The 70,911-nt window shown below is 48.2% G+C and overlaps 1 protein-coding gene across 1 annotated transcript; it reads left to right on the forward strand.

Moving 5' to 3' along the window:
- The first annotated feature begins 16,240 nt into the window (after positions 1-16,240).
- Positions 16,241-42,388, forward strand: ATP1A1 (ATPase Na+/K+ transporting subunit alpha 1). Its single transcript, XM_050915178.1, has 23 exons — positions 16,241-16,442; positions 22,929-23,036; positions 24,214-24,273; positions 25,268-25,471; positions 25,827-25,940; positions 26,471-26,605; positions 26,803-26,920; positions 27,906-28,174; positions 29,249-29,447; positions 30,883-30,992; positions 32,437-32,571; positions 33,122-33,314; positions 33,812-33,987; positions 34,536-34,672; positions 36,552-36,702; positions 37,232-37,400; positions 38,022-38,176; positions 38,532-38,655; positions 39,434-39,579; positions 39,703-39,833; positions 40,419-40,520; positions 41,653-41,744; positions 42,195-42,388. The coding sequence occupies exons 1-23, from the start codon at positions 16,431-16,433 to the stop codon at positions 42,221-42,223; spliced, it is 3,069 nt and encodes a 1,022-aa protein (XP_050771135.1). The 5' UTR covers positions 16,241-16,430; the 3' UTR covers positions 42,224-42,388.
- The last annotated feature ends 28,523 nt before the right edge of the window (positions 42,389-70,911 follow it).

Genomic DNA, 70,911 nt, shown 5'->3' on the forward strand with positions numbered 1-70,911 from the left:
ACTCTGTCAGAGCACCGTGCCTTTTTCTGATTAACAGGACACAGATGAGAGGCATTGGGAATTAGAGATGAGCCCCAGCACTGGGAGCATGTCTTCTACCAGTCCTGTAGCATGGTGGGAGAGGGAGATGAATGCAGAGATGTGGATTTTACACCCCCTGTATGAAGGTTTGAGGCATCCCCAGCTCCGGAGGAGGGAGGCGAGCTCTGAGCACCTGAGGATGTGGCAGGCTGACCAGAAGCCCTCTGAGGACATGGGTAGGTGCTGATGCAGCCACCTGCATTCTGGGTGAAGCAGCAGGTGCCCCAGCTCCTGGGGCAGGTGCAGGGCTGCAAGGTATCACATGTTGCTCCGTGCCCCTTGCCAGCTCAGCTGGGGGTGGAAGGACACACAGACCTCGGGCAAGCAGGGTGCCTGGCAGGTATGGCTTTCTCTGAGCATTACCAGCCCAGCCTGCTTTCCCTGGGGACCTGGGGTGGCTTTGCTGCACTGGTACAAAATGCAGCTGCACCAGTGCTGCTTCGTGCTCCCCAAGGGCACCTGGGCATCACCCTGCAACCTTCCCTTTCCCTAAGCAGCCTGAGGGCCCCATCAATCCTATTCTCTGTCTATGCATGTACAGTGCCTTCAGGCTGTAGTAGGTAGCTATAAGACTGTTAACTCCTTCCTCCCCATCCTAAGAGGGAAACGCACAGATGCAGTCATGCCAGGCAGAGCTCCCGTGCAGGTGAGACCCAGACTGCTGGCTTGACAGGAGTGGCCTCCTCTATATATCACCTGGCACTCCAGATGTGTCAGTCTTTTTCCTGGATGCTAAGTTTCAGAGGTCAAGCTGATACCCGTGAGATTCAGCTCTCTTGCCATCACTTTTCTACACATGGTCTCTCAGATTCTCAGAGACAGGGACACATAAGCTGCAAACTTGTTGGGTTTGCATTTATTTTGCTTTTTATATTTATAAAATGTGAAAGGCCTGTTCTTCAATAATCTCCAATACTGCTGTACTGACATCCTCTCAGTAGGATTTGCAACACGATAGCTGAGGGACTACATGTTTCTCGGATCGATTTCAGCTTGCCTTCCTCATGGCTCTGCTACGGCTTCTCTGGTTACCACATGTAGATGTGCTGAAACCCAGATCAGTAATGTACACCATGCCTTCTGCCACCCACATTTGTGGGACAGCAAGAAGGAAAGCCATCTGCAAAGGCTCCTCCACCTCTGCCTCCACAGAGGAGTTGTGCAAGCCTCGGTGCTAAGACCTGCAACTCAATCCATGGGCACGACCTTTTTGGTAAATCAAGCCGAGTGTCCCAAGTTTCTAATTCTCTTGCATTATTAATGTTTTACTCAGGAATTAACGGGGGTCAGGCTCTGCTTATGGGCCTATGTGTTCATTTCAAGTGTAAGCTTATCCAGAGTTTGGAGATGGCTAAAGGCAGGATTTTCACTCAGTCTTTCTCTTTTAAAAGAGACCCTATGAAGTTATGACCCAGGGACAAGTATCCTCATAGACAGATGGGGTCCATGTTTCAGTTTTGTTTCTATTCCCTCGCCAGGGAAATTGTTCACTTAGGGCCATGGGGAATTTTATGTTGGGGTCAGAATTCAGACTAAGTTTGCATTATATCGGGTTAAAGACTCAGAGAGGTGAGCAAAAACTTTAAGAGAAAGCAGCAAGCTGGGCAGAGGGATCAGAAAACATGACCTCTGAGGAACATGTGATAAGAGTCTGGCATGTTTTCCTCCAGACACAACAACTGGGGAGAGACCAGAAAACCTGCCCTTTTGTAAAAATTGCGATGCATTATTCTCCGTGTCCACAGAGGCAAGGCAGGCCTGGCTTGATTTACAATAAGGATGATTTATGGTAGGCATTGGGGAAATATTTTCAAGTTTTTAAGGGTCGCTAGTACTCCAATAAGTACCCACAGCCTCTGCTGCTGGGCTACCACCCATCAGTTCTTAAAAGTCTCCACGGTTCAGGCAGGGTGGGGTAGGTATCCTTGATCCTGTCTCAGAGCAACAGGTGGGTTAGATCAGCATGAGCTGATCGGTGAGGCAATCAGGTATGGCCCACGGCCTTTTCCCTTGGAAGGAGGTGGCTCTTGCGGTATGGATTCAGTCAGCACCCCCTTCATTCAGCTGTGTGGGGCTGGGTGATGAGAGCCAGAGATCTCCCTGCTGTACCACTGTAGGAGAAAGCATGGGGGCACCATGTATACAAGTGCATGGCCCAGAGCGGAACTACAGTTTTCCATTTAGGATGTAGCTGGAGTTTCCTAGGCTCCATGGTGAATCCTCACCAATTAGTACATGGTGTTTTAGACTTAAGTATGGCTAGAAGCAGGGCAATGCCTGTGCAGAGAAGCTTACAGCTTGATCTTCTTCATGGTTCAGCTCTAAACCCTACCCTTTGGATCAAACTTCTCTTTCTCTTTCAGATTTAGGGTAGAAATCTAGTCTTACAGTCAGACTGGTGTAAAGGTCTAGTAAGAGTGAGTAACATCTCAGCTACACAGTGCTAAGCACAGAATTAGGTGCAGTAGTTGGATTACCTTTTTTATTACACTACAATCTTCCTTCAAGGCATTCCCTTTTATAGTGGCAATGACCCAGTTCATACTCATTAACTTGGGTGGACTGACAGCAAGGAGCTTGGCTTTCCTGCCCCAACCACATCAAACAAACAAAAAAAATCCTGCGTCAACAGAGGCACAAGCACTACTTGCCAGCAGGAACCAGAGGTGTAACCTGCATCCACTTGCACAGTTGTTTTCCACCTCAGCCTTCTCTGACAATTACATTTGCTGATGGCCTCACACCTGTGAGAGACCTTTTGCAATCACTGTTCCTGAGCAGAGGAAATGAGGCTCCACATGGCACAACAGGAGAGTGGAAATTTAGAAAGCTAACAGCACAAAGTGGAGTACCAGTTATGCCCAGGTCCCCCGGCAGTCCTGAAGACCTCCAGGTGAAGAAGGGGAGCTGACACCTTTCCATCGTGCTCCAGCTTGCCACAGCTGCCTCACGGCACCCTGCCTGGAGTCCTCATCTCTGATCACACACTGGTCCTTGTTGTGCTGTGATTTTTTCTTTTTTTTTTCCTTGCCATCTAATAAGCTGATTTCAGGATTGCTAGATGGCCATGGATCATGAAGGCACCTGTGTTTTGCTGTCAAGGACTCTGGAAGCGCTGCTAGAATCTAGCTGACCCCTGATACACTGCTGCCTGTGTTGGCAACATGGACAAAAAGTATTTCCAAAACTCAAATGCAGAGCAGACTCCCTCTTTGGAAGAGCAATAAACTAATCTCCCCTCCTCTTTTACCCAAACAATCCTTTTTTTCTTTCCCCCCCTTTTTTTTTCCTTTTTTTTCCCCCCTCTCTCAGGGGGTTATGCCCTTTTATCACCCTGTCTGCTCTCTGTTGTCTGGAAGAGGCAGAAAATCCAACATGACAGATCCGTCTTTCTTAGGGTGGAAGCTCTCCCAAAAGCCTCAGCATATTCATGAAATCCAATACCTCAGAAAACCACCCACCTCACTCATGCTAAAACCATTTCTTGAAAGATCGCATGAAACAGTCTGTTGCGCAACTCTCAGAACATCAAATAACCCCCTTATTTATAGTATATACACTTACAACAATAAACCTCCCTTTTGAACTGCATTGGCCAATATAGATTTAAAAGGCTTTTTTCCTTTTAATCAACATCTCAATTTGTTGTTTAAGCATTCAGTGCTTTGGCTTGAGAGGAGCTGGTCTCATGACTTCCCGCAGGACTAGTTGATTAGGTTTGCAAAACCTTCTGTTTCCTCCGCTGTGGTTCTCTGGGAGAAGATGGTACCGCTCCAATTTAGTAATGCCAGCTTCTTGCTCAATACACTCAGCTTGCATCAGGAAGCCTGTGTTTTGAGTTTGGAAGTATACCTGGGAAATGTTGCCCCAAAAATGAAGGAAGAGGAAAAGAATATTTCTTCAAGCTGTTAAGCAAGATTGAAAAATATCTGTAAAATTCAAGAGGCCCTTTCTGCAATAGCTCCAGTCTGTAAAGGCCAGCAGCAGAGCATCAAACACTTGCAAGCAGTCCCCTCCATGCCCACCGCAGCTCCTTTGGTCAGTCAGCTGAACTAACGTGTTTCTGCCAGTGCCCTGGGCACTAAGTCAGGCCCCAGAAGACACATATTTCTCTTAGCTCCAAGCTGGTGGCCTTGGCCAAGGCCAGCTGTCCCTTGCCCAGATGAAGTCCCCTGTGATGGCCAAGAGAGCCAGGCTAGCTCAGGCCGGGTGGCAGGTCCTGGCCAGGCGCAGCACCTGAGCCACCCTGGTCCTGCTGGATTGGCAGCACCCTGAGCCCAGACAAGGGCCACTGCAGCTGATCAGCTTGGGGTGCACTGGGCCAGGACGGGAGCTCTCTGCCCCACTGCCCGGTCCTGCTGGCCAGCACAGTGGTTTTGGCTTCCCCATCACCTAGCTTGTTCCAGCTCCAGACCCCTGTTATTTCAGCTAGAGAACAGCTGACCCCCTCCACTTCTTCCCCAGTCTTTTCCATCTCATCATTGCTGGTGACTTCCTCAGGGCAAGGAAATACTTTCTTTTACACGTTTGTACAATACTTAGGGAATGATTTGCATGCTTTTATGGGTGGTGCGTGCCCTTGCCTGGAGATGCAGGAAAAGAGGATTGCATGGGCATGACGTGCATTAGCTCTTCAGAACATACCTCGGGGAGGCCGTCTGGTGAGTTTGGCAATGCCCTTGGAGAGGCTTGTGTGCACACTGTGAGGGTAATAAGCTGCTAAGAATGAAGACAAGGCTGGTGGTGTTTGTTACTGGCGCCTTCCTACTCATCAAGGCATAAATAACAGAGAGGAAGCTCCCACTGTTTATGTAGGAACTGGAAGCAAGGCACAGCTTTCTCACCTGTCTATTGGGATAGACTGGAGATGACTCAGGCTGTTTTCCTCACTAGCTGTTTGCAATATATATATATATTTATATGTATTTACTTCAGCGAGGTCTTATTCTTAAAATTTCCAGGCATAAGTATTCCAGAAGAGCTATTCCAGCAAACCTTCCTCATGGGAGTACTGCTTTTGCTGTCACAAGAGAGTTCTGTTGGTTTAGCTGATTTCAATAAGTGAAACAAAAATGACTATATATTGGCAAAAATACTTATAAGTGGATTCAACAGCATTTGCACTAAGGTTTTTGACATTATGGAAATTTCAACTTCTCTGCCAAAAAAAAGCGGGGGGAAAAAAGAGATGTTCCTTAACAATATTGCTATTCTGGCACAAAAACAGACTTTCACAGACCTGCCTTAAAATTAATTTTCCCAGGTATTCACTCAACTCATGATTAGCCTCTCCGCACTAAACACTTTCAATGTAACTAGAGACCTGGCTTGAAACAAGCTAGCGCATCCAGCAGTCCTCCTGAACACTCATATATGGGAACAAGCTCTGAACTCTGACACTGAGCCCTCAAACCAAAATAAAATCCTCAGGCTCTTTAGAACTGGGAAAATTCAGCTCTGGAAATGCTGGGTCTGGTGGTTTTTGCTTTTATCTGCAACAGACGACTCTGCTGGATTTGAGCATTAGATCAGAACATCTTGAGGCTTAAGGGTGGATCTCAGTTATGCAACTCAGGTCTATCACTAACCATAATGGGCTCTCTGCATTGTTTCTTGAGGACATGCCTGTGCAGACAATAGCTATGTGCTGGCAAGCCAAGGTCTAAACGTATCTAAACACCATATAGTCATTAAACAAACGCACACTGGGGGATAGGGAGCTGGGCTGCTGTACTGCATGTACTTGGCAGATACCTGTGTGCTGTACAGAGCAATGTCATTGGAGGAGCAAAGCACATTCTCCTGGGACACGCTATGCCTCCGAGCTGCTCCCCTGGTCCACCCCCTCCACTGTAATTGCCTCTTGGAGTGCTAGATGTTAACGTTGTGGCCCCAGGGAACGCTGCTTTTTCAGCAGCCTGTGGGGACAAGAGGGCGACAGGAGAGGCCAGGAGCAAGCACAGCGTAGGCACTTTACTCTTCACCGGGAACCAAGCTACTCAGCAGATTTACCACCATTTCAGCACTGTTAACCCAACATGCTCTGTACACATATGTGTTGCATGAAAGTAAAGCTGCACTTGCCCAAAAGCAGCCGGTGCCAGAAGGATATTGAAAAGCATCATTAGTATCCTGGTGAAGAGCTGATATCCACCTAAGCAGAGGCTGGGCTTCCAGGTTTGCCTGGAACTGAGATCCCAAGCAGCATATGGGCAGATCTTAGCTCTGCCATGAACTTTCCAAGAAGCTCAGGCAAGATAAGTTTTGGTGCAATTCACTGCCCCTAACTAGCTTATTCAAAAGTTTAGGTCTTTGAACAGGGCCAAAGTTAGTGGAGAAACATGGGGTCTTCCAGAGTGACCCCTCACTCTAGGTTCAGTGGCAGATGTCAGTAGAATGAATTGCTCTTTGGAGAGGTGCTCTCTAGTGAGTATGGAAACAACACAAATCCCACCCTTGCCCCTCTGTGCTGTGCTTCTTTCTCCCTCCTGTGCAATGTAGATAACAGCACGATGAGGCTCTTAGTGTGGGACTACACTTGGAGATACAGTTTGCCAGCTGGGTAAATCCACAAGTGGCTAAAGCAGTGCATCAAAGCGGCTATGAGAGCACGAGCAAGCTCTCAGAAGGGTGTACCATGTGCAACTCTTGTTACTCATGGCAAATGGACAGCATCCTCCCCTCAGCAGGCATTGCCTTGGGCAGCCAAGGGAACTGATGCATTATAAATCCACGTGATCTTCGCCAGCGATAACTTGTTCCCATGTGCATGGTCTGTGCTCCTGTCGGCTGCCAGCTTGTACTTCAGACTTTTGCTAATTTGATTAAACACAGGACCACTTTTTCTTAATCTGGGTGTAATCCCTCAGACAGAGGCTATCACAGCCTCTGGCTGATGTGCAACTCTTATCTAGGGCAGCCAGAGCGCTGCCCAAGAGTGCGACGGCTGCAACTCTTATCTAGGGCAGCCAGAGCGCTGCCCAAGAGTGCGACGGCTGCATGATAGTCTGCCTGGTACAATGGGGTGCAGATGGGCAGCCCTCATTGGGAAGAAAGGACCTGCCACCCTGTTCCCCTCAGCAGCACAGAGGGACCACCAAGGTACCTTGCTGGTACTGCAGAGTGCCTGGGGCAGCCTGAAAGTCACAGGCTGGAAGCACATCTGGACAGATAACTCGGAGCAGTGTTTTGGCCATCTCAGAGCGGGGCTGTAAATCCCCTTGGCCTGCAGAGCCCCACGGTCAGAGAGGGTGGAGGAAGAAATGGAGCAGCATCCTCCCCAGAGCTTCTCCTCGGTGGCTGGCTCTGCCCTGCCAACAAGGACCGTGTGACTTGCACGCCTGGAGGAGACAACATGGGTCCTTCCCTGGTTTGAGTCTGAGCCACCACTGCTCTGCACTAACTTTTGGAAAGATGATGAGCTCCTTGCTGCTCTGCTCTGCAGTCAGACCACGGCTATGCTCAGCATACGGTCACGCAGGGGTGCTATGCTGGCAGTGTCCAGACACGCTCCTGTGGGTATGTTGTATGTCTGTGTCCATTCAAACCCTTTCTTTGCCACGCATGCTGAAGCTGATTAAAGTACGAGAGCCTCTGTGTCCTCTGGTCTTTACACAGAGTAAGCAGCAATACAGACAACACCTGCTAGGAATTCGCTCTAATTTTCCTGGGTCTAACGAACTTCATCCACAGTAAAGGTGAAACTGCAGGTTTATGCAGGTTCTTTCTGAAACTGTAGGGGAACTATGTCTTGTCCTTTCCATTGCAGTAAGCAGCCATCCCCATCTTATTTAGAAAATGAAGTAAACATATATGCATGCATTTGTGCAAAACTGCTGGAAAAATCTCTGGGCTAGCACTCGTCCTTGTAGACACCCGAATTCCCAAGTAATGCCAGTGAAGGAGAGGGGGTTAAGCTGCGCTCTTGTGACAAAGGACAGAATGGATTTCTAAGTATTTACTTTTAAAGAGATGCTATACCTCTCCACCATGCAAAGGAGCCCTTCTCAAGATCTCAGTTACCACTAGTCGAGGCTGCTTTTTAGGCTCTTTTGTTTGAGTTCTGAACACGTAGACACAAAATTTTTAAAATGACATTTTTGTAAAAGCCAGCAACCTTGTCAACTATACCTGTCATCTGAGTTCTCTCGCTCTCTCATCAATCCTCCTCTTGTAATTAATTTCCTTACTTTTTTCCATCGCGTAATGTTACAGAGTGTTGATAAGCAGCTCTTTTCTTTTGCCCCAGAACAGTGATCAGTGCAAACAGGTAGGTTTCAAAATCCTTGAAGAGAAAGATGTTCTGCAAACAGAACTTGTTACTGAATCAAAATTGTGTTGCAGATAAAGAGGACCCATAAACTTAAAGCAAAAATCTATAGCTGGTCAGCGCTTTGCTTGCTCATGCCTGTTTGAGTTGCTCTGGGCAGTAAACAGTCTGGGAATACAACGCATCCTTGGGCTATAGCCCATCTGCATAGAACAATTTTGCTGCTGAATGTGCATTTCTTACTAAGGGTAACTGCTCATCTCAAGGCTATAATGATACTGATGCACTCACGCCATGAACTGCAACCCACTGTTCTGGCAGTTCTCTTGTTTTATTTCCCCGCCGCAAGAGCTGGAATGAATTGCATTTGTTGGTGAAGCTTATTTTTGCTGGCTTTCCGTCTCAGGCAGTGGAGGATTTTATGGAACTATCTTGTCTGTTTCAAAACCTTTTTTTAATCATCCTTTTTCCCAGCAGTTACATTGTCCTGAAATAGCCCCATATATAAACACCAATCATGCGTATGTGCTTCATGTTTCTCAGGGTACAAAACTTCCTCTACAAACACAGTTTAGGAGAACTACTGTGAGCCTGCACTTTGTGGCCACCAGGTTGGCTGCCTGCGGCTGGTGTAGGTGACATCCTTGCTCTTTCCTAGAGTTCTTGTGCATCTCAGCTAAGATGGCAAGCAATTTCTCTGCACGTAAACTCCAGGAGTCAGGAGTACTTCTGAGCGTCAGGGATTAGGACCATACTCAGACTGTCCCAAATCCAGACTGGGGTGAGACTGGAGTGTTTCCTAGCCCCTTCCCCGGCTCTGTTACTTCTGCAGGACCTCAGGGGCATCCCACTTGAGGCCCTACCTCTGTGCCTCAGGGATACAAGAGCATTTCCTTACTAATTCCAGGTGGGCAGGATGCTTTTCCTAACAGCTGTGAAGCACTTGGCCATTATAAGCTATGGGACCCATATAGGAACTATACTTGATTACCAGCAAATCTGGGGGCTCCTGGCTCCCATGCTGTGGTGGCAATGCCAGTTTACGGCAATGCTGCCTTGTGCTGGCACTGCTGTTTGTGTACACCTGATGTGAGAGCGGATCCCCGAATAAAAGACTCCAAGGAAAAAAAAAGGGGGATGTTTTCTGCGTGTTTGTTTCAAGTGGGATCGCTTCTCCAACCCTGTTTCACAGTGTTTGCTCACAGCGCTTGGGCCAACACAGCTGCTGGGAGAGATGGGAAGTGCCAGGGCAGCAGAAGGAAGGGACAGGGGATTATGGTGGTGAGGCAAAGCTTTTGCCCTGCTAGTGCTGACGAATGCTTTGGGACATCCAGGCACAGCCCCAGACTCCCGAATGATGAGATTACCCTCCCTCTTTCTTCGTAAGACATCCTTCGAATGTACCTGGGGGATATGCCTTTTTTCATTTTGGTTTCCTCCTTACCACACGCTGCTTTTTAGACAATTACATAGAGACACTACGAAAATGTGTGCTCTGTAGTGCTTGCCTTATCACAATACCTGGTTTTGTAGCTTTTTGCAAAAATCTTCATGGGGTCTGGATTATCCCAAAAGTGAACCTGCAAAATGACTGACTCCATTTCAGAGCCCAATACTTCCAACCTTTTCTCTATAATCCTGAGGCTGTAAAGAAGAATTTCCCTGGTTCAGGGGAAAAAAACCCAAACAAATCAGTACCACTTCTAACCAACAACTAGCTCCCTCCCAAAGCTCAAACACTCCCATGCCAGTTTAATAACTACCAGCTGAAAAATGTGTCTGGTGGAAGACCCAGAATGAGAGTCTGGGCCTTGAGAGCAGGGTCCTAATCCATAACCTATTACTGTGCGCAGCACTTGCCAAGAGAGCCCACACAGTGAGGTAAGGTTGCACCATGCTCTCTCCTTCCTTGAATAAGAAGTGCCTGCTCTAATGAGAAGCAAGTCCCTGATTCAGCAAAGCACTTAAGTGTTTTGATGAACCAGGGCCAGACTGAACATCTTGTGCAGAACTCAGTTGTCTAGTGAACAATATCTCAAATATTTTATTGATGGATGCAGACTTAAATGAAAATTAAAGACGTGGCTATTTAAGGCCGTAGGTGCCCAAACGCATATTGTTCATTTTTTATTGTATTAAAGTAATCATTTGTACGGGAACAGAAGCAGCCACCTCCAGAAAATCCATCCCTGTCATGCTGGGAAGAATATTCTCAGTCCTCCCCCAGCGCCCCGTCAATTTGATGGCTTCTGTAGCTTGCTTAGAAACTCATCACATTCAGGCTATTTCAGATCAACAAGTTTCAGCCATATCCTCTCTTTTCCTACCAGGAACGCCCAGCTTTAGTACCCATATTGGCCGCATAAGGTATGGGGACATGAGGCACGGCCTCCTGCAAGCCAGATCAGATATTGGAAGGTATGATCGACACGGTGGAGCACGACTAGACAGGTCTTAAGATCCTGCCGTCACCCTTACTTGGCCGTCAATCAACAGGCAGGGCGCTGAGCTCCGTGCTGACCTCGGTCTCTGAGGTTGCAGCCAGCAAGGGTCCCCGTCAGCCTGCTCTCCTCTCTCTAACACCTCCAGCCGTCCTGCTGAAAGGGGCTTTTGAACTCAGAGAGCATTAGTCTTGGAAAACGAAGCATTATGGCAGGTGAAGATAAACCTCGGTCTATTAAAGCTGGCTCCCTCTCATGCATTGTGCAGCGTGTCACCTGAAATGCTGGACGCAGCAGCGTGTTGTAACTGAAGGCTGCACCACAGGGCATGCAGACAGGTGGAGAGAGCAGAGGTTGGACTTTGGCACATCCTGACTTTGTGGTGTTTCTCTTTGGAAACGTCCTATTTTTCTAGTGAAAATTTTTAATGGAAAGTTATCAATGCCTTTTATAGGCTTGAAAATGTATCTGTAGCATAGTAAAATGCCAAACAGACTGTTTCTAATATGGCAACATATACTTTATTTTTTCTCCTTGTCCACCCTAGAGCAACAATCTTCAACTTCCTTTTACTTATCAATAATACACCCACTTGCCCTCTCAGCTAGGTAAAAAATAGTCGAAGTATGGATTATAAAAAAGAAATCTGGCATTTTTCACCAGCGTGTATATACTTAGATGCAATCACCTCCCTCCCATGGAATATAGGCAGGTGCAAATGGGAGGAAAAGCAAAAAAAAAGCGAAAAAAAGAGTACATGCAGACATTTTTGGCTCAACCTTATGCTCTTTTAGATATATTCCCATACAGCCACTAGCGCTCAAACGATTGTCAGAGAAGGCGTAACTTACATGGCATTCGGTTTATCTGCTCTGGAATGGCAAAGTGCACACACAGATATACACTATGGTTCCAGGGAGTCTAGGGATTTCAAAGCTGCTTTATCTCCCAGATAACTCACTGGCAAAGAAGGGTGAATTTAAAACAGCATCAGTAACTAAAAATGGAGTGATAGATTATAATTATGGGCTTTAAAAAAGAAGTGTCACTTAAATGCATGTTACAGATTTGTCCAGACAAAGAGTTTAACCCTTTATTTTTTTGATCTGTGGATTCCTAAACATTTTTCCTAGAGAAGCGCAAATCCTTGAATAGAGTATTCAATCTATTGGCAATGGCTTTGCTTTTTGTGCTCTCACGGCATCCCCCCCCTCCAAGTAGTCTTTGGGGATTTGTGAACCAGTACTAAAACCCGTCTCCTAGCAGCTGGACAGGAACCACACTCTCCTAAATCCCACACATTGAGCTGATTCACTGCATGACTCTAGTAAGCCTCTACCTCCTCTCTGGTAAAACACAAAAAATCCACAGTTTTTAAGTTCTCGGGCTGAGGTACTTTGAGCTCACTATTGAGAAAGGCTGAGCAGCCGAAGTTCCCACCTACGGAAGTGCCAAGCGCCCAGGAATTTTGTACAGGCATAGCACTGAGGCACTTGAAATGACGGGAATGCTGCGTATTTCTGCCTTTCGCCTCTGCAGCCTGCAATGCCATCGCTCTGAAGGAAGGTAATACCATTTATATGCAATGGCAAAGGCTGGAGCCCTAATTTTCACAGGGCCTTTGAGCAGCCTTTGTCATGTTTTTGCAACAGTATTTGAATGACTTGGAAGGCTTCAGAAAAACACAAAATAGTAAAAAATGCAAAATGTTTGTATCTCTCAGCCAGGGGGAGGAAAAAAGCGCAGGAAGAAGCTTAGCCAAGCCTGACTGGGTATAGTGGATCTTGATCTTTGCTCACCCCATAGTTAGATATTGTTTCCCCCCCCCCCCCCATTTAATGGAGTCACTGCCTTACCTCTTAAAGTGATCTCATTAAAGGCAGGGGACAAGACAGCAGGGGGTGTGAGACCTGTAATTACAGAGGGAAGGTCGATAGAAATACAGTTACATACAATCACCTTGTCTTCTCCAGGTCCCCTCTTAAGGGAATTAGCCTTCAAAAAGCATGAATCCCTTTTGACCGCCTTTCTGAACCACACTGATAGAGACCTCACGGTGGAGCACATCTCACTTCATCTGCACAGCTGCTGCTTTTGTTGCCTGCTTTAGTCTGCTGTAGCTAACCCCATCCTCTGGAGACTCTTGAGATAAGGTACAAGTGGATGAGGGAAAATAGCTTATTTGGGGCCAGCTCCATTCCTTTTTTTTTTCCTGAGTAAGAGGGAGCCACAGGAGCTTTTCTTCTCTGCTGGGAAGGGCACTGTACTGTCCACAGGCAAACTGCCCCAACGTGTACATATTAATTGCTACTGAAGAAGCAGCTGTGGTTTTCAAGGTGAAGGCCAAAGTGTGGCTCTTGTTGCAACACATGCAAAACGCTGGTGAACGCGGGACATGTCACAGAAAGAAAAAACAGGTGAGAGATGACATTCTTTCCTATTCTGGGTAGTATCCACTGCTGGGGTCCTAGTTTTCCCAGCAAATGCAGCCCTAGGCTGTGGCGGTTGCAAAGGCCTAAAGAAGATTTGCTTCTCTGTGTCGAGCTACATGCAGTCTATTACTGGAAGCAGGAATATGCCTGAGCAGAAGCTGTCGTATCTAGCAGCAAGAGCAAAGGGCTTTCAGACCCTTGGACTCTTAACTAGAACCTGCTAAAGCTTTTTTGCATGCCTGCCTTCCCTCTCTGTGACTGTTTTCCCATCCCTAAAATGGCCATAATAAAACTCCCTGCTGTAAAACACTCCCAGCTTCTCGAAGTAAAAAACGCTGCACAAGGGCTGTGTGATGTCCACAGCAGCAGGCATTCACGTAACGCCCTGCACTGTTTACCTAAGGCCCACACTTCTTTCATCGTACCCCGTGCTACCTACCCCTGGAATTCGACTGCTGTTCAGCAGCCCACAACCACACCACAGTCAGTGGTCTGAAGGGAATAACGATGTATTGCTGCAAATCTGCAAAATAACAATTCACAATTACTCCCAGGATGCACTGAGAGGGACGCACAAGCCAAAGAGCAGGGATTTTCAGGTACTAAAACCTGATTTGGATCTGACTCGCTGGCAGTAGTGAAGTTCCCTGTATGCTATCTCTGCTTCTCACAGTCGCCCTGCCAAGGTATCAAAAAGAGTTTGTAATTGCTTGTAGATACTGAAAACAGAGGTCTCCTGATTGTTCTTAAGCTAATCTCACTGACATCTATTACGGGAGGAGAACACAAGTACTCTACCCTCCCTGCCTGGTTTGACATACTAAAATATCCTTTCACCCATACGGATTTGCTCTCTGTTTAAATCACTGACAGTAACAGAACTGAGATGCATTTTTCCCCTGAAAGAGACACTAGGTCTGAGTTTACAGCACCACAGTTGCACGCTGCAGTTTCATGTTGTAAAGAAATGGTAACGTGTTAACTATCCCAAGGCAAAAGATGGATCAAACTGATAGTGTGCCAAATCAACTACACTGGTTAGGTGGCACTTTGAGGGGCAATATGGCTCAGAAGTTGTCCGGAGGTCTTCTTTCAGTGTCCTATTGATAATGCTTCACTGCCACATAGAAAGAAACCCAAGTTTGGCACAGTGGATTGCTCTTAGGGAGTGAAATGCTATTAAGGAGTGAAAACGAAATGAATAGGTGATTTCAGACTCCAAAATTTCTACCCAGTTCCTAATGCCTATCCCATTCTCCCCGCCCGCTGGCAAGAGCCAGGCCTTTAATGGGAAGTCTTAAAAGAAAACCTCAAAGATGAGTAATAAGCTACCTGAGAGCGCTGCCTTGGGGTCAGGACAGTGCAGCTTGGGAGGCAGACGGCTGCCTAGGTGCCATGTATTTTCTAGGTAAACCAAAAGCTTCAGTCTCCCAGACTGTCAACACAGTGCCAGATCCAATGAAGACCATCAGAGGCACAAAATGGAGCTCATGCAGAAGACTAAAAAAAGTGTCTCTGAAATGCTGGCCTGCTGTCTAAAATTGCATCTGATGTCACTGCTGGTTTTTACTTTAAAGTTCACTACGTTCAATCCCAGAAGCACCTCAGTTCTGAGCAGGTCGAGCTGTTTTTAAGTCCAGCTGGAATCACAACGATGGAGCATCCTGCATGTCCGCAAGCGCCAGATCCATTGGAAGCTCTAAAAGCTGGTCTAGGACACGGTGACAGGACCAAGCTCCACCACCGGTGTGGTGCCTCCACCACCTTTTAAAAAACCACGATGGTTGTAGTGGCATCCCTTCCCCTTACATACATGGGTCTGTGGGCAAGCAGTTTGATGAGCAAGCTCTTGTGCAGGATGTTTAAGGCCTGAATTCAGTTCTCTTCTCCGGGGGGGGGGGAAGTTTCAAGCCCTGCTTAGCAGGGCAGTGCCATAACTGTTCCTCCTCCACAAGAAGTTCCCAGCTGATTTTTGGGGCCCTTGGCAGGTGAAGCCTCCTGCAGGGAAGAGGCTACTGAAACACTTTCTCATTTCCAACCTCACACAGGATCCTGGAAGTTCCGCTAAACCATCAAGAACGAAAAAGAGCAGGAGCTGACTTTCTTTGCCAGAGAATCTAGACAGAAGCAAAAAGCAAATTGATCAAACGCACAGTCACAACTTCTGCATCCGTCTTTCCCAGAATTTGAAGCCCAAGGGAACGATGACGGTCCCCTAGCCAGGCTCCCTGAGCAGCAGAGGGCACAGAAAGATGCCCTGTAACTCTTCAGCGATCGCCACGCTTTAAAGCAGTTTCTGGCGCCATGCCACCCACGCCTGCCCCTCGCAGCTCACCAACGCGGCACCCCACGCAGTGGCTCAGGCTCAGGTTTGGGCGGAAAGGGGCCTCCGGAGGTCTTGTGCCCCTCCGTGTGGGGCGGCAGTGCCGCCGAGACCCGCGCGAAACCCACGGGGAACCCCGAGACTTCAGGCGGCCGCGACGGCGGGGCGAGCTCCCGTCGTGACCGTGGGCGACGGTCACGAGGGACAAACCGCCAAACAGTCGCGGGGGGGGGGGGGGGGGGGGGGGGGGGGGGGGGGGGGGGGGGGCAGCGGGGGTGAGGCGCGGCGCCCGGCGCGGCCCGGCATGGCGGCGGCGCTGGGGCCCGGCGCGGCGCCCCCCGGCGGCCTCGCCCCTGGGAGGGCAGGAGGAACTTTCCCCGTCGCGGAAGGAGCCTCGGCGCCCGAACCCGCCTCCCCCCACCGCGGCGAGGCAGCCGAGGTGAGCCCCAAGGTGCACCCGGGGCCGGGGCCGGGCCCGCGGGCGCTGCTCCCGCCCACAGCCCCCGCCCCGGTTCCGTCCCGTCGCCGCCTGCCCGCCGCCTCGGAGGGGCGGTGCGGCGGGCCGGGCCGGGGCGGGGCGGTGCGGCGCGGCGAGGGCTCTTTAGGCGGCGGGAAGCCGGCGGCTCTTGGAGCTGCGGGCGGCTGCGGCGACGGAGAGGAGCGACCCGGGTGGGGGCAGAGGGGGGCGAGGCGAAGGAGAGGAGCCGCGGAAGAAGGCGGCGGCGGCGGAGGAGGAGGAGGAAGAAGAAGAAGAAGAAGAAGGAGCCGAGCGGCGGCCGGGGCGCTGCTATTGTTCCGCACCTGCCGCCGGCCGGGACACGTGGCGCCGCTGAGCCCCGCTTCTCGCCCCCAGCCGCCTGACCCGCACGCAGTCGCCCGGCACCATGGGCAAGGGGGTGAGCGGCGGGGCCCGGGCGGGCGGGCTGGGGCGGAGCGCATGGCCGGGGCGTGGGCGTGCGGCCGGGAGTGGGAAATTCAAGGAGCCGGAGCGTGGCCGGTCCCCCTTGCCCTCCGGCTGGGGCGGGCGGGGCTCCGCTTTGTCCGTGCCGGGCTGAGGCAGCGGGCGGCCACGTCGTGTGTGAAGGCGGCGGGGCCGGGGCGGGCGGTAACGGCCGTTAGAGGGCGGCGCCGGTGCCGCCTGCCCCCGAGCACCGTGCCCTAGCCCCCGCCCGCCGCAGCCGGGAGAGGAAGTAACGGGCGGGGGGTGGGGGGGGGAAGACGCACACGGCGGAGCGAGGCGCCGGCCGCCTCTCCCCGCGGGCCCGGCCGCAGACATGGCCGCGGAGGGGGCCCTGTGCCGGTGAGCCCGGGGCCGGAGGTGGGGTGGTGGCGGCCCAAACCCCGCCGCCTTCCCCTTGACGCCGAGTCCCCCCGAAAAGGGGCCTCCCGCCCCCGGGCGTGTGGGGCCCGCAGCCCCCGGGGCGGGTGTTATCTGATGCCCTTTTGGAGCTGAGCTGTGGAGTGTGGCTGCTCCCCTGTCTTGTAAGAGTACTTTAGACTTCTTGAAACACGAGGGCCCGGGGGGGGGAAGGGGGGTTGTCAGGATTATTAGGGCTTATTAGGGCTAATGTGCCTGTTGGTAGCAGTGAGGGTGTGATGGGAGTTGGTGGCAGGAGGGAGGTGATCGCCCCTGACTTCATCGTGTCTGTCCTGTTAGTTGGGGTGATAAAAGCCTCACAGAAGGCTGTGCAGCGGTTTCTGCCCTATACCTGCGTTGTTTCTACCTTATAGCCCACAAGGAGGAGAAGGCCTTAATTCAGATCATGTCTTTTAACTAAAGAAAAGTGTACGTGAAGGCTCTTGAAAACAGGATTGAAGACTTTTTGAAGTTGGGTGTTCTGATCAAACGCCCCTGTGTGGCGCAGAAACACCTCTTGGGTTGCTCCAATTTTATTTTATGTTGAAAAAGTAAAGACCAGTTTCTGGGTTTTATTGTTTGGATGTTTGGTTTTTTCCCTTCAAATACTTCCCTGTGTATCTTGTATAGTAGGAGGTGTGTAGACTTTTATTTACCTTTGGTTTAGACTCATTCCTGGAAAATTCCCAAATTCCTCTGGTTCTCGAGGAGAGGGTGGCTGCGCAGGGCTTGTGAGATGCAGAGCTGGTAGCGTTGTCCCTGCCTACAGGTGTTCTGTGCTTCCCAAGTGCTGTTCAAATACTGACTTGACTTTGCATTGTCCTCATCGGCGCGGTACAACGGCGACAATGTTGACGTAACCAGATGAATAGTGGGGGAACTGCAAGAACATGGCTGAATGGACAGTTACTTGGAAAAGGGGGTTGAGGAGTATGTGGGGTGGGGTTTTGGGATTTTTTGGGCGGGGGGGGGGTTTCCTCAGTGAAGTCTTTTTGATGCTTGGCAGCCCAGCGTGGTGTATTTCAGTCTCGTGGCCCACGGGCAGTGTGCACAGTAAGAGGTCATCTAAGAGATAAAACATTGAGGGGGGATTTGGTGTTGTTGTAGTCTTCTGAATGCTTTAAATCATCAAAGAAGCCTTAGAGTTGTGTGTGTATGTTTGACTGCAATGCAAAAGGCTTCGGGGCTTAGGCTGCCTTGGCTGGACTAATAGGAGGTACAAACACTTTCTAATATAGAAAGCTGTTAGCTGTCTTCCTTGCATTTCAGATTTTGTAGGTTGGATGGATAATACAGCAGTTGGCCTGAAACTGAAGCGCTGACACGAGCGATAATTCAACAGTGTATGGCACCCTCAGGCTTTCTGGTAGCAAGTCACAAGATTTGCTCATTTAGCAGTGAGAATGCATGTGGGTAATTGGGGACTGCCTGAAAAATGGGGATGTGAGAGAGCAAGGCTGTGAAAAAGGCAGTGTGTGGATGCAACACTGAACAGCATGTGCCTGCCCCGAGCTGGGGTGCCTGAAAAGGAAACCTCTTTTCCATGGGAGCATGGGATGGAAGAGAAAGTAAGAGTGTAAGTGTGAGAGAACAAGTTCCTTGTCTCTGTGGCTGTGAGGAGAAACCGAGTGGAGTGTCTGTTTTACTTTAAATGGTAACGGGACGAGGGGAGGGCCGTGAGCTGCCCGGGTACGTTGTTCAGCCCAAAAAGCAGATTATCCAAGGGGGTGTGCGTAGTGGAGGAAAGCAGACGGGATTTCATTTCTGTTCAGAGCTGCCTGGAAGCTGTCTGCAGACAGCAGCATGTTTCACTCAGTCTTCCTCTCTGCACAGGCATAGCACACAGTCGTTAGTGCGTGCTTTGAGTTGCTTCTGGAGGTCAGTGCTAATGCCTGAACCTCACTTAAGGGTTTTTTCCCTGTCAGAAACTAGGAAGACTTATTGCATAATGGACCAGCTGAGGGGAAATTATGCAAATCAAAGCAATCCTTATCTGGTGCAATTAAGAAATCTTAATATATTGCTCTGCCCCCTCCCCCATCTTTTTCATTCCCACTTTTTATTACTATGGGTAGAGGGTACTCCTTTTGCCAAAGAAAACCCTGGGCCTCGTCAACACACGTTTTTGCAAAAGCGGTGTAACAGGGTGAAGAGTTTCTGGCAAGCAGTCTGTACCTGTGGGTTGCAATCCTACAGCCCAGTGGGATCCTGACCTGCTGAAAACTGCAGAAGGTCATGCTTCACCCAGGCCTTTTCAAGGGGTAGCTGAAGTCACCAGCCCCTCTAGGGGAGAACTGTGTTCAGTCCACTCATCTTCATGTGTTTGACAACTACTAGAGACATCTGAATTGATGGTAAAGATGCACTAATATTCCAGGCAAAGAGGTGTGGGAGATGACACTCCATCGTTGGCATAGCACTGAAAAACCAGGAAGGGCTGCTCAGCTGTGCAGCGGAAAGCCAGCTCTGCACTTGGGTCTTCAAGTGGAAGTGTTTGTCCTAATATCCAGAGAAGACTTAAGGTGTGTGGGTGGTCCTGTTTTCACCTTGATGATGAAAACCCTTGCAAGGTTTAGATCCCTTGTCATGGGAGGAGGGCTTGTCCTTCCATGATTTGGGAAGCAGCAGTCTGCTTACAGTGAGCAATTACTACCTGTTGAGTAAAAACTGCTTTGTACTGTCCTAGATGCTGAGAGTCTGTTCAATTGATTAGACTTTTGATTAAAGATAGGAGATTGAACACAGCTCTTAGGAGGGAGGAAGAAGGATCCAGAGAAGGCATTTGTATCCCTTGCTAAGATTGCGTAGGTTCATGGAGCGGTGTTTCCAGTCCAATAGGCATAGTCCGTATCATGACTCATCTGGTTAATATATTTACTGAAGACTGTCTCATGAGGCAGCAGGACAGTAACTTTTCTGTTTTCTCTGCACAGTTGATTATAATGACATAAGTACTAGAACAGACCAGGCCTCCAAAGACTGTGTAATTTATTTTGGCTCTTACTTGACATGTCTTGTTGGATTAGGTGATGTTAGAATAGGGTATTTCGGAGCTTGTCTGCTGATTTGCACCCCTCCCGTTTCCTGGTCAATCATGGCTTGTGTTGAGAACATCAGCCGTGAATGGCTCAATTAGTCCAGAGCGGAAAAGCATAAGCTGTATCTGAAAGACAATAGGATTTTCTGGGGGCTGTATAAAACTTCTTACACTGGTGTGTACAAATGTTGTGCTTAAGCCAATGGAAAAAAAAGCTGTGTTGTTTTTTCTGTGGCAGTTTTGATGAGTCAGAGTTCCTAGGCTAAGTCAAGTAACAGGGGTGACATTTCAGATGAGATAGACCTTCCTTTGTGCTCAGGCCATGTGATTACTTCTCGATAAGATGTGGATCTGGAGTACCATAGGCTGCCTTCTGATTGTACGGCAGGAAAAGGAGGGGAGAGCAGGGAAATCCTACAGCACTGAGGGGTGGGATGAACCCCTTGTCCCCTGGCAGCCCAGCCAGCACAAGCCTTTGTTGAACAGATTGGGCTCATCTTGCCAGAAGAGAGGCAATGGCCCTGAAGGCACAGAACAGGGTCAGGAGTTTGACTGTGATCTGTGTCAAGTTCAGATTTGAATGATGGAGCAGGAAGTTCAGACTCTGCATGAAATGATCCTATAGCAAGAGCTGAAACTGATGCTACTGACTTACCTTTTCTGTAAGGGTGGAATGCAGTACTAAAGCAACAGAAGGGAAAGTATTGTGCCCTTTTTTTTTTTTTAAACTGAAGAACTCTGAGCTTCTTGGTAAGATGGACTCCATTGAGACCTACATACTTGGGCGCTTAAAGAAATGAGTAACTCTGTTTCTTGTCCTGACTGCAGCTGATCGCTGGGGTTTTTGTTCAGGTGGGTTTTTTAAGCAAATAGTGCTTAAACAAGGGCAGTGAACCTTTTCATGTTTGCCCACTTGTAGGTCATCTCTGCAGCTGAAAGAGCTAAACACTTATATTCTTGGGCTGTTCACCGCTGCCCCCGATAAGCTGAGTAACTACTTCTCACAGAAGTTTCAAAGAACCAGGAGGTTTTTAGATCACCTGCAAGAGCTTGCCGACCTTTTCTGGGGGGAAGGGGTGAAGCTGAAGATGATGGCCTGCTAGTCAAGGCACCAGATCCTTCACCTTCCTTAGAAATCATTTCTCATCTCAAGCACTAATCAAGAAGCATGTATTTTGTGCAGGACTGTATTTGGACGTGTCTGCTAGAGCTCTAGCAGAAATCAAAGTTGCTTCCTTTGGAGACTGCAGGAGAGAGATGCTTCATGGTGACTTTTTGTGAATTGCCCCGTGGCAAATTCTTGTGATGCTGGAATGCGAGGACCGTGCTGGTTTAAGTTCTGTGGCTTTCGCTTTTTTAAGAAGTGAAATGGGAGTTTAGGTGCAGGGAAGAGAATGTCAGGAATGCTGACAGTCTGTAGTTCTGTGTCCTTTTCCTGGACGAGAGGAGGCAAACAGCTCGGCTCCACTTATTAAGAACTGTTTCTATTGCACAGCTCTATAGCTGCATGCAAGGATATGGGGGATGCAAAGCCTGCCTTTACTGAACAGAGCAAGAGAGGGCTTCTGTGCATGTGAAATGTATGACTATGGCTGCAGAGTGGTGTGCACAGAGCTTTCTCAGAACAATCAAAATCATTGTCTAGATGTGACTGACGGGTTCTTTTAGAAAAGTCGTTATTTTTTTCCTTTTTTTCCCCATGTAGTTTCACTTTTGGTTTTGGTTTCTACTTTTGGAGTAAACAATAAAAATTTCCTGTGCTTGCTGCTCAGCAGGATGGTTCTTGGATCCTAACAATAGTTTCTGTGTCCAGATCACTCTCAGGAATCTAGTTTGTGATTTGAGGTGCTCATGCAAAGATCAAGCAAGGTGATGCCTTTGAAACATTTTCTTAATCTTGTTAATGGTTTGACTCTGGTGCCACTAACTGCTGTTTCATCTCAAAATACTTCTCGAGGATCTTATTGGGTGAAAATCTCACCGCATAAAACTTGGCAGGGATGTAATAGGTCCCACGCGGAAGGGAAGGGAGGGAAAAGCTGCTGTTGGAGGCTTGCAAGAGTCTGGAAATGTATGGGGTACTTAATGAACGAACTGCATTGCAAGGCTGGCCTGGTGCCTGGTTTTGGTATCTTACAGGGTGTCCAAACTTCTTGCAGTTCAGGATTATTTCTGCCTGTAACTATTCTGTACTTTTTTGTCTTCTAAGTGATGTTTATATGTGCTACATCATGATTTGTTTGTGCTTAGATGCTTGTTTACCCCATCATGACAAGATCTAAATCTCTGCATGAATTCATGTAGAATTAACCATAATGAAAGTGAATGAAAATCCATCTGAATAAAGAGGCTTTAAGCGAATCATCTGCTCTGTGAATTGTAAGCAGGACTGAGCACAGATTGAATCTGTGAAAGTGTACTACTGCTTTGTATACCATTCTTGCTAGTCAAACTGCCATAAATTGAAAGCAGATTTCTGTTGCGTAACCAGCCAGCTAGAGTGCCAAACTGAGAATGAAAGTGTTGGAACTTATCCCCCAGATTTGACGAGTCAGAGATACCACCTCTTATTTATCTTCAGTTGATAGGCTGCTCCTTGCCAGAGGATGTGGAAGACTGAGAGGGAGGAGGAGGAGTTAATGCCTTGAAGGGAACATACGTATGCACTCAGGAATTGGTTTCTCTGCTCTTCATCACTTTTTCAGCTTGAGCTGGGGCTCACACATCAAGACTGACTGAATAGCATGTAGCTTGCTTTGCTTCTAGCTAGACTTACACAGATTACAGCCAGACATTGTGCATTGGGGATGCTGTTGAGCAGACTTGTCTGCTCACTAGCTCATTTTTTTTTTTATTTATTGAAGTGGCATAACTTTAATAAACCGTAATCATTTTGTCTGCCTGGCAGTCTCATTTGCATAGTTCATGTCTGCTGCTGTAGAAGTTGACTGTAAGGTGTTTCTAACGGTACTGTGTCTTCTCTTGCAGGCTGGAAGAGACAAGTATGAGCCCACTGCTACATCAGAGCATGGCGCCAAGAAGAAAAAGGGGAAGAAGGAGAGGGACATGGATGAGCTTAAAAAGGAAGTCTCAATGGTAAGAGTGTAGGGCATGGAAAGAGCAGCTTTAAGAATGTTCACTACCCCCAAAGCCCTGTGCCTCATGTGACTAAAAGTGAAAAGAGCTGGTGTGCGGACAGCACGGTGTGACTGACGGCACTGCTCTCCCTTCTCGTCCCCTGTGTCTCCAAGCCAGACATGCTGCAAGTGTTTCAGCATGAGGATGACCACGCAGCAGGCCCTGAAAACATCACTTCTCAAAAGGCACTTGACACGGAACCCAAGTCTCTGCTTGCCTGCGTTGCCTGTAGCACAGTGTAGCTGCATTTCCTCACCCAGGCAAGCGCTGTCTGGATAGCAGCATTGCAGGCTTTGTTGTGCTGTCATGTGAGACTGCTGTTTTCGTTCCAGCTGAGGAGTTAAGTCTGTACAGCTCCATTTGCTGGCCTCTGCTCAGACTGACCTCAGTATTATTCCTTCTAATCATGTTTGAGGCTGTAGGGAGTGTCTCCAATCCCCATCTGTGAATGCTGGATGATGCTATACATCTGTCTGTGAGCATCATCCAGCTTAGATCTGCTGCTCTTGATTTTTGGCCCCTCTGTTAGGGAGAGGGGATAGTAAAGCTTGCTCCAAGATGAGATTTTGTGTTCAGTAGCAATGCTACTTAAAGTACCAATGCTAACTTAAAGCATCTGCTCCCTCCAGTACAACCGTTTAAGTGAGGCACTGCTCTGCACTAACATGAACCAATTGAAAAATAGCCTGGTTGTGAAAAGGAGCCTCTTTGGAGGAAGAAACACTGCTGAAGCTGGCAGTATTACTTAAAAATGTGTGAAATTACAGGGTTAATCTTCTGTACATTCCTACCTTCCTTTCCAACTCCTTTCCTTTCCCCTCCTCCCGCACCCCCCCCCCCCACCCCCCAAAAACCCACTGAGGCTTCACAGAATCTGCTGGGGGTGTAAAGACTGCACTGAGATATAGTCAGAGTTTGTTTAAAAAGCTATCACATCATACCCAAATAGTCACAAGAACACTAAAGGTGAGACTGCTTTGAGTTGCGGAATGAGACTGAGATTCTCTTCACAGAGAGAATGAGCTAGAGTCTTCCTATCTTGCCAGACTGTTACAGATAGGAAACCTGGCTTGTGGGGTGGAATTGCTGAGTTCTTGCTGATCTCTTCCCCCTCCAACCATTTCTTGTCTTTCAGGATGACCACAAGCTGAGCCTTGATGAACTTCATCGTAAATATGGAACAGACTTGAGTCGGGTAGGTAGGCTTTGTTTTTCCTCCTTCCTTGTCCTCATCTGAAAAGGAACAGGCTCAGCTCAGAGCACTTCACAAAGGGAGGTCTGGGTGGTCTGGGGTTTTTTTCTTTTTCTGTTTAATCTCCCTTCCTCTAGTTAAGTTTCCCAGGCTTTGGGAGAACTGTTGAACTCACAAATACTTCTTTTTGTCCTCCCACTGTACAGCCTGGCTGCAATACTTTAGTGACTTTGTTTCTAACAAAGTCACTGTTATCTGCCTCTAAGTTGTTCCAAGGTCAAGTTGATTCTTGAATTTATTTTTTTCACTGAGGAGCTTGTAATAAAGGCAAATGTTTGTATTGCAGATGTAGTCTAGTGAGCTAGCACATGCCCAGAGACTTAATGATGGCTAGCAGCAGTTAAAATTTTACCCTTTTATAGTAAGAGGTATGCAAAAGTCCTAGCTAACCTCAAAGTCCAGTGCAGAAACACTGCAGTGGTTTTGCACCTTTGCTCTTCTTTGCTTTGCTTAATGCATTTTTTGCATGATTGCATATAGCAACAAGTCTGCTCTTACTCTATAGCAGCACCGAGACTTGCATATTTCTGTCAAAGACCTTGGCTTCTGAAAGCTGAACTTCTTGGAAGGCCAATCCAAAGTGTCATCATCTTTATGGCCCCCAGCTTTCACTTGTTCCATAATTTGATAGGATGGATTGCACTGGGCTGTTCCTCAGAGCTCAAAGTCTGCTGCTGTAGCCGCCTTGTCCTGCCCTTCTTCAGTGTTTGTAGCCCCATGGCCTGTAGGCTCCTCAAGTAGCATTCAGCATCCTGTAGCTCGTCTTTTGGCATTCAGCTTTGACATCCTGCACTTGTGTTGCAGAGCCCTGGCACCTGTGGAGCTCTCCATTAGCTGTTAGCATCTCCTTGTTGCTGTGGCAGAACATGAACAAATTTAGAGCTACCTTCCCCAGTCAGTCTTGCTACAATGCTTATAAAAGGAACCTCTCTTCTAGGGTCTGACTTCTGCACGTGCAGCTGAGATTTTGGCTCGTGATGGCCCAAATTCCCTCACACCCCCACCCACCACTCCTGAATGGGTAAAGTTCTGTCGGCAGCTCTTTGGAGGATTCTCGCTCCTGTTGTGGATTGGTGCTATTCTATGTTTTCTGGCTTATGGCATACAAAGTGTGATGGAGGAGGAGCCCAACAATGATAATGTAAGTAAAAATGTCTGTTTTACCTCAAAGGCAGTTTGAGCAGCCTGTTTGGCTCAAAGCAGATTAACTTCCTCTAAGCCTTCAGTCCAGAAGCTTTTCCCATAAGCACGGGAAATTCAGTGTGTGAGCTTAACATGTCTTGGAGTGCTTCCACATAATGAAATGAACAGCCGACTTCCTTCGTGTTGTGTTAACAACACTAGCTTGTGGACAGCCTTTGTGTACAAAATGTACAGAGACTGCAAGTACCTCCATGCTTTGTGATGGAGCACTTAAATACTAAGCAATTTATCTGGACAAACTGGAAGCCTTTCAGGCAGATCGTCCTCTGACTCACTTTCTCTGCTCCTTGTAGCTGTACCTGGGTGTTGTGTTGGCAGCTGTGGTTATCATTACTGGCTGTTTCTCTTACTACCAAGAAGCAAAAAGTTCGAAGATCATGGAGTCCTTCAAGAACATGGTGCCTCAGGTACGGAACACCACACTTCCTTGAGATCTGCCAAGCTGTAGCTTGCTCAAGGTTATTAACTGTTTTAAACATCGGCTTCAGTTGCAAAAGGCCTGGCTGTTAGTGTGGGTTACTAGCTCTTAATTTCGAGGGGTCTGTGAGACTCCTTCCTCTTTATGCCCCAAGTAACTATGCTAATAGGCCAGGGCAGTTCCTGGCACCCTGTGAGTTCCACCAGCTTATTAACATTCATAGGACACTTTCTCAATAGCCTGGGGCATTCAGTAACTGTGTGATAAGCACTAGAACTCAGATTCCTTCATAGACAGTCTGTATCATACCTATCTTACTGTCACCTTGGCAACAAGGAACTTTAATATCAAGAAAACAAAAATAGCTATTTTTCTTAAATAACATACATATTGGAGATAAACATCTTAGTACAAGTAGAAACCTCATAGAACCATAGCACAACTATTTTAAGATACTCAGATTTTTTGAGCCCCTTAAGAGTTGCTTTTGACATAGGTTGTTTCTTTACTGTCTTTCAGCAAGCTCTTGTAGTCAGAAATGGTGAGAAGATCAGCATAAATGCTGAAGGTGTTGTAGTTGGAGATCTAGTGGAGGTGAAAGGAGGAGACAGAATTCCAGCCGACCTTCGGATCATATCTGCACATGGTTGCAAGGTACAGCAGTGACAGGCTGTCTGAAAACTTCATTATGAGGGATGGTGAATTAGTCTGGTTTCAAAGAATGTCTTCTATGCTGTGAATGGGTGGTGGAGTAGAAGAGAAGGGAGGGGGGAGTGCCTAGTGTTTTATGTGCTTTCATTGCTGAAGGCATCTGCCTGCTTGTGTATGACAAAGTACTCCCTTCCATGCAGGTGGATAACTCCTCACTTACTGGTGAATCAGAGCCTCAGACCAGGTCTCCAGACTTCTCCAATGAGAACCCACTGGAGACCAGGAACATTGCCTTCTTTTCCACCAACTGTGTGGAAGGTATGTGACTTTCCTACTTCCCTAAAGTATTAACAATGCTAGGGATTGAACTGCATAGGTAAGCAATGCAAATGCTGTGTGAGTTTAGTGTATTAGTTGGTAGGCTACTCCTACCCTGCAAGAGCAGGCTGGAAGCTCCCAGCAAAGGCTTTGCCCATTCCAGCTGCAATACTGTACAATGGGCAAAGAAGACTCCACAGCACTACTGTTTTTTTTCTTTCTTGCTGCTCCTAAAGGAGCAGCTATGTGGTGTGTCTTCAAGCATGACTGCCTTATTACAGCAGTGTTAAAGTGCAGATAACATAATGTGAACCAAGATGGTTAGGCAGAGCTATAAGAAATACTACAGCTGCTGCAGAATGCAGGAATTTCAAACATCTCTGGCAGAACTTCCTGTTGCAGCTCTGAATATGGTGCTAGGTACTCTTTGTGCTGAAGCCCAGAGCGTCTTTTCCACACCCAGAGGGTGTCAAGGTGTGAATGTTCAGTGATGGTGTAGAATTCTGCCTGACTCCTGTTGTGTCCTCTCCTGGCAGATTTTCACCAGCAGACTGTCCCCTGCTCTTTCCCACACCCCAAAAAAACCCAACCCAGCAAAACTGAAGGATATTCTTGGTCTTTTCCAAGAGCCTCAGGGAGAGAAAATGGGCCTTCCCTTAAAGGAGGGAAGAGGACACTGTCTGCTTCTTGAAGATGGCTTCCTCTAATTCCCCGCAATTGGCACTTGATTCCCTGGGATAGAAGAGAGAGGGAATACAGCTTGACCAGTCACATGAGAATCCTGTGCAGCACTTATCTCCACTTATTTCTCATGCTGCTAGAGAGTAAAAAAAAAAAAAAAGCTGTGGTGGGAGACTTTGGCCATTGGAATGCCTACCTGCATTATCTTGGGCAAAGCTTGCTAAACTCTAGGACAGTCTGAACAAACTCAGTTTAGTGTGTTTTGGGAAGGGTTTTTGTTTTCTAAAACCTGTCTCTCTTCTAGGCACTGCCCGTGGCATTGTCATTAGCACTGGGGATCGCACTGTGATGGGCCGTATTGCCAGTCTGGCTTCTGGACTGGAGGGGGGGAAAACTCCAATTGCCATGGAGATCGAGCACTTTATCCACCTCATCACTGGAGTAGCTGTGTTCCTGGGTGTCTCCTTCTTCATCCTTTCACTCATCCTTGAGTACACGTGGCTGGAGGCTGTAATCTTCCTCATCGGGATCATTGTTGCCAATGTCCCTGAGGGGCTGCTTGCAACAGTCACGGTGAGTGAAGTTAGGAAAAAAGATTGAATGAGATACATATATGATGAGTTACATATATGGTTCTTAAGGAAGTGGAGTGCTTCGTGCTCAGTGTGCATTCACAGAGGTAAACAGTAAAGTAATGGAAGGTACTCTGTGGTGAGTGTGTAGGGCTAGCCTTTATAAATTCAGTGTATTCAGACTAGTTGCCTAAATCAATGTCAAGTTCTGCAGCTGTTTTTCTAATGAAGATGGGTCCCTAAGCTAGACCTGCACAGAGGCTTGGCATCGTAGAACTGAAGCGAGCAAGACTAGGAGTTCTGGACTTGTCTTGCCTTTTTCTGTGGCAAGAAGGGGCCTTGTTGTTAGAACTGTTCAGGGCTTCTACACGCACATACACACCAGCCCCTACAACCCTGAAGGGCTGGCAGAGCATCCAGCAAGCTTCGCCTTAGTCCCAGCTTTTGATCTGGGAGCTGGTAGAGCTTCTTGTAAGTTTGGTTTCCCGAAGAGATGGTGGGAGTATCTAGGTGTGCTCAGCTGTGTAGAGCGTGGTGGTGGACAGGGCTAGAGGCTTCCATGCAGCCTTAGGAAGCAGAGCAGCAGCTGAGCCAGGGAATGAACAGTTAGGAGCTGGAACCAGATAAGAGCCTCTGGCAAGAAAGTGTAGCTGGGGCTGCTCACTTCCTACATCAGTAAGTTGCAGCCCTATCACCAGAGCTATTTTGGGCCTTCTCATATGTGGCTTGCCTCCACCTATTTTGAGAGTTTCTATGATCAGGGAACTGCAACTTTAACTAAAATGTCAGTCCGGAGCATGTTATTTCTTTCCTAATGCACTGAGAAGGAGGAGACTGAAGCCTTGTGAGTCCTTTTCTGGAGGTTTTGTGATGAGTAGAATGTGTCATTTAAACCTAGCAGCTGGGCCTGAATGTTGCTGTTTGTTTTGCACTGGCAGGGTGAGCATGGAGTTGCGGAATCACTGCAGGGCATGTAAGCATCAGCTTACATGTCATTCCATGCCCACAGTGAGTTGGGTAGCAGTGTATTAGTGCACAAGTGCATCTAACCTGTCATCTTCTTCCTTGTCTCCAGGTATGTCTGACACTAACAGCCAAGCGTATGGCTCGTAAGAACTGCTTGGTGAAGAACCTGGAAGCTGTGGAAACCCTGGGCTCCACATCCACTATCTGTTCTGACAAAACAGGCACTCTGACACAGAATCGCATGACGGTTGCGCACATGTGGTTTGACAATCAGATTCATGAGGCTGATACTACAGAGAACCAGAGTGGTAAGACCATCTCTTTGTACTTGAGGCATTTCATTAAAAAATGGATTTTTCTGGGGCTTCCTGTACACCTGTTCTAAGAACTCGTGTTGCTAGCTCTCCAGTTTTCAAGTGAAGTTCACAGTGCAAGGACTTCTAATGTATGATCTACAATGAGCATTAGAAGACTTGCAGTGACACATAGAAAGCTTTGCACTGTACCACAGTTCTGTTTAATCCTTAAACTCCATATAGGCTGATTTTGCTCAGAATTACTCCATTGGAATTTGAGCCTCTTGAACGTTCAGCCCGTTATGTTTGTCCTGTATGTAGAAATATTTGCTGTTCTGTACTTCAAAGTACATTTTGGCAAAAACAATCAGGTATCTGATGAAATTGCCCCATCTTAAGTCTGCTGAAAGTGTGGACAGCAAAGGTGTTGACCCTGAGACTGGACATAGATGTAAATGTCCCATGTTGAACTAGATGGCTGCCCTTCAACAGGGGTTTTCCCAGAACATCCTGGTTGTGTTTGCACAGTGGTAGCAATGAATGAAGTGACTCTAAGACTTCAGCAGGAAGTTCCTTCTAGATATTGAAGAGAATCTGAAATCTGTGTGCTGTGCAATTGAGAGAGGTACTTATCTCTCCAGAGCTGTTTAGTACAACCAAATTCAGGAGTTTCCTAGCTGTCATCTACATTGTGAAATGTGCTTGCAACACGTTATTAGCGTAAACTTTTTCCAGTGGTGCTGCTGCACCCTGCCCCCAGCCACTCCAAAACATTGTGCTTGTCTGAACCACTTAAAAAAGCTGCTTTACTGTTCTTGGTCTTTAACACTAGTGCAAAGCTATAAATAAAGTGTTATTTGGAAGCACTCAGTTTTGGCCTGGCAACGGTTGGCTTGACTGCAGTAGAAATAAACCTACAAGATTTCACTTCATGGAAAGTACATTAGCTTATCAGTTAACTGTCTGTTCAATTCATCTCCCTTGAAGCCAACTTAAGAGCTAGCATGGGAGAAGCAGTATCTTTCTTTATTTAAACATTTTTCCTTTGGGAGCTATTTCATCCAGTTCCTGGGTGATGGATAAAGTGAGAGAACTGGAGGTGGAACCTAGCATCCCTTACGGAAGCCCCTCTGAAAGAATGTTATCTGTCCAGAATTCCTTGGCTTTGTCGGCATGGCCGCTGCTGCTGCTGGATGCAGCCGTTACTGGAATCTTGAAAGCAGAGGTGTTCTCTTGCACTGTTGCTATTTCACCCTTGGGTGTTAAAATAATCAGTTGCTCATCAAGTAGCTGGGAAGGGGGGAGGATTGAAAGAGATGTAGTGTGCTAACAGGCTCTAAGTGTTTCCTGTTTCTGAGGTAAAGGCTTCCTGCTCTTAAGCCTGTGGGATTTTGGGCTTATGTGATTTGGGGGGGGGCACTCTTTGACATTATTCCTTGGCTTTCAGGTGCTTCCTTTGACAAGAGCTCAGCTACTTGGAGTGCTTTGTCCAGAGTTGCAGGTCTCTGCAACCGTGCTGTGTTTCAGGCCAACCAGGAAAATGTACCAATTCTTAAGGTGAGTTCCTAAAAAAAGGTTTGTCCTGTTCCCCACCACCACCCTCCCATAATGGTAGTGAGATTACGTCCTGTGGGTCACAGGAACCTGCAAAGAGAGGTATCTACTCTTAATCTTCTGTGCAGTCTAGCACTCTTACCGGAGACGTGCTATGGGCAGAGGAGATGGGACTGGGAAGACACATTTCCCACAGCAGACTCCCTGCCATCCACTGGCATCTACTGTCTGTTTGGGAGGTCAGATACTTCAGACAGGGCTAGGAAAGACCAGAAGGCTTTCGTAGGCATTTCCCAATGTCTGACTGTTCCAAGAATCGCTATCTCTGGCATTTGTACACTTAAAAGCTACAAACACCTGGTTCTGGGAGCTGGGAGAAGTAGGCACCAGAGCTGGGGGAGCAGCAGTTGTGGGAGACTGTTTGTCTTTAGCCAGTCTGTTCTCACTGGCAAGTCTTGGCTTTTTAAGCTTTTGCTGGTTCAGTGCTGGTGCAAATGCCAGCATAACATCAATTCAGATTCCTGCTTCTAAGCTGTGACCCAGCCAGGGCTGACATTAACTGCACAGCACTTATAATCTGTCAAATATTAGTCATGTCACTTAGTAAACTTCTTCCCAAGGGTGTTCTGATGCTGTGGTAATAGAAATGATGGAACAAACTATTTTTCCCTAGCACTCCTCTGACTATAACTTCAGGTCATGTTTTTTAGACCTAAGATAAAGAGCTGGAGTTCTTCCCATTTAAGGAAGACTTGGGAGGGGGGAGTTTTGAAAAGTCTTTAGATACCAAAAAGCAGTATAAAACTGGAAAAAAAAAAAAAACCCCAAAACCCTCTCATGGACAAAGAGACTAGAAGGGCAAGAAATACTTGATTTTAAACTGTGGCAAAGGAAACTCAAGCAGGACATTGAGCACACACAGATCTCCAGGGCTGAGAACCCCCATCTACAATCTCTACCAGTGCTAACCTTACAGGGGAGGAGGCATGAACAGATTAAATCTTCTCTGCCAGAGGCTTGATAAGCTGCTCTTGTATTGGGGTGGGAGAGCACATGCAAGTGTTTCTGTGTGTATGTCATCAGTTTTTATCTCACATTTGCTGTTCTTCATGGGAAGCAACTTACAGCAGTTCTCCTCAAAGTTTAGCCTCTAGCCTCTTTCTCTGATTGCACCTGGTAATTTGACTTTATCTGCCCTTTAAAAGGGCTTCTCAACTTTGGCACCAGAAGACTGCTGCTCTCAGGCTGGGAGGCCTGGCATTCTGAAATGCAGTATTTGTCAGTACTAGACAATAGAATTATTTATTCTTTGCTCTCATACGTTATGTAGAAGCTGGGACTGGGCTGAGATGAATACACCTTGGTTTGGTTTTGGTTTTTTTGAATATCTGATCTTCTGTGGTGAGTCCACTGGGATGTACGCTTTGATAGTTGTTTCTTTCCTCAGAGAGCAGTGGCAGGAGATGCCTCTGAGTCTGCACTTCTGAAATGCATTGAATTGTGCTGTGGTTCTGTCAAGGAGATGAGAGAAAGGTATCCCAAAGTGGTGGAAATACCATTTAACTCTACCAACAAGTACCAGGTAAGCATGTGTCCTCTTGAGGCAGAGCTGCTGTGTGAAGCACTTACGTAAATTTGCACACAGTGTGCCTCAAAACTTGTTTTGACACCAAAATCTTGTCTAGCCATTACTTGCTTGTGGACTGCTCAAAACTATAAGTTAACAGACCGTACTTAGTTACAGTGTGTAAGAGCTTCTGGAGCTGCCTTGACACTAAGGTGTCAGCTGCTGAGAAAAGACCAGACATGCTTCCTGCCTGTGCAGCAGTAGTGCATGGAGAATGGAAGAGCTCAAATCTGGGAATAGGAATGAACTGCTGGGAAATGACCTTAAGAGGTAGAACTTGGGTATGAAAAAGGCCATTGCAACATCTGTGGTTATATGTTAGTGTCAAAGAATACATAGTGATTCCTTAGTTTGTGAACCTCTTTAAAGTGGGGGTAAAAGAAAACTAGAGCAGAATATCACAAACTGTCCTGAGCTACTGTAGTCACAAAACACTGAGTGATGGTGATGACTTGTGACCTTCGCAATACATGTCTATAAAATGGTTTCATGTCTCCTACTCTAGCTGTCTATCCACAAAAACGCAAATCCATCAGAGTCCCGTTACTTGCTGGTGATGAAGGGAGCTCCAGAGAGGATCTTGGATCGCTGCAGCACCATTCTTATTCATGGCAAAGAGCAACCACTGGATGAGGAAATGAAAGATGCTTTTCAGAATGCCTACCTTGAGTTGGGAGGCCTTGGGGAGAGAGTGTTAGGTAAGGAAAAGCAGCCTTAATAAATTGGAAAAGATTTGTCCCCCATACTCCTGTGCAGAGTCCCCACAGATCAAGTGGAGGGTTGTACTGTTCCTGCAGTGTAACCATAGTGTTGAGTCAAGGTCACTTCAGCAATTCATATAGGAACAGTCCTGCCTTTAGCCTTTAATCTAAAAGGCAGCCTGCAGGGTCTTGTCTTGCCCAGCAGCTGGGTTGCATAGATCAAAATGAAGCAAAGCATTTGGGACCTTCAGTCTCCATGGGGCCACATGGTATTAGATTTTGCTCCACTGCATGGGAACCAAGCTGTGTCTGGGCACCTAGCAACAGCTATTAGTTGTTAGAACATGAGCGTGACTCCTGCCTCAATAGCCTTGCCTAAACCTCTGATGCTGCCCTGTTATTCTTGCGTAGCTGTTTGCAGAAGCAATAAGCATTCGCTCTCTCTGCCTTCTGATATGTAGGAACAGAGTAAACATGGGTTTGATGTGTTACAGGATTCTGTCACTTGGCTCTGCCTGATGATCAGTTCCCTGAAGGCTTCCAGTTTGATACAGACGACGTGAACTTTCCTGTAGACAAACTCTGCTTTGTAGGACTGATGTCTATGATTGACCCTCCTCGTGCTGCTGTGCCAGATGCTGTTGGCAAATGTAGAAGTGCTGGGATCAAGGTAGTTTATTCCTGGGTCGAAAATAGCTTTGCTCTATACCTGTAGATATAAAGGGCTTCCCTTACTCTCTGTGTTGCTGTAATGTGAGTGAAGAGAAGTATTGATCAGGATTTAACTAGCACTACTTCAGGCTTAATTTCTGAGTTAAATATGAATGATTGTATGTTAATGGACTGAAAAATGAGTTAGACTCCAAACTGCTAGGGCACTGGCAGGGACTGATGGCATGGTGTCCCAAAGCATGTGATTTGGCTCAGGTGTGTTCTGCATGTCCCACAGTGCTGACTGAGATGAGAGAGCGAAGCACAGGCTAGAAATGGAACTGCATCTGTTGACTCAGGATTAACAGTTTTCTTTGTCTTCCATCCACCTCAATCCCTTCCATACTGGTAACAGGTTACTGCCTGTACCTCAGCCTTGCTCTGTGCCAGGGCTCTCTAGTAGAACGAAAGCCACGTGGCTTTTTCAGTCTCAAGGGACCCTGCCTTTTGGGCAGTGTTGCCCTGCAGTACAGGCAAGGCTTTCACAACAGTCTGTTTGCATTTCAGGTTATCATGGTTACTGGAGACCATCCGATCACAGCCAAAGCCATTGCCAAGGGTGTCGGCATCATCTCTGAGGGCAATGAAACAGTAGAAGATATTGCTGCTCGACTCAACATTCCTGTCAGCCAGGTCAACCCTAGGTACTGACTGGTGGGGAGGGCCAGAGCTGTTCAAATAATTAAGCATTTGCTTCTCTCCTTGCCTTGGATAATCCCTCAGCATCTCTCCCTAGACATGAAAAGCTTGGCATGTGCTTAGCTCAGCATGTTGTGGCTCTTCAGTGTGTGTCATGACTTATGTGAAGAATGCACAAGGCTGTCTTGAATGTGCATGTCTCCTGTGCGTGGGAAATAGTTAGGAGTAAGCCCTGTACAGAAAACTCGGGCAGTTTCTTCCATCTTCTCTGCCCCATAGCTGCCTGTCCTGATGGTCTGTCCCCACACTGGGGGAAAGAAACAGCTGGCTGGGTGGAGTCTTTTGGGGGCTGACTTTCTCCCCCTGAGCTGAGCGTTTGTCCTGCTTGGTTCATGTCACTGCACAAGCACATGTCACTGGCCCAACGTAGCAGGCAGGAAAAAGTATCTAAAGTGGCATGGGGGAGGGAGGGTGGCTGTTTGGGGACTGTTTTGAGCAATGCTGCTGCAGAGCCTGCAACCACGTACTCCTGTGATTCCAGATCTTTAAATAGAGGCTAGGTCTAGTTTTGCCCCCAAACATATACTTGACTTAGTCAAGCTTATTTAGTAAGATAAGTTACAGGTTCATGGGAAAACTCTGGTAAAAAGAAAACACCTGGTTTGTTAGTCACAATCCAGACTGACTGGGCTACCAAAAGTAAACTCTGTTTAACTGTTTTACACTGTTTAGAGAAAAGAGCTGAAACACCACTTATGAACTTGATCACTCAAAGCCTGTTCTGGCTCTCTTGCTCTCAAAATCTCTGCTGGGTCTGATTGCAGGTGGGCAAAGGGAGCAGGACTTGGGCTGGGTAGAGGAATTGACACTAGTCAGTAGCTACAAGCAGAATAAATGTGAAAATGGAATTCCTTCCTCTTAGGGGTTAATGTTTGCCTTCATAGCCTAGTGCAGAACTGAGGCATCCTCAGAAAATGTGCTTTGGCGTAAGCAGGCTGTTTGCAGAATGGCTGGGTTGTCTGCATTGCTTAGCTTGACCCAGCCTGTGTTTGAGCTGGAGGGTAGCCATGTAGCTTATGAACTGTGAATAGAGACACCCTGTGGAATGAAATTGCTCGGGGAAGATGAGTATTGTGACTGAATTCTTTTTTTATTTTTTTTTGAGGGTAACTTCACAACCTAGCAATGCAGGCTGGGGGATTACTGGGCTGTGTGACTGAGCAGGTCAGCAGCTGGCTATAAGGGTGGGGAAGGAATTTCCCTGTCTAAACTGGGTGATGTCATGAGCTGCATGGGTAGTGTCCTAGACCTATAAGGGATGGTATGCTGGGTTAGAGAGGTGGTATTTTGCTGTAGCGTGCAGGGTACCAAATCAGTCTAAATATAACGTTGCATGCTTTTGTTGCTGAAGAGTGTAAAATAGTCTGAACTGGCATAGCATGAGCTCTCTCTGAAGAGCCACGTGTAGATCATCAGTCTGTTGCAAAAAGGATTGCTTGCAGAAGACCACAGCATCTCTTGTGATGTTGGAAGCTAACTGCCTGAGCCAGGGGTTCCTTTCTTGCAGAGAGGCCAAGAGCTGTGGAAACAACTAGTCTTTGCCTTGATGCATTTTAAAAAGCCATGGAAAGAATTAGTCTGCTCATGGGGCTTTTTGTCTGTTGCTTGGTGCTGTCTTGTCGTTTTCTTTGTGTTCTCCATCTACCTTTTAAACTTGGAGCATCAAACTTCTGTGCAGAGGCTGCCTGGATTAGCATTTAGGCACAGCAGGCGTTGATCTTTCCCTAGAGCACTGAGGAGCCATAGTTTTATGGGGCAAATATAACTAATGAGAAACTTAGTTTAACTTGTGAAGTAAAACATTATGTTGTCTCTTGATTGCAGGGATGCCAAAGCTTGTGTTGTTCATGGCTCAGATTTGAAGGACATGACTAGTGAGCAACTGGATGACATTCTGATTCATCATACAGAAATTGTCTTTGCCAGGACATCTCCTCAGCAGAAGCTTATAATTGTGGAAGGCTGTCAGCGACAGGTAAAGAGAGGGAGTCCAAGGATTTCATATCGGAGAAATCCCCAGACATACGTATAAACTACCAACCAGTGCTGCCTTCTGAAGTGACAGGGCTTAGTCCTCTCAGTGCCCTCAGGTAAAGGGCCAGACTAGATCTCAGTCTGTCAGCAGCCTTCAGCTGCTGATGTCAGGTTGCTCTACAATACATAAATATAAGGGTCTTTCAGGAAAACATCTTCAGTTTGTACTGAGGCTTTCTTCTGATCCTAGGATGTTTAACACACTTAATTCCTAAATGCTCTGGAGGTGCTTGGGAGAGGAGGATTCAACATGTTTATTGTCCAACGTCTCCTTTGGAGAGAGCAGCATGGTTTTCTGACAAGCCTGGTCAGAACGGGGAAAGGGGTGAGGGGAGGACAAGGAGAAACTGAGGTCTCTTTACAGCAAAGTGAAATAGGCTTTTATGCTTCATCTCCTGAAAGACAGGAGAAAGCTCTTCTGCCAAAACATCTTACATGATCAGTCTTTTTATCCCTCTCTTTGTGACTAGGGTGCCATTGTAGCAGTCACAGGTGATGGTGTGAATGATTCCCCAGCCCTGAAGAAGGCTGACATTGGTGTTGCTATGGGTATTGCTGGCTCAGATGTCTCCAAGCAGGCAGCTGACATGATTCTGCTGGATGATAACTTTGCCTCCATTGTCACTGGGGTTGAAGAAGGTGAGTTATAACATGTGTGCAGTGGTGCTGAAGTGGCATGCTTCAGCAATGTTACTTACTGATTCCCTCTGAAATAGAGGCATCTGGAGGGCTTTCCTTTATTTGAGCTTGTCTCCATGACAAGTGTTTTCAAGGAGGGCAGCACTTTCCTCCTCCCTTCAAAGTCTTCTCCCTTTCCATGGGACCAGCACAACCCTTTGGGATGGGTAACAGTAGGAAGCAGCTGAATAACAAAAGCTACTTTGTCCTTTTGCCTAACACTGACCCTACAGTCATTTTTGCCAGCTGAGTCTGACACATTTTCCTCCCTGATGGAGCAATAGCTCTCAAACAGGAGCAGAACAGAGGGTACTTCCAGGGGCTCTTGATGATCTTCAGAAACCAGGGCTTAGTATCCTGCTGCTGTATGCAGTGAACCCTGATGGCCGTGACCAAAAATATTACAAAAATAGGTGATGCCGTACATGGAGCACCCAGTCTCACCCTTACATGCAAGAGAACTCTTCAATTTGCTGCACTAGCGTTTTTCCTTCCCGTGTTACCACTGAAGCTACCTATGAGCTACTTGGCTGCCTTCTGCTGATAAGTGAGAGTTATGTTGTTCTCTCTTCCTTGCCCCAGGGCGTCTGATCTTTGATAACCTGAAGAAGTCTATTGCTTACACCTTGACCAGTAACATTCCTGAAATCACGCCGTTCCTGATCTTCATCATTGCCAACATACCCCTTCCACTGGGAACAGTCACCATCCTCTGCATTGACTTGGGCACTGACATGGTGAGCATCTTTTTTTGTCTCAAAAAGAAATGTGGGTGTTCTTAGGTACCCTAAAGAAAGGACAGGTGGAAGGAAAATGCTTAAATACAGTTTTCTCTAGTGTTCTGATTTAAAATAAGTGACTATTTGATACTCCCTTAATCCACACTCTCTGTCTCATGGCTCTCCGAGTCTGGGAATCCTTCAGTTCCATGTAAGGAACAGCTGGGGATGGGGAGGGGGTAAGGTCCTTCCTGAATACTACAGCCGGGGCTGTTGGGCAGTGCTGTTTCTCAGGCTGAAAACATGGGGCAGGGAAGGCTATATACAGTGGAAAACTGAAATGGTTCTAACAGCAGTCCTACCACCTCCAAAGGTCCCTGCTATCTCCCTGGCATATGAGCAAGCAGAGAGTGACATCATGAAGAGGCAGCCCAGAAATCCCAAAACAGATAAGCTGGTGAATGAACGGCTGATCAGCATGGCCTATGGGCAGATTGGTAAGCTGGTCTGTTTTCTCTGGCACTGATTTGAACTCGGTGGTAGCGGGGGTTATACACCGTCCTGAGTCAGTGACTGTTCTGCTTATTTTGGTAGGGTTGAGGTTTGGGATGTGTAAACCAGAACCTCAGGCTGTTAACTTGCCATGATTCTGCCCCCATGGCACATAGCGGCGGCTTGTGCAGCTTGATCCATTGAATCGCTTTCACAGTAATTTTGTTTAATTGCATAGCGCTGTAAAGGAACTGGCTGACAACCAGCTCTCCTCTGGTTCAGACTTGTTCAGCAAGAACATAGATCCCATTGTTAGTTTAATTAGAAGTAAAGGATTCTCTCCAGTGTATCCCTAAACACACAGTATTAGGAGCCTTGATTAAAGGCAGCTACAGAGACGTGCCCAGTTCACAGGATGGGAGCTCATGCTTAATTGCAGCAGACCTTGGGAACCTTCTTGACTGTATTTTGCAAGGGTTGGGGGTGGGCAAGGCTTAATGAGAATACAAAGGGTGTTTTATCTTGTGTCCTTGAGTACCATGCCATCACAGCACAGGGCAGAACAGAAGTAACTCTGTACAAAGTTGGGAGCAGAAGCTGCTCAGCAAAAGGGTTGCAGTTGAGTTTGATGTTAGTGTGAACTAGTTCTATAGCTGCTGCTTGGAGACTGAGCCCCACAAGGAGTAATTTTTTAGGTGGTTGGGGTCTCCTGCAAACTGCTTTCTGTATAATTGCACTGCACAGTAGCTTCATCAGTTTTACCATCCTTTCTTATCTGTTTAGGTATGATCCAGGCCCTTGGAGGTTTCTTCACCTATTTTGTAATCATGGCAGAGAATGGGTTCTGGCCTTCTGGCTTGCTAGGGATCAGAGTTCAGTGGGATGACCGATGGGTTAACGATGTGGAAGACAGCTATGGGCAGCAATGGGTAAGTTTTGAGGCACAGCTTAGAGGCTGCCAGCCAGAATACTAATGCCTGCTGAACATGTGAGCACCAGAGAGCAAAGGCAGCATGTCTGAACGAATGCTCTCTGCTTTGTCTGCTTCCTAGACCTACGAACAGAGGAAAATAGTGGAGTTCACTTGCCATACGGCCTTCTTTGTCAGCATTGTGGTTGTGCAGTGGGCAGACTTGATCATTTGTAAGACCCGAAGAAACTCAGTCTTCCAGCAGGGGATGAAGTAAGTCAGGCTGTCCATGGAGGATTTAGACTTGGACTCCGTGTATTCTCCAGCACGTGCCATTCTAGTTCTTCATCCCAGCAGCGTCTGGGCATCTTAGTATAAGTCTTGAACAGTCTGGTGCCTTGGTAGTGGATAAAAGTGGGACTGGGTGCTCTCTTTCTTGTAGTATCTGCTACGGTTGTCAGGCTGAGACAGAGTGAAATGCTGACTTCTGCTGGCATTGTCTGTGGGAGCTGGCCCACCTCAAAGGACAGTGACATACTTGAGCACACAGCCTTGTGCAGCAGCAGAGCAGCTGATGTATCAAGAGATCTGGTGGCATGAACCCCAGCCTCCTGAATTTGTGATGAAAGCAATTGCTGGTTGACTTAGTTGTGAACTGGAATATCTCTGTCTAGAGACATAAAAGACCCTCGTGACAACTGTGCCAGCAGCTTGGATTGCCTGATAGTCCCCACCTGATGGACTTCTGGGCTAGACCAGAATGTCTGTTTCCATTCACTACCGTGTGGCAACTAGGTGTTCTTTAGGATGTCATCTGTGGAAATACTTTGTCCCTGACTGCTTTCCTGTTTCTACTAGGAACAAGATCTTAATATTTGGTCTCTTTGAGGAGACTGCTCTGGCTGCCTTCCTCTCCTACTGCCCTGGGATGGATGTTGCTCTGAGGATGTACCCTCTCAAGTAAGTTGCATCATGCTTTTTGTGCAGCAGGCTGTATCACAGAACAATAGTGCTTGGGTGGGGAGATGGATAAAAGTAGTTGTGAGCTTGTGGAGCATGAAACCTAGTCTTAACCTGGAAGAGCTCAGGCCTAGAGAGTGTGAGTGATCCTTTGCTGTAGTGTGGCACACCATGGGTTTGCTTTTCTTTACTGCTTATGGAATGTTTATGGGGAGCCTGCAGTTCAGTGCCCCACTAAAAATGAGCAATACAACTTCAGTTGTACCAGTGTGCTCTAGTGCAGCTGCTCTTGTACTTACTTGCATGGGGTATTTTTATGGATAGGGGACTGCACCTCCAAAGAAAGTCAGTTGAATTGCTCTAAAACATAGGCCAGGTGACTCTTCTTTACTAAAGAACTGGGGATGACATCTTGTGCCTTTTTCTACCTTCCACAGAAATAGCACAAGTAGTAAAGTCTTTTGAAAGATGCTACGTAGGTACAGATGACCAGCTGGTGCACAGTAACTTTCCTAACAGTTGGGAGGGTGCCAACATCATAAGCATTGCTCAACAGCATTGCAACATTTCATGGCAGGGTTTAGTCTCAAACTTCAAACAGTCCTCTGGCTTGAGTGCCATGAAATTTTCATGGCAAAAAAATCCTGGTGCATCTTGCGTTCCATTCAGAAGTGTTGTCTGGAGTTTGGTGTTGAAGTGTGAGCATTTCCTAACAACAAAGCTGGCCTCTGCCCAATGCCTGCAGCAGCTAGATGTTAGCACATATAAATTGTAAGGGAAACCAATGCTGTTCAAGTGAGCAAGGCTGTGGGCACAAAGGTTATGTGTACTTAGAGGAAATATTCCTAGATTAATAGGTGGGGAAGCGCTGGTATAGAGATGAACAAAGGTGCTATGACGTACCTCGTGTTGGAATTCATATCCAAAAGTGGATTAACCTATTGCAGCGGAAAGCTTGGTGGTAATTCTTGGCTTGGAGGATTCTCGGCTGAACCACAGCCTTGTGGGAGCTGGCATACTGGCAAGCTGGGACATGCCAGCCTTCCTGCACTCTTCTGTGCCATCGTCAGAGCTCTGCTAGGCAAAGAGCATCTCTGCTGCCTGATTTCTCACTGTCTCCTCTCCCAAACAGGCCGACCTGGTGGTTCTGTGCTTTCCCATACTCCCTCCTCATATTCCTGTACGATGAAGTCAGAAAGCTCATTATCAGACGCAACCCTGGTGGTAAGAATATGCTGCTAATCTGTATGTTTCCTTCCCCACCTCTTCATGCTGCTGAGCTCTGTAGGAGCCCTGACAATGCTCAGGGACCCCCAGTGCCGAGCACTAGGCAGGGGTGTATTTTGCTGTGTTTTCCCTTCCTCAACATTAATAGTGCGGTTAGTTCAAATTAAGGACTTTCTCTGTCCCTCTCCCTGCATTCTCCAACAGTATATGAAAGTACCGATGCACTGAAGTAGATGGAAAACACTGATTAATGCTTGGGTAGTTCTAGAAAGCTGGAACAGGGCCTGAAGGCTGGAGCACATCAACAATTTGGCAAGATTTTTCCATTGTGACGGGTCACTTACTAGCTCAGGTGCCACAGTGCAAGTTTTCAGAGCCTAAAAGGAGCTCTCATGAACCTCATACTTGGGCTGCCTTAAGACTAACTTTTTCTCCCTCCTCCTTTAGGTTGGGTGGAAAAAGAGACCTACTACTAAAAAGCGCCTGTAAAACATTCCACACACAGCCCATGCCACCTCTCCACCATCTCCCCTGTGTGCGTACTTCATCTTTGCAAGTGCAGAACTGTGCCTGGGCAGGAGCGAGCTGAAACTAAAGGAAACGCGAAGAAACATGGACTGGAGGAGAAAGCAAGGGGGAGGTTGGGGTGGGGGGAGTGTCCGACCATCAGTCCATGGGGATGAGAGTTTGAGTAGTTTTATGTGCCTTTTTGTTTTTGTAAAAGGAAACTGAAGATTTTATATGTGGATTTTTACAAATAAAGATGGATTATAAGAGGATGCCCCCACATGGTCTTAGGTGGATGTTTTTCCCAAGGCAAAAAACTGGTTTAGGGCAGCCTCCCCTCCCTGCTTGGGGTGTGGTGGTGACAGCAGGGGTTAGCCCCTGGCTTCCCATTTTTGTAGCAGGGAAGCAGAGCTGCTTGACCTGGAGATAACAGCATATGCAGTTTTTAAAAGCCCTGGTGCATCCCACTCTGTAGCTCAGTGCATAATGTGACAAACTGCTTGCAAGCACTTGCATTTCAAAGCCTAAAGCTCAGGAAGCTTGCTGGCCTCTAACTATGCACGTTGGCTACTTTCTGCAAATGTAGCGTTGAGTGGGGAGAAGAGCTGGTGGTTGGATGTCTGCTCTGGCTTGCTGTAAGAGGCTGTGACTTGCTTGCTGGGCTCAGAATGAGAACAGGCTTCCACTGAATGGCACTTGGATCCAAGCAGCCTTGTTATCAAAATTCTGACACTGCTTTTCTTGCTTGCTTTGCCAAGCAAAGGATAGTGTTTCCTAGTGTCCTCTGTGCATGCACACACTTGTTCCAACGTGGCACTTGCCCCATCCTGATACTGGCTCGTGCATGCAGTGGAGTGAGGGCAGAGGCTGGTCATGGGTACAGGATCCTACATCTTCCACTTTTGAGGAAGGCATTGCTGTTGTCTGGGCTCCAAGTTGGCTCTGTGGGGAATATCTAGCCATTTTCTGTATGTTTTGATTTACTGTTTAATGCTTGCATGGTTCACTTCTGAGAACTCAGTGGGAGAGCTGGCCTTTTGCATGTGGACAGCCACCATGAAGTCCTGACTTTGTGCTCCGAGTGCTGTTGTGCTAAAGCCACCTGGAGATGCTTCAGACCCTTGGTCCTATTCCTGAACTGCTGGTCTTAGGTGTGTGTCCCTCTTAGGTGTGTGTCTACCTCTGCAAAGGATCACTCTAAACCACAGCACTGAAAGGATCTGCAGTTGAAACTCCATGTTGTCATCCCTCCTTCCTTGTTACTTTTTTTTTTTTAAGGTGTTCTTTTAAAGCCAGGTCACTTCTCATAAACTCAAATAGCAAAGAGAGCACTAAAGAGGTAACAAATGAGAGGCTGAGGGTGGCAACTGTTTTAACTTGGCTTGGACACTAATGTGGAACTCCCAGTTGGAGATCACTTAAAAAAAAAAAATAAAGTCTTCCAATTGTTGGAGTCTGCCCATGCTAATAGCTGAATTGATGCAACTGGGCTTGAGGTGATCCTAGCTGGGAAGGGGAGGTGAGGAGTTGCACTAAGGGAGGAAGGAAGGTGGGATGAATATTTTACTGGATCTGATGATGACGGAGCAGTGATGCAGAAATGACATTTGTTCCACCCAGGCGTGAAACTTGCTTGAACTTTTTGATTAGTGCCTGAGACTTCCTCAGAGTCCCACTGCAATGAAGTTGCAAAATCAGTGTTGCTTGTCTGGTGCAGGTGGAAAAAAAAAACAAAAACAAACCTGTTCTTCCCCCTGGCCTTTCAGTTTTAAACAGCCTCAGCAGTGGGCCTCATGCTAGAATAAAAGATGCAGGTGAGGAGGGACCCCTGAAGGTCCAGCTGCCTGCTCAAAGCACAGCCACTTTCAAAGCATGGTCAGGTTGCTGATGGCCTTGTTGAGCTGAGATCTGAATATTGGCAGGGAGGACGGGGGTCCCATACCTCTGAGCACCTGTGCCAGAGCGGAACCTGCGCCCTGCGAGCTCACAGCGTTCCTTGCTAGGCTGTCCTTGTGCTGTAGTGTAGGTGAGGCTCTTTTGCAGCCAGGTCCAAGCCACATCTTGGCAGGAATGCTTCTTGGCTATGCTTGCTGCTCAAGAGTAACACCTCACCTGGACATCTCACACCAGTCCAGGAGTGTCTTTTGCATTTCATGCTGTCACTTGCCAGTCCAGTTGCGATCTCCTGAAAGAAAACTACTCTGAAGCCAAGCCTGGAGCAAGCACTGGCTAATGTTAAAGGAAAGCTTCACCCCGCTGTGACTGCTTTAGCATCCTTGCCTGGATGAGGGACGGAGGGAGCTGTGACTGGGGCAAACAGGGCTCTGATGCTTAGGGAAGGGAGCAGGTAACCAGGGCCGGGGTGGTGGTGAAGGCAACACAAGATGTTTTATATTGGCCTTAGATGTTGGTCAATATTTCGAAGCTAAGCAATATGTAGTAATTAGAGACAGCATTCACAGCAGCTTCCCCTTTGCGCAATGGGCTCTTGCCACATGGCTGAGCTCATCCTTCTGACTCTTTTTTCCACCCTTGGAAGGCGGGCTGTCCTTCTGGTGGCAACAGCGTCTCCTTTAACCTAAAGCAACAAGGAAGACTTTGCATGCGATGCCCGTGACTCATCCCCTCCCAGCCAGCAAAGGGACCTGAAATAGCAACCGTCCCTGAGCAGATGGGCACAGAAGGGCTCCCAGAAGATAAAGTTCACAGAGGACAGCAGGACAGCAGGGGCGTGTGCCTGACCCACACATCTCCTTTGCTCGAGGTGGGGCCCCGAGGCAGAAGGGTGAGGGCAGGGCATGGGGCCAGCTGGGGATGGTGCCCACCAGGATCTGGGAGCCTCAGCAGACCCCTATGCAGCAGTTACCTCGCTTAGTGCCAGGCTTTCACTGAGGTGGGTTTTTTCCCCAGTAATCCTTCATTTTCACAAGGCCTGCCAATTAGCGAGAAGAAAGGCACCGGTCCCTCCTGGGGACCTGCTCCCCAGCACTGTTCCTCAAGGGATAAAGTACTTTTCCGCCAGACCTGACAGCAGACAGCTCTGAGCCCCTCCACAGCAGTCGATCCTTGCTGACTCCATGGCCTGAAAACAGGAGGAGGGCAAAACACGCCCCTGCCAACCTATTAGGCCTCTGAACCAGCCCATTAGCCAAAACACAGAGCAGTTTAACCCCAATTAGGTGGAAATGTATAAACAAACATATTCAGTAAAGCCTTTTGGATAGGCTCACCGGGAGCCTGGCTTTGAACACACCTCCCAGGGACCTCCCATAGCTCCCACTCACAGCTTCGTACTCCATCAGCTCCCAAACAGTACTGATGCTTGGGGCCCCTTCTGTGCTCTCCCATAGCTCCCTGCTGCAGGCTTGCTCAGAGCCTACCTGCACTTGCTTCAGATGTTGCTGTGTTCCTCCTCCCCTCCCCTCTCTCCTCTGTCCTCTCTCCTCTCCTCCAGCCTCCATAGCCCTCCTCCTTCTCTCTCCCCCTTACTCCACGTGCCACCCCGAAAGACCCTGGACCCCTGGGCTTTGCTGATGAAGAGTATGGCAGAGGGTCTATATCTATGGAAAGTTTTACCTCCCATAGGGAGGGATAGAAATCCATCTCATCACACTCGTCTTTCCTCCCATGAGATCATCTGTGTCCCTGCTTCTTTCATCTGGCTTCCCAAACACAGTAACATCTTAACTTGCGTGAACCTTTGAGTCCTCTGATTCTTGAGAAGGCTGGAAAGCAAATATGGCCAGTTTGCCCAGCTCTGGTAACAGCAGCAATGGGATCTTGCATTTCTATGCTTCCTTTCACTTTAAAAGGCCCCACATTTCCTGCACGGTACACAAAAATTCCCTCTGCCTCCAGGAGACTTGTGCTGCTGTCAGGCAAACAGCCAGTTCAAACAGCCCAGAGGGGAGATCTGATCGGGAGGGAGATACCACAAAACCTCTCCAGTGAAATGCCACCAGAACTTTCTTACTATAGCTGGAAAAAAGCTGTGCTTCATAAGGAACACAGGACTCCGGTCCCCGTGCCTGGGAAAGTTGGTGTCACCCCCAGAGGCTTGCCCAGCCAGCACCCCCATGTCCAGAGCGCTTGCCAAACTGGATCCCCGATGCGCAGAAACAAGCCAGAAAGTGAGGGATGGTTCAAAAACCGTCAGCCGTGAGGAATGGGAAACCTCTCCGCAGGCAGAGCAGCTCAGCTCCTCCCTGTACTGCTGCAGAGCGGAGGTTGAACAGCCAGCAGAAAAAATTCACAGTAGTTTTTTAAATGTTAAAGGGAAAAAAAAAAAAGATTCTTGACAGCATGTCACGTGCATGGACTGGGACCCACAGCTGACTGGAATCAGGGTTAAAAATAGACATCGGCGCTAATGGGCTCAGAGCAGCCTTCGGTGAATGAGTCCCAAGGTGAATTATGAAATCTAACACGCTTTCTTACCCTAACAAGTGTGGTTTCTATTGAGGGTTATTTACCTTGGTCTTCATACCTGCCGGACATAGGATACTACTCTCAGGTTTCACAACAAAACAAATCTGGGCCTGATGGGGAGACAGCCAAGAAGTCGACAGAAGCATCATTATGGAGGATGCAGCTCCACACAACTTCTCAGCAACAGCACCAGCCAAAGGAGATTCTGGTTGTGGACCCTTGCCCCGACAAACTGACCCAGCTAAGTTGGATGCCACTTGGTGAACCTAGCTTTCAAATAACCTCCTGAAACCCTTCATTCGTACAACACCGACCTGTCTATCCACAGATATATTTGGTGATATGTATTACGTGGTGAGGATCTGATCGTTTACATTCAACCCACCTGCATTACCCATCCCTATAAATCTGGTCTGGCTGAGGCATTGTAACGGGGCTGTGTTTCTGTCGAATGAGCCAGAGCATCGCATGGCACTCGTGATGGCTTCGTCCCACATGTGGGAGGATGGGCAGCACCTGATCCAGAAAAAAAACAGAGCAGCACGGGCATGAAGCCTGGCTGTGCAAGAATTATTGTCTCAAAAATTCACAGAAGATTTTGAACCAACAAGTTTATACTCATCTGCCCTGTGTATGGCATGGCCAGGGTGTGTTTGATCTGATGACAGGAGCCCTACAGTCAGTTTTACCACATCATCAAGCTACAACCTGAAATGGCTGGGAAGAGTCTCCCCACAGCTCCGTGCTGCCCCAGCGCCCAAAGCTGGGCCCACGGGCAGAGGAAAGGGGGAAGAGGCTTAGCAGGCAGTTGGATTTTCTTTTCCCCAGTTAGGCTATTTCCCCTGTTGTTTTCAGTTGTAACTACAGCTAATCATCCAGGCACTATTTCCTGTTCCTTTTTTTTTTCCTTTAAAAAATACTTTATAAAAGCAAATCAGTGTGACAGCCAGTCTGAAGCATGGTTGTCCCCAGCCTCCTCTTTCTCACATGTGCTCGCCCCCATGCTCTTACTTCTCTGCTCTCCCAGTTTTTTTAGGAGGCGATTCATCCCCAGAGAGATTAAAATAGAAATGAAGAGAGTTTTTCCTTGGAGAGAAGAATATTTCTGAGTGACCTTCTTTCTCCTCCTTGGTGAAAAATGACCATCTTGGATGAATTGCTCCCAAAGCAACAGATATGACTTGCAGGCTTTGAGCAAAGTCTTCTCATTACTGTGGACCAGGGGTCAGGAACAGCTCAGCTGCACTGCTAGCATCCAGCACAAGCTGGTGGAAACAGTGTGATCACCTGGACATATGAAGGTATGATAGGAAGGAAAACTTAATACTGAGATGAGCACCCTCAGGATCTGCTGGGGAAGATCTATTTTGGTCACAGACAGAGCAGTCAAGGCAGGATCCTCACTGCCTCCTCTCGAAGCAGTCAGATAGCTACAGTTTGTCTGAGCCTTCCTCTTTTTCGTTCTGGATTTCAGTGTGGTTTTGTAATCAGCTGTCTGAACTCATCGACATCTTTAAACCCCCACGTGTCATTACTGGCATCAAGGAATTTGCACTGGTGTCAGCAGGGTCCCTTTTCATGCCCTCATGATGTAGCTGGTTTCATTTTGTCAATGAGGTTGTGTGAAATCCCCAAATTACTACCAAATTTGGAAGAAGCACTAAGCATCTCTTCCTCCTCTCTGTGCCTCATCTCGAGTCAGCCCCTTGCGTGAAGCTTTCCACTCACACTGCTGTGTGCACGTGGTTGCTGGATCCTCAGCCGACACACATGAACCCACCTCCCCAAAACACACACATGTGGTATGTAACAACCATGCTATAAAAGGACTTTTCTGTTTATACTGTCTGTAAGGATTGCCCCGTCTTCACTCACATCAGTGGAATATTAACACCTGAACACTCAGGCAAGATCTAGTTGTTTAAATACATGGCCACAGATGTCTTACAGCTACAGCTGTATAAATACAGCTACATAAATACTCTTTTGCCTGACCACCTTTCAGGCTTGAATAGGCTTGTCCTGCTATCTAGGGAGAGCACAGCAATGCTGTTGCTCCCAGGGTATCAGTGGGGCTTGACCCCTAGCAGCTCAGCATCCCAGACGTGCCCTAAAGGAGAGCAGAGAGCTGGCTCTGGATACCCTCCAGCAGCAGCCTGGGAAGGGTGCAGCAGCCCCCAGGGACAGGGCTTGCACCCTCTGCTCAAAAACACAGGGAGAGGCAGGTATTTTGCCCAAGGTTTCACGGAAACTAACTGAATTGCCAGCAGCCCTGGGGAGTGGCTTAGGATGTGCCTTGTGGGGCCATAAGTATGTGATGGCTCACAAGCGATGGGGGAAAGCAAAGCCTCCCAAGCCAGGTTTGAGAAAGGCACCCTACCAGAGTCAAGCTTGAGGAAGGAAGGAGTACAGAAAAGCCTTTTCTTTCACAGCTTCACTCACATCAAGCCTTGAGCAGGAAAAGGGACGTCAGTCCCTCTTTGAATTTCGGGCTAACATCTGTGATCCAACCCTAACAAGGCCTGTCCCACCTTGCTGAGGGACAAAAGTGTCCTCAGATGCCATGTGTTGTGTTACTGCTAGACAAACAGCTCTTCAGACACCCGTGGGATGAGTTTCTGCGCTCACCGAGTGCGGTGGGGACACAACCCTCCCGTCCCACAGAGGTGAGGCGGGAGTCGCACGCTCCTGGGAGGGCACTGTCAGAGGGGCAGGTTCGATGGAAGGGGATGTGGCACGGGCAGGAGAAGAAAAGCCCTTGAGCCCCGCAGCAGCCACGTAAGGGAGTGCACGGTGTGTCCCACCTCGGGCCACTGTTTCCCCTTGAAGCTGTTCCTCTTCCTGGTGCCTGTCCCTGACAGCCGGTGGGACATCTCCGGTGCACCCTGGATAGCTGTGGTGTAGGCTGAGGCTGTTCAGCACCCCACAGCTCGTATCCCCTTTCTCACCAAAAAAAGTGAGAAAGGGGATTTTTGCTTTCCTTCATTGTAAAGCACTTGGGAGCAGACAGATTTTGCTATAAACGGCAACTTTTTGCTGCTTTATGGGGAAAACTGTGTCACCCTTGGCCTAGGAGTGCAGAGCTAGCCAAATTAGAGCTATTCCTCTGTAGTCCATCATTCCCAGCTCCCTAAACATCCCACCACCAGCCAAGGCTATGCATTAGGGAACACAGGACAGGGGGTAAGAAGTAGGAGGAGAAGGGGTTCTTAGGAGAAGATCAAATCTCAAAACATCATAGTTGCACTCATTAGGAGGCAGTAAAGAAGCTAGGCAGGCAGGACAATTAGAGATAAGGGCGAGCAACATGCTGTTCCCAGCCCCATGTCCTGCCTGCTGGTAAAAGTGGGGGTGCAGCCCGATGCATTCTTGACATTTTGTTCTCCCAACTGATGCCAGCTCAGTTCTTATCAGATATCTCCACGGCCAATGATTTTTCACAGTGGATAACACCGCTGAACTGCATAGGAAAAAATCATAAACCTCTGTCCTAGGCAGCTAAGCAGAATGTTCCCTTCTCGGCCTTCATATGAGGGTATTTGTGGCTTTACCTTTTCCACTGTTCTTCACTTAACCTCTTTCCTGCCCTGCACATTTATGGCTCTGACCCACGCTGAGTTGCACAAAGGTGAGGAACCTCAGACCAGATCCTTCCTCCACTCTCCTGGTCCAGTCTGACCTCCTCTTCCACAAACAACCCAGACTCACTCCCCCTTTTCTTTAAGATTAAATTTATCCCTTAAATTGCAGGGCTAGCATGGCCAACATGCAGGCTCGGAGCTGGGGCAGGAGGGCAGAGCCAGAGCAGGGCTGCCATCAGGGAGCCGGCACAGCAGCAGGGAGAGGCTACGCCTTGCTCCAGACCCCCTGACTCTCCGCGGCAGGAGAATGCCCCTGTCCGCCCTCCCTGCTGAAGAAAGCCATCCCCATGCTCGAGGATGCTCCCAGCTTTATAGTTTCCACGAGGATGCTGTGTCCGTGGTCTTGGCAGGGCTGGGCAAGGTGGAGGTGTGCCAGCTGCCCACCACCATTTCAGGCTTAACGTGGGGATCGCCTTGCAGCCAACGGAGCCGCCTCTGACAGGAATCTGACCTTGCACACGCTGGCCTGACCTCCCAGCAGAAGTGGCACCTGAAGCTCCCTCCCGAGCGGATTTTGGCCAAATCTCAAGGATGCTTTTGGTGCTGTTCTTCCTTTATGCTGAACTACGTGAAACTGGGCTTGGTGTCGCCGCGCCGTGCGAGAGAGACACCCTCCTTGTTCTGCTCTGCATCCAACTCTCTGTTAAAGCAATATTTGGGGAGCTCGGTTATGTGTGCCGAAGCCAGGGGAGCCAGGGATGCAATCCAATTGCTTCCCTTTAGATTCTGTTCTCCAGGATAAGAAAGCTTTCCAGTAAGCGATCACACCCCAGTGATAACAGTCACAAAAGCACACCCTTGCCTAGGGTAACACGTGATGGTACTGTTAACGCAAGCAAGGTGCTGCTCTGCCCTCCACCCGTGTGTACGACAGCTTGAGGCTTCTTCAGGACTCCCTGGAATGGGTCCTCACAGATTAGGCAATGAGGAGCATGTTAATTTTGCACAGGCAGCGCAGGCTTCAACCTACCCCAGGCTGCTCTGCCCTCGGGGGAGGAAGGAGGCTGCAGGGGCTGGGCGGAGGAGGGCAGTGGACTACCCACCCCGGGGTGCTGAGCTCTCTAGGGCTATTGGTAGTCCTGAGGTTGCTTGGGGCCTCGGGCTCTTTGCAAGAAATCTGCAGATCTGCCGCCTTCTGTGCAGCACGAGTTGCACTGCAGCCTGCCTGGGCCGTCAGGGCTATATCTGGCAGGTACCATGCCCAGTCCCACATCTTCCGTTCAGATCAAAGTGGGAGAACAACAGCAGAGATCACTAGTGTCGGGCATCGCTATAAGCAGCCAGAACAACGCCCCTGGAGAGCAATGCCTGAGAGCTGCTGCAGCACCCACTGCCATTGTTCAGACTTGCAGGGTTCTTCCAGGACATTAGCAATTGCCACCAGGAGCAGATGTTTTCCTTGGCTGGGTATTTCATAGTCCCTGCGGGGCTCAGGGATCTCTTTCTGCTGTAGCACTTTCGTGCTCCCTAATCTCAGATCCTGGGGGGTGTTTGTTGTTTCATCTTCCTTGTCTCTTTGTACTGCTTCAAATCCCCTGTGTCTCAGGCAGCAGGGTCTTTCTCGTTAGATTTCTGTTGAAGGTGATGTCAGCAGGCAGAAACCCGCTCTTCATTAAGTGCTCTGTTGTAACATATACATATATATTATAATATATTATAATAAGTATACTATATGTACGTTGCCTGTGAGTGTGTGTATATATCCACACATATACAAACATACATGTGTATACACAGACATACACATATCTCTGTCATCTGTGTCTATATTTATCCATGTGCCACTATACTCGCACATTACTAGTTGCTCCGCAGCGCTTTGCAATAGAAGTGTTCTTGAAACTGTGATTGATAGCAGGGTATCCAGGACGTGAGCTCCATGGCAAGTTTCTGAGCCAGTTTAGGCCCTTCTTTGGGTCTTTTTCAAAATAAGAAGGATTATTTTCCATTTTGTCCATTCCTCCATTGTACTGGTAATGATAGGCATCAGCAACCACCAGTCTGAATCTCTTCTGTGCAGGCTGCTCTACCACAGACCCGCTGAACTGTAGCCAGTCTCACGCATTATCATATTACAGCATCAGATATCAGCTATATTCAGCCAAGTTCATATTTTCATGGCTTGCGTGGCTTGCCTAGGGCCCGCAGGTCTGTGTGCAGTCATCCTTGACCCACACACCTTGCTCTGCAGGTCCTAACTCCCTTTCTGGCGGTGCGGTGGATTCCCAGCTCTACAAACAGTTTCAGGACCCTCTTCGCCCAGCCGTAGCTGTGCTTTTGGAGGGAATGCACTGTGTTGCTTGGCATAGCCGGGGTTAGTTCTGGCTCTCCAGCAGTCCTTCTTGTTTTCGGTTCCAGCCATGGGCTGGTCTCCTCTAAGGGAGTTGGCTATGCTCCTCTTTTCCTTTCTCCTCCCCTAAAACTACCAAACCTGTCAAGCACATCAGAGCCAGCCGGTGTAAGAACTAGGACTATTTATCGAGGCCTTTTTATTTCCTCGCACCTTGTGCAGGCACAGAGTGAAACAGTCTTTGACTTTCCTTTGCTGCTTCCCACGGCCCCAGAGCTCCAGTGGAGCTTTAAGTGCTCCATCCTTCTGCTCTAATGTTTTCTCTGTATGTCTGGCACTGTATGATCATCAGAAATTACTCAATAATTCACGTATTAATTTGCAGGACAGGGGCCTGCCTGTGGTCAATAAGGAAGTGCCTTTCTGTTTATTACATGCAAACTCTGCCTCTTCTCTGTCCCACAAAATGCTTCCCAGCACCTATAAGTGATGGAAACCCTTCAATACAAAAGCCTGGAAGCCACAGGACTGCCAGTTCCCAGCTCCTTGCAATAGCAGGACTAGATCTGCCAAGTGAAATCCTGGGGGACCAAATCACTTCCCCACAATTCTTCCCTATCTGACCAGAACAAAGATTTTTTCCTGGCTTAGATCTGGACACTGGTTTACCCTTGAATATATGAACAAGACACACCAGGGAGATCCTTGAGAGGTTTCTCAGCTCAACCTGAGTACATGCCACCTGGTCTCTCTATCTGTGGCCAATCTCTAGCACTTCAGAGAGTCAGCCAGCACTGTCCTGATTTTACAGGAATATGTAGCAACAGGGAGCAGTTAAGCAAGTGGCTTGCAGACAGAGACAAAATGCCAGAGTGCATGCCTTCCTCCTGACCATGCAGAGGGTAAGCACATCTGTGATGGAGAAGGAAAACTGTAGAGAGTACTCTTTGCACCTGGATCACAGCTCAAGAGAAATGGGAAGCTGTAGCTCAGCAGCTGGTTCTAGGCACCAAGTGTGCGCTGCTACAGGTGCCACAAGGTGCGAGGACACCAGCAGTCAGATGACTCTGCGACCTGTCCCCTCTCTCCCTCACCCCACCAGCTGCGTGGGGCCCTGCGAGTGCCTGGTGGGAGCCGCATGGTCAGGACTGCCTTTTTCAGCAGGCAGGGGAAGGCACCCTTTCGCCAAGGGCGGATGGGTGGCGAGGGCAGGGACAGCTCACCTGGGCTAGCTGCTGCACCTGGAGCTCCTGACTGGCTCTTGTTCCAAGGGTTACCTAATGACAACACAAGGTCATCAGCCAGCAGCCAAACTACGTCGCTCGAGACCCATTCAATGTCCGTACGTCCAGCATCCAACGTCACAGCCTTGCTTCCTTGCCTGTGTTCCCTGCCCAGAGACCAGCCCCCAGCAGGGACCGGCTGTGGCCTCTCTCCCAACCCCAGAGGAAACTTACTGGAAGACCCTGGTCCAGTGTCTACCCAAGACCCCGGCAAAGGCAGCCTGAAAGAGCAAGGTGCACTGTCCCACTCATTTGGGTGGACATGACACCACTGGTGCACACCGATGCTGATTGCAGTGGTTAACATTGTTTGCTTCTCTGACGGCTGTGTTGGCAAAAACATTTGATCTCCCTAGCAATATAAATGCACAGCTGCTTCCTCCAAAATAGGAGGTAAATGGAAGCGAGAGGAGTGAAAGTGTGTGCGCGTTTGTGGTGCTCGTGCTACAGAGAAAGAGAGAGGAAATGAGTCTTAGTGCAAAATAGAGGAAGTGGGAGAAAAACAACACAAAGCAAACGCTGCGTCCATTGAACGGGACTTGAATTGGTATCTTGGCTGCTCTTTGACTAACTTATGGTATCACTAAATCCCATTCTCCTCCCAGGGAAAGAAACCCTGCAACTGTGCATTGTCAGCGTGACGGAAGAAACAACGGCAGCTGATGCTGGTTGGGTCAGTATTACTCTCGGTCTCACAGACCGGCCTTTGTTCCCGGAGCGGTGACAAAGGGCTCCCTTCTTTCCTTTACCTCCCTCGAGTTGTTCATAGGCGTGTTGGAACAGTGCATGTTTTAAGACTATATCGGCTATGGGCGGCATGCCTTGGCCAGCTCCCATCAGGACCTCCACCACCCCTGCCCCTTGGGAGATGCTCCTCTCATGCACCAGTGCCCTCCGTGGAGGGCATAGGCAAAGGCTCATCTCCTTATCACTTGGTGGAGCTGCATGCTCCCGGGAGCCCGTTGGTACTAAGGGTGCCCCCAGGCAGATCACAAGCCCTGAGCCAACAGGTCCACAGGATACCAAGAGCGTGCACGGTGCTCCCATCGCTTTCTGGTTGATCTCTCTGGTCACCCTCAGCACCTCCTAAACTTGTCACTTGGGCACTCTGGTTTCCCACCTCTCCTGGCAGATGAGTGCAGGGGAAAGGGAGGTGGTGTTGGTGAGTATTAGCTGGTGTTCATCAGAGTGACCTCTTTCTCCCACCGCATGGAAGAAAAGACTTCAGAAGCTTTTGCCACTGCCTGAGAAGGGGCAAGTTACCGCTGCTGGTGTAATCCCAGCCTGTGGTGCATGCTTTTCAGGAAGCGGTAGCCTCTCAGCCAGTGATCTTCGGCAAGCGCCTGTGCCCAGCATCTTCTGGAGGAGGAGAGTCTGCAGGGCATTGTGGTGGGTGGCAGAGCTCTTCCAGACAAGGGACTCGGCTGGAAGACACATTTCCCATGTTCAGCCATCCTCTGACCAGTAGCCCCTCTGCCACCCCACTGCCAGGCAGTGAAGGTCTCCCCTCCCAGCATATGCATGTTGTAAATGGAGAGCATGCACAGTGGGGCAGTATCTGGAGACCTGAGAGTGCACCTGCAAGGCCTTTTGATGTGATCCCAGTATTCGCAGTCTGCACACTCTGCACAGCTCTAGTCTAAGCTATTAGAGTGGCAGGATTATCCCAGCCACATTTCTAGTGCTCTTTAACTTGGCAGCGTAAGGATTTCACCTTCATTACATTTCTCATTTTCTTGGTACAGAGGGATGAACCTACACAGAGACATAAAGAGACACAAAATAGGGCCCATGCCCTGATGTACACAGGTCCTAACATACAAGAAGACACATTCAGAGGCATATACACAGAGACTCGCAAAATAAGGATCTTGCCTGGACAAGCAGAACAGTACACGGAGATAATGACAGACAGACAGATATATTCTAGTGCTCTACATGAAATCCTAAGTGTCATTGTCCCCCAAGGGAATCTGACAAAAGCAGCATAGTACATTAGATTTGAAGTTGATGTTTCAGTGTCTCCCTTTCAGAAGACAGGGAAATAATCTTCTAACCTCTGAGAGCAGCAAACAGCAGTGTATGGAGGAGCCAACATAGGTGCCACAGCCTCCGCTATAGTTTTGATGTGTGAAAAGGCCTCAGCAGGAACATCACATGCTGGCCACCATGTCTGCACACAGGTGACGCCACTGGGAGATGCCTGCTATCAAGTGATCCCAAATCTTTCTTTGGAAGTTGTGTCTCCAGGTCACGTTTGTACAGGGTAGCGCAGCTACGAGGAGTGGCCTTCCTTGAACAAAAGATGAACATTTCTGAATGGAAGTTAAACAGGTGGAGCTGACCACATCAGTCAAAACAAGGGGGTCATGACTAATGTTCTCCTCCTCTCTTCTTACGCTTCCTCGGGAGCTAATTTTTCCCCTTTGGGCTGTGTCTGATGCCAGGCAACACAACTCATGTGAAGCCTAGCAGGCACTGGTGCACACATATGAGGACAGACCTGCCTCTGTCCTGAGGCCTGCACAGGCAGCCCAGGAACACAGCTCAGACTCTCCTCTGGAGTTTGGGTCCTGGATCGTTTTTTTTTTAGAGTAGGGATGGGCCAGATGACTCCACATATATGTAGGGTAAGTTCAGGAGAAAAATGAAAAGGGAAGATAAAAGATGCTTTGTGGTGCAAGACATCTTCCTTAACCCATATGTCTTTATTTCCCTTACCTTGTGGGCTACTGTCCAGAGCCCCATGCGGAGCTGTGGTAACATGTCCACTTGTATCAGAGAGTGCACAATGGTAAAGGCTGTGCAAAATATGCACATTTTGGGGAGGTCAGCAAAGAAGTTTCTTCTTTATGCTAATAGCAGCCACCCATGCATCCCGATCCCAGGAGCAATGAGACCAGGGACTGTACTTCATAGCTCATGTGAAGCTGGGCAAAACCACATGCCCTTGAATCTATGACATCTGGGGGGACTGACCTTCTGCAGCAGGAATTACGAATTACCTACAGCATGGCTTAGCTAACGTTTCCGTCAACAGAACAAGGGGAAGGGCTTAAGCTTATTTGAGATTGGTCAAGTGAGAGACGGAGTTTGTCTCCAGAGCTGTTTTTCATGGCACACATCTGAAAACAGTTTACATGTGGCTAGAAGGAAGCCTCTATGTTATTGTGGTTAAAATGACCTCTTAGTGTCTAGCCTCTATTTTAAGTAGGTGATGCATATATGTTGTCATGCCAGTACTCTTCAGTCTTTTAGCTGAAATAGCAGTTCTCTTTCACTGGGATTTACCCATCTGATGTATTAATAGGCAGCAATCATATGCCCTCTTAACATTCCTTTTGCTAGGCTAAAAAAAGCAAAGACCGTCTAGACTCCTACCATCATCCTCTCTCTTTTTCCCCAGATCCCTCTAGTGCCATTCTTTGCACTTGTTACAATTTTCTCTCTCCTTTTCAAGCTCTTCTGGAAGGTACTTTTCTCCTCCTCAGTACTGGCAATGCCTCCTTGTTTTGTCTCTTCAGCTAACATTTACATTTTTTCTCCAAGGTCATCAGTGAAGATATGAAATTAACTGGTGCCAAAACCAGTCCCTAAGGAATTTCATTAGCAATTGCCTACTGCTTTATGTTTCAAGGTCTCTTCATTAAGCAATTTGTTACCCACTTTTCAGTTCAAATGTGAATCCCTGCACTCCCCTGCTTTCACAACTTCCCAACCACCTTCTGTGAAACCTAGATACGTTTCATATACCACATAACTAATGTTTAAAAAATGATCTATTCTACCCCCAAGCATAAAAATAATCAAAAATACATTTCATATAGCCATGTTGAATTTTGTCCCATTGTGTATGCACCTCCATATCTTTAAGTATTCCTAGTTTGTTCTAGGATAAAAAGAAGTTATTCTAGGCCCTTGGGTCTGTAAGTAACCACATCCCTTTTTTGTTCCTTAATTATATTTAGGTAAAATTCTTGATACTATGCGACTGTGTGGTCCCCATCCAATCTTCAGTCGAATAGGTTGATTGAACATCGATGCTATTCAATTTACTCCTTGACGTGTCTCCAAGAACCTTCTGATCTGAATAAATCTTGCAAGTTTTGCCTTGACCTCTGATGGGATTGTTTCTATTTCCAGACACTTTTAGCCATCAACTTGTAACCCCCTTCTTCTACACTGTCTTTCCTGCAAAACTTTTGGTTTCTGAGGCATACCTTGATCTTAGCCATACTGAGCAGAGGTCTGATCTCTTGCCTTGTTCTTTTTACCTTTACAAAGAACTTCTTTCAGCAGCTCTGCCAGGTCTATCTCACCTTGATTTCTGCTGACTGACGTGTCTTTTTCCCTAAACTTTGCGACCTCTGCAATGTAGATTTCTTTGCTGACCACTCCCATCTTTCACTGAGGAAATTTTTTCACCAGAGCACCACCTTATCTATACGCTTTCCCTCCTCTCTCTTGTTCAGGAAAGCAAGTTAGCTTTTGCCATGCCAAGTCTGAATGCCTTCCACATACAAGTACTTGAGACTTTTAACTCAAATTGCTTCATCACGTCAGTCCCATAGCTTCTCTGACCATTCCTGTTTTGAGGCTGAAAAATCTTAGCTGTGGCCCCATGATATTTACTCTTCCATTTAATTTAAACAGAATCAGTCCGTGCACAGTCAAGGTTAAAAGTTATCTTCTGCCACATTGTTCTGTAATGTCTCACTGGTTACCAAGACCAGGTCAAACACAACAGCAGCTCTGATTAGTTTGCTGCCTCTTTAGTGAAGAAATATGTCAGCCAGTGCATCCAGGAATACCTGGGCTCAGCCTATGCTAGTAGCAATTTTTCTCCACGTAAGAAGTTAAAACCTGTAGTAATGACAATCTCTGGTACTGCATGTCTTTCTAAAAACATTAGAGACCTTCATCATTATCCTGATGCAACCTTGGATAACTGCAGCAGAACTACAGCTGTCTTTCCTCCAGGTGATTTGAACCCAAACAGATTCTGTTTTATCACCTCTGCTGCTGCTTGTTTCTTCACACTCAACAATATCATGCACAGGCAATACTACCGCGCACCCCACTTTTCTTTGCTCTTCTGAGCAGCGCAAATTTTCAGTCTCAGTGGTCCAGCCATGCCAGCTGTCTATCCTGCCTCCGAAAGCCCTGGCATATACAGTTTTATATCCTAGTTCTGCATATTGGTCATAAGCTCCTTGTTTTAGTGTTCAGGCACTTCCATTGTTTATCCAAGTTTCCCATCTATGTCTATATAATCTTGGATGGAGTATCAGTTTCCTGCTCAAATTAGTGTTACACTCCTGCTCTCATATGTTCCTTTAGTCATTGCTGTATCTTAATATCTATGCTCTTCCTTGAACTACACATCAAAAACCAGCATGGAAACCACACAAGTCGCAACTAAAAAGCCCACACAAAATCCCGAGCCCTCCTCCACATGTCTTTTAGTCTGTCTGTCTCGGCTGTCTCACTCCCAGCAGGCTGCGTTCCTCCACGTGCACAGTCAAGCTGCCAAGGAGAGCCCTCTTTCTGTGGATGCCTTCAAAGAGACAGCACATTGCTGGCAGCAGTTCCCAAGGTACCTGTAATGTCTGGGCCATGGATTTGCCCTTCTTCTCTTAGGAAATGTTTCACTGAGGTATGTCAAGTGCCTTGAGCAGTATCTGCAGTCATCCTTTTTCCATTTCAGTGGGAATCTAGCTCCCTCATTTGTCTCAACATGAAGGGAATCACTGGATTATTCTCTCTTCCCGTCAGGCTCCTTTTCAGTTCCAGATCCCCTTTGTAACAGGATGATGATTTGTCTTAAAGCGTCCCCACTCACACAGACCTATCTTTCCTGGTGTTCCTGGGGGTCTCCAGCTTCATTTTGTCCCTTGCCCTTGCCCTTTGCAGCTCATCCTGCAGTCTCTCCTCCTTTGCAAGTTCCTGGACTCATGCTTCCCTGGCCTCTGACCTCGGGCCATCCCCATCTCCTCTTTTCATTCTCTGCTGCGTTTAGTTTTTCCTTTCTCCTTGTTGCTTTTCCTCCCCATTCCCAGTCCACAAGCTTTTTCCTGAACTTCAAATGATGCAGTAGCAGGGAAGAACTTGCTAACGTGCCTGATGATAAGCTCTGCTCTGATGTTTGCTCAGAAGGTACGGTAGGGATGACCTGAGTGCATCCCTCTCTATACTGAAAACCTGAACTCTTGAAAAGGGCTGTGAGATTTCATCAGCACAGAAGCTGTAATCCTAATTTAGCCTTACCCAGATCCCATCTCTGAAGTGGCCTGCTGACTTAAAGCAGCAAGGGTGGGCTGCAGCAGCACAAGGCCAGAACATGCAACAGCCTTTACCTCAAGAAAGCAATTCCCATTACAAGTTTGAGTTGAGAATCTCATTTCCCCAGGAGTTAGGCAGCTACTATTACTTGCATCGTACATCACGGTGACAGACAGAGATTAAGTAAGCAAAAGTAACCCACTTGTTGTTATTGACAGAAGACAGCTATAGACACCGCTGCTGCCTGCCCCTTGGCACTGGGTGAGTGCTGCCAGGAGGGGTGGGGGACTCAGATGATGTGCCTCGGTTGTAGGTATCTCCACCTGACTGTGTTGCCTAGAATCCCTGGTCCTAGACAATTAACTCAGGTGGAGACAGAAACAATGGACACGTCTTCAGCACCCTAGTCCAAGTGTTACACCTCCTGCTCCCCTCTGCTAATGCCTGAACCACAGTCCTTCCCACAGCTGTCCTGCCTCTTTCGCTTGGGTACCGCACTGTTCAGCACAGCACCGCTGGGTAGCATCGCTCAGGTGGAGCACGTGTGCTTCCTCCATTAAGTTTCCATCCCAGATAGGGTTGTGTTGTCCAGGGCGAGTGACATGATGCTCGCAGTTGCTGGGCTGAGAAGCAAACTGCCACGGCACAGCAAAGGATGGCGGCAGCGTCACGGGACCGTCTCCCCTCGCCTCCCATCGGCCTTGCTCAAGGTCACGCTGCATGGCAGCGACAGGAATAGAGCTCGTGAATGCCAGCTTCTTATCCCACTTGTCCCAGGGCCAGGCCTTGCTGGGAAAAAGCAATATCCGTCCAAGTGCGGCAGCAATGCCTGGGTGTTGTTGTGAAGCTCAAGAACAGGTTAACACTCGTGCTGAAACCCCCGACGAGCACACAATACGCAGCGAGAGGTGCCAGCTCTGGAGGCTGGAGGCCTGGGGACACGTTGTGCTGGAAACGCTGGGGCCCCATCCAGCTGCACCAGCACTCCCTCGCCCGTGGGACTGCGAGTTCCTCCCCGGGAAAGCAGCAACGCCCAGCTGACTGGGCTCCAGCCCCAGCAGGAAAACGCCAATTTACGGACAATGCCCAGACAGGGTGATTAAGCATCCCGTTCAGCAATGCAGCGGCCAACGCGTGCGCTCTGTGTGCAGCAGCCGAGCACACCTGCACTCCGGGCTGCACTTTGTGCTTCTTTTTTGCAAAGGTCTGCGCGTTAGGGATGCTTTCGCCCAGAGAGACAAGGGAGTAGCAGGGCATTTCCCCCCCCACCTGCCAGGCAGCTTCAGCTCTGCCCCAGAGGCATCCTGGAGGAGACTGGGGGGTTGCTTACCCTCCCTGAGACAGCTATCAAATCTATTAGCATGGACCCTCAAGAGCTTGAAGGATTTGGGCACCTAACAACTAGGGAGTAAAATGTGCTGCTTTGACTTCGGTGGAAAAGGTCATGCATCACAGGCTACTGCCAGCTAATGAGAAATGAGTCTGGACAATTAATCAATACACAATCATCTCCTCCGCTAATCATATTGATGGAAGATGAGCTCCATCCCCCAGGAAGGGCAAAGGGCATTGAGCTAAGCCATTTAGCGGCATTTACTTATATCTTTGGTGGTTCAATAATTTGAGTCTTGCCTGATAGCATCAGGCCCCCCGAGGGCTAGGCAATATTGTTCAGCTGGAAAAAAAAAACACAACAGGTATTACTTAAGAGAAAAATAGCCTTTTAATGGAAATGAACACTTTTAAAGGCAAATGCATTCTTTTTCTCTAAATTTGCAACCACACATAAGTGCGCACAAAGAAATTCTGAAATATTCTATGCAAAAAAATGTCATTTTCTAAGGGGAATACTCAAAAAAATATTGGCAAGGTCTCAGGGCATACATTATTCTCAGTTGCACCAGAATGCCCTGCTCTAGAAGTCTGCTATGAAGCATTAAAAGAGAATTTGTCCCTCATTCATCCTAAAACCATGCCTTTCCTCCAGCAGACACAAACTGCTTTGTAAGAAACCTGGCCCTGTAGGTAAGGAGTAGGTAAGGTGAGTTCAGCTAGTGTGATTAAAGCCTATGTTGAAACACATACACACCAAGGGACAAAGATGATGTCATGGCACAGCTGTTTCTGCAACACAGCTGGTTTCCTGGCTCCCTGATACAAATCCTGCTCTTGCTGAGCTGCAGCGAAGCAGGTGGTAAAACTGTCAATTGGTAGTTGCAGATTGTCCCTGCCTGTTGTGTGTGGTGCTTAGGCTGTCCCTGCAAAAGCTAGCAGAGCCCGTCCATTGCACCCTCCGCCAGACTATGTAACCCGCGGTGAAAGGCACTGATGCTTGCAAAGAAGCTGTTTACTTACACAGTTGCCTGCTGGGACTTATTTACAGAGTACTACTGAGAGCCACCAAATCTGCTTGTATAGCTCTGGAGAGGGTTCAAATCCTCTGTTCCCAGACCAGTGATTAATGCTGTATGGAGAGAAGTTAGGACTGAGGATAAAACTGAGCTTTCAAAACAAGAGCCTCTGGTCTCAAACTGAACAAACATTTCCCCTTGCCTGTGTCAGCTAGTTTGATTTCCAATAAAAGGGCAGATTGCTTTGGAAACCGCAGCCATGCCGGTGAATTACCTTCCTACTAGTCAGAGAGAGCTCCCTCAAGCATCCTGTCCCACTCTCTCAGTCAGGTCACAGAGCTGCCTCTGCAAGCAGCTAGCAAAAAGTAAGCTCAGAGGTAAGCCTCTCAGCTCAGCCCTTGGCAGGAAAAAGACTACACTCTTTAGAGCCCCACCTCCTCATTAACCCTTACTTATAAACAGCCATAGGGCCAATGTGTGCTCAGAAGATGCACCTGATCCTGCTGGCAGCAGATCCAAACACAAAGGCATCAATGCAACAGCTAAACCCACCCTTTGAAAGGACTACAGAAGCCAGAATGGGATTTTCTCACAGTTTGAAAGCATCTGTGGACAGGAGAGACTTAATTGCATTGGGAAAGATGTACTCCATGCAAACAGGGTCTGTGGCAGCAGCACATATAGCGCTGTGGTAGCAACAGCCCAAGGCACGGTGTCTGGATAGTATGGTCCTCCATAAGACAGGACCAGCCTCCCCCACTGCCCTGTCCCCCATATACAGAATATATGAAACGTGGTGGATGATTAACAGCTCTTAAAGTCTGTGGGTTTTAGTCTACACGTACAGAAAATGCATGCAAGTATAGACATATATATGTGCATGCACACACCATTGTTCATATACTCATGCTGTGGAAAGTCCATCCAACCTGCAGTTGTTGCCTCGGGTACTGCCAATAACTGATGACATCTTGCTGAAAAGTGCTCTAAGCCTGCCTGCGCTCAGGTTTAACTTTGTGCTAGCCTTTCCCAGCTGAGTCCACAGAGAACGCCGCTATTGTGAGGGCCAGAGCCTTTCTGCCATGCCAGCACACGCAAAGGCTGACGTTTCATAAGCTGCCTGCCATCAGGAGGACAAAGTCCCGTTGAGTGGGCATTGGCTCTGCCTTCCCTCGCAGATAGCAAGGGATCAGCTGAATGCAAGTTTGGCAGCCTCCCAGGGCATGGCACAAGGCTAGCCAAGCATGTGAGGCAGAGTCATTATCAATGTCCTGTTCCTGACGAAGTGAAGACATTCACTTTCATCTCAAACTAATATTTGTCCCTGCTCTTTCCAAGCAGAGGAAGAAAGACGCGCACTGTGCCAGATCCCCTGCTGTGATACGTATCTCCTAATCTGTAGCTTGTATGGTTACAGGGAGGCTGCAGGCATGGGAAAACACTTTAACATCCGAATTCAGGAATAACATCCAGTCAAGGTGTAAAGTAGAAACAATAAATAAAGGCTTTTTGGGAAGGAGGGAAGACAAAATGACTTAATTCCGTGTGTTTTCCCATCACAACAGCTAAGAAAGCTAAGGTTTGCAAGGGGCAAGTGCGGAAGGCTTGTCCATTCCCCTTTGGGAGAAAGAAGGTGCTGGCTGCCCAGAACCAGCGTCCAGAGCCCTGGTATCTCCTTAGTCACCTTTAACACCAGAGACAGGAAAGATGAAGCTCTAGGACCTCTCTCAGCATTTTAGTCCTGGTTTAGGGCACAGACCAGTCAGCCTCATGAATTAGCCAAGATCCTGAGCACCTGAAGGGACTTCTTTCTGCTGGGAGTAATCCAAATTCAGCATGACGTCCGTGTATTTTCTTTGTAACTTGACTCTGTCCATGAACCAGATTCACTTGCACTTCTTAGTAAACAAAATCCATCTGTAAACAGTGACTTATGGCTAAGGTGTGCCTAAGTGATATGACACGTACTGGAGACACCCTGCTCCTGCTGGGATGCTGAATTTTTTACGCAGAGCTGTCCTGGGAAACTGCTTGCATGCCTATTGGCCACGAAGTAGTGGAGATGCTGGGAGTCCACAAAGCACTGAGTTGCAAGGTCCTGGTCATAGGCAGGCAAGACAGGCTGTCCGGTTACAGAGGGGTGTCTGTTCCTCTGCAAGGGTTAGACTGAGACTCTGACAAGCAGGGAGGCAGAAGGAGAGGGGAAAGGCACAGCTCAGGGGGTCACTGTGAACCAGTCCAGAATGACCTGAGAGTGACCAGCCTGCCCCTGTATCCTCAGGCAGCTGAACTCTCAAGAAACCCCGGTGGGGAAGGCACCAGAGGGGACTTTGCCATGTGTACTTGCAGCTTTCTGGGTTAGCTGATTTTGCAAATAGAGGACCAACATTTGTTTAACACATTTTGCAGTTAGTTCCTGTCCAGAGCCAGTTGGTCACACACAGCCTCTGAGCTGCTCAGAGAGAGACAGAGAGGAAAAAGAGAGGACAGCTCCCTTATGGCTCATGCCAGCAGTAAATGTATGAAAGTGGAAAGCATGCGGACTACAGACACGGAGAAGCAGGGTACAACAACTCAGCCACAGGTCTCATGCACCCATGTCTCCCCTGAAATGGAGCTGTTTCACATCCAGCCAACTCAGAGCACAGGCAAAGAGATGGGCTTTGTGCCCCCTCCCTGTGGAGATGTGCCCTTGCTTGCTTCAGTGAGGAATGAAACAGTGCAGTGACCCTGAAGCAGGTCAGCCTTTCAGCCGTGCCTTTTATTCACATCCAGACTTTCCCCAGTCTTTGTAGGTATGGGCCCCTTCATACCATCTCCCTGTGATGCTGTCTGGAGAAGGTGATGGAGGAGAAGAGTGAAGGAGAGTCGGTGATAAAAGGGACAACACAGCCCTGGAGTGCCAGGTGTCAATCTCTTTTCTCACCAGTTTTCCTTTCCTTTAGCAGCCTGATGAACATTCTTTGCAGGTTACTACAGACCTCTCACACAGCATCTGCGTCCCTGAAGCAGAGGCGGTGTATGGCTGGGTGGCTCTGGTGGCATGAGCCGTCAGTGAGGCAGGTGCCTCATCAAAGGGGCTGCATTGGGCATGCAGCAATACCCAGCACCACACAGGGGATGATGCCCAACATCACAGCCAAGACGCTACTGTGCAGGCTGGGCAGCCGTGTGCAGCCCGTGGGGTCACAGGCGAGGAAGGTGGCCACAGCACAGTGCTGCTAAGCTGTGCAATACGGGAGAGGACCTCACCGCATGTCTCACATTCAGCCATGGCTGGGCATTAGCAGGCCTGCAAGCACAGCTAGCCAGCCTGTAGCCAGCCCTGGAGCATGCACGTTTCTTGACTCCTCAGTCTGCTCCAGACACTCCTTCTGCAGTCAGGGGATGACCAGGGTTGCTGCAGTCCTTTCACAGGGTGCCAGTGAAGCAACAGGGAAAGAGCCAAGGTAAGCTCTTGAAGAAAAGCAAGAGCCACCACAAACATGCCTGACTGAGCCCAGCAGGAGCGAGCATGTGCTCAGTGTTGTCCCTTTAAACAACATTTCGAGAAGTAAATATAAGCCAGCGGCTGGCTCCCAGGAGCCAGGAGTCCTGGCTCCCATGGCCAGCCTTGCCAGTCACCTTGCCAGTCACTTTTGGCTTTGCCTAGGCCACAGGACCTCTGTGTTTCTGTTTCCCTGCTATTACAGCTATGTGGCAAAGGGAAGGGACTCCTTCCACAGGACATCTGCCCTCTTTGAGAATAGCAGCAAAGGACCAACTCTGCTTGGCACTGGCCAGCGAAGACAGGGAGAGCATAATGCCAGTGTCACCTATATAGGCTGCCTGCAAAAGCGCTTGGAGCACAGACCCTCAGGAATTAAATCCCCAGGAAGCAGCCAGTGTTGCCCATCTGTTTCCTCCCAGCCACCCTGCAGGGCTCTGCCTCCACAGGGCCACTCTGCCAGGTGGTGAAAGACAGAGGCTCAGGCATCTGTCTTCGCACAATACCTGAACACCACATTATGGACGTGAGCCAAACATCTAAGCAACACCGGAGTCCCTTGACCTGACCCACCCCACTGCCAGCATCTCAGCTGCCCACCCCTCAGCCAAGGCCCTCCTGCAGCCCAAGGGCATGCTGGAGCTCTGCAGGGCATGCATCCTTCCTGCCACAGCACATGCCCTTCCCGGACCTCCCTCTCCTGCCAGGTTTAGCAGCCACAGAGGAGAGAACCTTCCCACCCTGTGTGAGAGAAGGGGCTTCAGAGAGGCTTTGCAGCAGAGAAACCAGACCGGCTCTCTGCTATGCCTTCCCAGAGCTAAGGTGACCAGCTATTTTGGCAAAGGGGTCCCCTTCCTGGGTGGCTGGTATCTGTGGATCTCATCTGTAAGCATTCAGTTTTTCCTGTGTGTCAGTCAAGTGAAACTAGTCACAGACGGATTTTAAAGTACTGGATGCTATCTCACCATCTCTGTCCCAGAGTCTGTCTCCTCATTTGTGCTGCTGCTTGACAGCCTGCTGGGGCCTCTGCACCTTGTCTGGGAGTCAATATTTTATCTAGAGGTCCAGGGAATTTTGGTGGAAATTGTGCTAGCCTTGAAATGCCAAAGGTAACTTTAAAATATTTCCTTCTGGACTCTGACATGTTGCTAGTAGAAATGTATTCTCTGATAAGAAAATGGCTCTGGACCCAGGCTAACAGCTGGGGAGATTATTCATAGAAATCAGTGCTGCGAGTCTGTGTGTCACTTTCATCTGTCTTTCCCAAACTCCACCTTTATGGAGACCAAGTGCATCACTCTTCTAGCTCCAGGGAGGTGAAGTGGGAGCAGCTCTCCAGCAGAGGAAAGTCTGCTCATCCTGAAAAGGTTTCTTTGTTCTCATTGCACAGGATTATTTTTCTACCATGCAGCAGATTTATGTGAGGAACAGCAGTGGCACAGGGAATAATGACTCCATTTTGTTTAATAATTAACTCACGCGGTTGCCTGGTGCCACATGTTCCAGCAGACACTGCAAGGCAGTCAGGCTGTGATGGCTGGAGAGCTAAACACACAGTGGGCAGTAAGGAAAAACTGATTTCTCCTTCTTCTACTCACTGATGTTGTGCCCTGACCTGCCGGTGCTCGGGTCTTCCTACCTGCAGCGTGCTGTCCCAACAGCTCTTTGAACTCTGCAGACTCTGCACGCTCTGAGTATTTTACAGAAAAAACTGACACTCTGGTGTTTTATTTCGACTGAGGGTGTATAACAACTATTTCAAAGAGCAAAGCCAAACTATGTAGCAAGAGTAAGAAAGGAAGCCAAGAGAAATTCATCTCATTGAGTTCTCCAGCTGCCATCAAGAAGCTCTGTCTTGCAACCCGTCACTGCTTGGTTTGCAAACGGCCAGGAACATCTTTACAGTGCAAAGCCACAGGTTTCAGGAGAATTTGCTGGAAACGTTTTGCCAAACTTTTCTCAAATTTTAATGCTGGTTCCTCACAACCAAATAATTTCTGGGGAAGAGCTGCTTTCAAAGAACTTGTCAGCTTGAAATATTGCTGAGGGGATCCCTTTTCTAAGTATCATAACATTTAGACATTTTTTAAAGCAAAAAAAAAACTTCACCAGATTTACAATACTTAGTTGTTAAAAACCAGAAGGCTAAGTATATTTAAAATGTTCTAAAAAAACCATTTTAAGGTTACTGAAATAAAATATTTCAAAACAAGCTTTTTTTCCCTAGCAAAATATCAATTCTTTGAAAAGTTAGAGATTTTAAGTTTTTCTCCCAGTTCAAGATACATCTTTTCCTACAATACCTCAAACCTTTGGGAGAGGGGGAATCTATTTCCCACTCAGCTTGGCTTTTAGAGAAGCAGAAAACAATAAAGCAGAAAGGAATTTGGCTGGAAAAAAAAAATCTCAACCAGAATCCTTTCCTTGAGTGAAAATGACCCTAGGGTTACCAGTAACACTTGCAGCCAAGGCTGAGGCAGCTGTAGTTTTAGCAGCACTTCCCTTCGTGAACAAACGCCTGAGATGCCAGCAAGTCCACGCTGCCTGGGACCTGAACTCTGTTCCAATATCTCTGTCTATTTTAAGGCACATCCCATACGCGGTCCTTTCAGCTCCTCATGGTCAGGAATGTGGCTCCTCCTGGAAACCATCTGCTCAGGGAGACAGCTGGGCTTTTACTGAGGGCTGAATCTGCACCCTGCAATGCAGCCCCTCCTGGGTGGGTTAGGATGTCCTGAGCAGTGCCGTCAGGGTGAGCACCTCCTCGCAGCAGGTTTCCAGGGTTTCACAACCTCAGCACTCAGGGCAGACCAGCAAACATGGGAGGGACTTTGGTTTACACAATTCCCACTCATGGGGATCCCTCAGGGATCAAACTACGCTTCGGATACATGCTGACATACATATCCTCCCTACCTGCCGCACATGAGTTTCCTTTCCAGGCCTCCTCCGCCCTCTGCACTCATCAGGCTCGAGTCCTGCTGATAGCTTGTGCCAAGTGACTGCTGCTCCACGTCCTGTGGAGGCTGCCAGCCAAGTTTGCTGCCTTGCTAGTCCAACGGTCTGAAATGACCTTCAAGAGATTGGCTGCAAGGTGAAAGTACACAAGGAGATTGAAGCTGGTTATTCAGCATCCAGGGGTTAGAGCAAATGAGAGAAAACAAAGCTGGTTTGATTGTCTTCTGCAAGACGTCATTGTGTAAAAGTCAGAACTGCAAGCCCCAAAGCAGAAGCTAAGAAGAGCCAAGAGCCAAGGTAACCCAAACTCAGGGCACTGGAGGACTCCTGGCTGGGCTACCAGGGGAGAGGACAAGAGCCAGTGAGAAGTGGGAGAATATTATTCCAGACCATGTCTAACTGGGTACTGAAGTGTGGATCCCAATCAGTGCCCTATCTTCTCTCCAACAGTCAGTCCCAGGGAAATTCTATATGATGGCATCATATACTTTGATTCAAAGTATGAGAGACAACAGTCCAAATCAGGAATAAACTTTGGTAATGGGCAAGTTTCAGAAGAGATCCTTGAAAATCCTCCCCCAACTGAATGTCCTAGTAACGTTCTAGTGGTTCCTGAGAGCCCTAATGCAGATTTTATCATCTGCCCTATGACTGCTGAATCGTACTATGTTCTTTTACTTACCCCCTGAGAGCCTCCAGAGCAGACTGGCTTGAGGGACACACAACAGCACATTTGCACCCCAAAATCATCAGGTGGTTGCTTAAGTCCTTCAGAGGAGGGGTAAGTGATCTGGGAAGAGGAAGGTGGTGAGGATATCAACAGATCTCAACGCCCTGCTTTTTGCTTAGCACCACACATGTCTCCTGCAATGCCTAGTCTGTAAAGGTGGTGCCCAAGCTCAGGGGGTAATGAGGATTTATGGCTAAAATTCTCCCTCTTCAGTCCTTGAACAAACAAAGGGTGGCTCCACGTTTCCTCCCAGGCCCATCAAGCTCGATGATGTGTGACTAACTCTTTCATTGACCAAAGCCCAACCAGTTCCCTCACGTGACCTTACATAACTGCTCATCTATTTCGTTAATGAATGGAGCTTGAGAAAATTTCCATTGCCCAAGGCCCCTAGGGGAAAATGAGTGAGCATCGTCTCCACCTTTTGTGTGCCGATGTGGGATTTTCCTATGGATTAACTGAGTACAGTGGTATTATTTTTTGGTTGCTGTCATTGGTGCCTGAAATGGTAAGCTAACAGCGGGGTGCCATGGAGATGGGGAAAAAAAAAAAAGGAGTCCCTGCCTGAGCCAGAGGAAACAGGAGACTCCCTCTGCTAGAAGGAGGGGCAGGGACGTCACCGCCGTGGCCAGGAACTGCACCTATTCCTAGGCAAGATCTGCTGTGTTTGCTCAGCCCTGCGCGGAGCCAAAACACCTCCTGGCCTCTCTTCCCTCCCCGCCACAGATCCAGCAGCGCCGACGTGCTGGTGTCCTGGGGACCAGACCCGGTCCTGGGGCTGGCAAGCAGCTCGCTCTGCCCTGCCACGGTCAGGATGGAGCAGTCTGATGCTGGGCAGCCGTGGAGGGGGCTGATAGGTACCTGTTGGCTATATCGGCATGTCAAAGGCGCACACACCGGCATTTACAGCAGGTAGGAGCTGGAGGGAATATGGGGATACCCCAGTATTTCTAAAAGCTCATACTGATGCTTCAGATTTTCCCATTTTAACCACTTCACTGTGGTGCTGCCTAAGATAGAAATTACTTCTACCATAAAAGTCCTTCTGCGGGTGGAAGGCTAGGGAGGGGGCAGCTCTACCTCTCCCAAAGCAACGTCATGCAAAAGCGTTTGTAAGTGCTAGAGACACGTGATTTTCAGAAACACGATTCATGCTGTTCTCTGAGGATGTACTTTGGAACCGAGGTATTTGTTGGGCGTGCAATGT

Source organism: Gymnogyps californianus, chromosome 1 (genome assembly GCF_018139145.2).
Source record: "Gymnogyps californianus isolate 813 chromosome 1, ASM1813914v2, whole genome shotgun sequence".
Taxonomy (NCBI): domain Eukaryota; kingdom Metazoa; phylum Chordata; class Aves; order Accipitriformes; family Cathartidae; genus Gymnogyps; species Gymnogyps californianus.

Excerpts from the sequence above, each read along its gene's own strand:
- ATP1A1 (XM_050915178.1), top strand. Across the intron at positions 29,448-30,882 it reads TACTACAGAGAACCAGAGTG|GTGCTTCCTTTGACAAGAGC; the intron begins GTAAGACCATCT and ends CTTGGCTTTCAG. Across the intron at positions 39,580-39,702 it reads ACAGCTATGGGCAGCAATGG|ACCTACGAACAGAGGAAAAT; the intron begins GTAAGTTTTGAG and ends TCTGCTTCCTAG.